The sequence below is a fragment of the Adiantum capillus-veneris genome, chromosome 24 (genome assembly GCF_014529385.1).
Source record: "Adiantum capillus-veneris isolate H3 chromosome 24, ASM1452938v2, whole genome shotgun sequence".
NCBI classification, from domain to species: Eukaryota; Viridiplantae; Streptophyta; class Polypodiopsida; order Polypodiales; family Pteridaceae; genus Adiantum; species Adiantum capillus-veneris.
Genome location: NC_140954.1, coordinates 135970008 through 136042096, shown reverse-complemented (window position 1 = coordinate 136042096; position 72089 = coordinate 135970008). Strand labels below are relative to the sequence as shown.

The 72089-nt window shown below is 44.2% G+C and overlaps 3 pseudogenes across 1 annotated transcript; 2 read left to right on the top strand and 1 right to left on the bottom strand.

Annotated features, from left to right (window-relative positions):
* The first annotated feature begins 34320 nt into the window (after window positions 1-34320).
* Window positions 34321-44871, top strand: LOC147427208 (putative phosphoribosylformylglycinamidine synthase, chloroplastic/mitochondrial; annotated as a pseudogene). Its single transcript, XR_015186085.1, has 14 exons — window positions 34321-34613; window positions 36143-36323; window positions 36424-36510; window positions 36615-36706; window positions 36789-36891; window positions 37124-37206; window positions 37240-37384; window positions 43106-43159; window positions 43239-43310; window positions 43378-43641; window positions 43713-43725; window positions 43787-43821; window positions 44032-44227; window positions 44325-44871. The product of XR_015186085.1 is annotated as a putative phosphoribosylformylglycinamidine synthase, chloroplastic/mitochondrial (transcript).
* A 9-nt stretch (window positions 44872-44880) lies between these two features.
* On the top strand, window positions 44881-46061 carry LOC147427207 (putative phosphoribosylformylglycinamidine synthase, chloroplastic/mitochondrial pseudogene; annotated as a pseudogene).
* A 6579-nt stretch (window positions 46062-52640) lies between these two features.
* Window positions 52641-54141, bottom strand: LOC147427206 (25S ribosomal RNA; annotated as a pseudogene).
* Window positions 54142-72089: the final 17948 nt, after the last annotated feature.

The window sequence follows — 72089 nt, the reverse complement described above, 5'->3', positions numbered from 1 at the left end:
GCCTAAAACTGCATATGCTTTTTAATCGCTTATGAGAATGCAATTACTGTGCCAATGTTGTTTGATTTTGTAGTGACTGAAAAAGGCTAAGGACATTCATATCAAATGCTCTTCCACCTCGATGAACGAGCTTCAACTCAATAGCTTCCAAGGACGGAATCTACATCAGCAAGGGGGGCATGTTAACCCTCACGGCTCACCGACACCCTATCACCTACGACGGACGTTGTAACCTACGGTGGACATTGTATTATTTATTTGGTAGAGTCAGGTACCGGGCTTGTCGGTCCAATAGGAAAAGGGTAAGAGTGATCGCCGATGAGAGGCGCACTCTAACTGGAACATTCAAGGGATTAGTTGGCTAAGCATGGGCGCCTAAGTGTGAATGGCGCGAGCTCATATAAAAGTGAACTAAACCTAAAATTCACTTATTCTCTCATTTGTGCAATAGAAGAGTGCTCTTGCTCCATCTCCATCTTCTTCTTCTTCATCTCCTTGTGTGTGTGTGTGTGTATGCGTGAGAGAGAGAGAGAGTGCTATCGAGCATTGCAACGACGGCACGACGGCGAAGCGGCGGCTCCTTCTTCTTCGCAGTGAGGAATCCTCCACGAAGCAAGCGTAGAGCGGTGAGTGACACACCATCGCCTTCTTTGAGCTTACTAGTTTAGGCTTGTTGTGTGCTTGGAGCCATTTGTGGCTCGCACACGGCGTATCGGCAAGTACCTTGCATTGATATGTGTGACATATGCGCACAGGCATCCGGTGGCGTTGCAACTCTTACCCAAAGAGGTTTATGATGTCACAGCAAGGCCAGAAACCAAAGAGGCTTCTATGAACAAGAGCCGTGAAGAGTAGACTTTCAGAAAGCTTACGAGCTTCTATCCACCATCAAGGAAGACGGAAGTGCCCAACTCTCAGACAACTAAGGAAATAGGTAGAGGTTGTGATTACAAAGGAAATAGTGGTAGAGGCACTCAGATTTCCCACTGAAGGGATGACCATGCGGGCAAGAGATAGGAAAATAGCGGGCACGTTTACAAAGGAAACAACTACGGCTACATTTGTCGATCTCATCCACAAGCAGGTGGAAGAGCCAGCCCATCTGTACCATCAACATTTCCATTTCCTCGCAAAAAGGCCACTAAGGTACACGACACCAAATCACGCCGTGGCCACCACTTTTACACAAGTTCTGAAGTCAACCACCACACAACCTGTGGACCACGTGCAATATGTGTTAACAACATTGAAGGCCACCAGAAGGAGGGAAAGATAACCTACTTGGGCGCACTGGAAGTATTGACCCGAATAGCCTATCATGCCATCGGCATGGCCGACAACCTACCACCTGCCCCGGATCAGAACACATGGATCTTGGCAGCTCCACCCTCTCCAAGATCTACAAGATCTGGTAAGCAATCATTTAAATCAGGTGATGAATCCAATGACAGTTCATGCGAGCAGCATAGCAGTGAAAGCTCTGACAACGAAGAAAAAAGAGCTAGGAGGAAAGAAATGAAGCGAAAAGCTATGCTGCCACCAAGAGGAGCCAATTCAAAAGCAAACAAGATTTGAAAGAGAAAAACAGGCGTATCAGCATACTAGGCAAGCGCAGGGAAAAGACCCAGAAAAGTGGGTACCCACCGGCTTGAAGGGACTTCGAACGAAAAAACATTCGAGGAAAGAGACCGAGGATCCCAAGGATCATTTAGAAAGAATCTACCAAGAGGCAGAGGCCTTGAAGCTGAAAGAGGCGGAAGAAGCAGCCAAGAAAGCTGAGGAAGAAGCAACTCAAGAGCAAGTCCAAGCATCTCCCCGATCCACGTCACCACCACCAGAACAACATGACCAGCCCATGACCACTCCACCATCATCACCGCCAGGCCAAGAAACCACTGAAGAAGCCAAGACTGACAAGGAATGAGAGTCTGAGTTCACCCACCAAATGGAAGCTACACAGCAAGCTGACCACGCCAAACAACTTGAAGAAAAGGAAGCTGAACAAGAACTAGAACAGACAGCCGAGGAAACTCACAAGCCGGCAGATGAAGCTGATAAAGAAGAAGATAAAGAAAAGGAGCAAACCACTCCACATGAGGAAGAAACCGACATTGAGAATGCAAGAAGGCCTACAACTAAAGAAATTGTAAGGGTTGAGACCACACAGCTTGTTTCCACTCAGCCAGAAACTACCGAGGTTTCAAAACCCCAGGATGGCCAGGAAGCGACCATCTCTATAGAAACACCGGCAATAACAACACAGCAAGAAGAAACACAAGAGGCTGCCGGCCCATCTCAACTTGCAAGACAAGAGGAGTGGCAGTCCAATGATGAAGTCATTCTACAAGTGAACGAGTATGCAAGGCAGATGCAGATCATGACAGAGGAAATCTGCTCAGCAGCCTTTAACCGCAGTACTAAAGCCAAAGAATTAGAAATGGTCATCGATGCTCTTCAAGGCGAGCTCGACAACAGAATGGCTACTATCACAGATCTCCAAAGGCAAGTACAAGAGCTAAAGACTGAAGCAAAACGACATCAGATAGCCAGGGACAGCCAACAGAAGGAAATGGAGGAGTTGGGTGACCTCCTGACTAAGTTATCTGATGCCTCCAAAGTGAAAGATGAGCAATTGAAAGAAGTGACAAATGAACTTCTTACCACCTCTTTGTCAACTCAAAAGATTCAAGTACAATTAGATGTAGCAAATGCATCTCTGCAGTATTCGAACAAAGAATTAATGATCAAGCCACTTTCTTGCGGCAATTAAGAGAAAATCCAGCCGTGGCCTCGATCAAGGGAACATATGGGGTGTATAAAGCACTTGAAAAGAAAAACAGAGATTTAGAGCTAGAGTTGAAGCTGGAGCAGTTACAACTCAGAGACCTGGCGCTCATGCGGGTCCAAAGAGAGGAGGAGCTCCTTAAAGAGATTGCAGAATTAAAAAGAGTGAACCAACTCCTCAGAGATGGAAATCCAGACATACAAGAAGAGGCAGGCACTTCAGAGCCGCCCCAAGTGGGAATCCCCTCGGTCTCATTTGCTGACTTTGAGACGCAGTCTACAACAGAGCCGAGTGGGGGAGAAGATTTTCAAGTCCAAATCACAGAAGAAGACACAGTGCCAATGGTCCAACTGTCAAAGGCTGAAGAAGATGCACTGAAGGAGAAGATCGCCTTGGAGGTAGATGAGCATGGGAATGCAACTATGGATTGGGAGTTGAGAGTTTTACACTCTGTCAATGTCACACAGCTCACTCCCAATCAAATCAATGCTCAATGGCACCAACAATTCCTGTCATACCCTCTCATCAAGGTTCAACTCTTACAGGTAAAGAAAAGATTATATAGGGATATGCAAGAAGATGGCGCAGATCAAGACCACCCAAAGTGGAGGCTAAGCTGGATGAACAAGAATCCAAGATACTTGATTCTGTTCACGGAGCACCTGCTGCCATACAAAAAGATCCAACATTTTGTCATGTACCTCGAGTAAGGACATGGCAAGCACACGAAGCACTACAGAAGAAGATGCCAACATGGCTAAACTTTCCCAGGCTGCTAGCTCGAGAGAGAGGCCAAGCAACAGAATGGTGAAAACCCTAACGGGCGCCATGACATTCTTCAAAAGTCTACCAGATCTCTCCTGTGCCATGCTATATAAAATCTTCCGGATGCTACTCACGTGCATACAGGTCTTCAATGATCTGGAGCAGACAGGAGCCCCATGGCTCTCATTTTTCCAGAAGGAAACAAAGGGCTCTACTATGATCTAAGTGGGCAGCCCTCAGAGGAAGTTCTTTATGGCTTTTATGCCCGATGCATGTTTCTGCCCTCGCAAAATATGCTAGATTTTGAGGAGGCATTTTATACTGGCTTCTTCACCTGGCAAACGAAGATATTTGCGCTGGTGATAAGCAACCTCACCGCAAGATTTGTTGGATACTCCGCAGTGGAAATGAAAAACAAAGTCACCATACAGTTTTTGCAAGTGCCAGACAAAGAACACAAAATCAGATACAAAAAGGCACTGGAAGCACTGAAGGACCACCTCGCCTGCCATCAACCCAAAGATTACTTCAGCCCATAAAGTTGTGTCAAGGGACAACACAGGCGAGGAGGGGGGAAATGCTAGCAGCAAGCTAACGCGGACACCATTTTTGGGAGTTCTCCTTGTAAAAACAAGTATTATTTTGATAAATCGGGAATATTGTAACTCCTAATTCTTGGTAAACTTTGTAATTAATGAGCCGGGGCTACAAGCTTTCATATCGTATCAGCCATTCAATTCTTAGGTTTGGTAGAACTCCAGATTATTACTTTTGACCACCCAAAAACCTTGGCAAAGGTATAAAAGCCAATTTTTGTAAGTTTCTTAGAGGTTTTTGGATAAGATATACACAGCGTGAGCTAACGGCGCTCACTTCTCTCCTTCTTGCGCTTCCTAGTCCCTCCCCGGTTGTCACATTGCGAATGCGTTTGTTGCATTGCAACCGCAGGTAAGAGCTCTACGCATTGACATAAGCCATTCACAGTATTTTGTAGCTTTTGGCGTCGCCGACCCCCGGCCTAATTTCATCATAACTAGAAATGTACATGTTCAATCAAAAACTAAGCATAGGCGGGGTATTGGGGCATCATTGCTAAGCATTTAGATGCATTCTGGGTCGAAAACGACTAGGTCAAAAATCCACTGTTGTTAATAATCGCGATTTTGAAACTTGACCTAAAGTGGGGTTTGAGGCCTTATAAACTTAGGTCCTATAAACTTGTCCTAGAAGTTTCATTACGTTTGGATGTCATTTGATGCTGTAACGGATGTGATTTGCTTGCCGAGGAGCGATTGGCTTTTGGTGATTTCAGACACTTGAGTGTAGTTGCAGCAAGCTAACGTGGACACCATTTTTGGGAGTTCTCCTTGTAAGAACAAGTATTATTTTGATAAATCGGGAATATTGTAACTCCTAATTTCTTGGTAAACTTTGTAATTAATGAGCCGGGGCTACAAGCTTCTACACTGTATCAGCCATTCAATTTCTAGCTTTGTTAGAACTCCAGATTATTACTTTTGACCACCCAAAAACCTTGGCTAAGGTATAAAAGCAAATTTTTGTAAATTTTTTACAAGTTATTGGATAAGAAATACACAGTGTGAGCTAATGGCTCTCACTTCTCTCCTTCTTGCGCTTCCTACTCCCTCCCCGGTTGTCACATTGCGAATGCGTTTGCTGCATTGCAACCGTAGGTAAGAGCTCTACGCGTTGACATAAGCCATTCACAATATTTTGTAGGTTTTGGCGTCGCCGACCCGCGGTCTAATTTCATCATAGCTAGGAATTTACACTTTTAAAACAAAAACTAAGCATAGGCAAGGGATTGGGGCATCATTGCTAAGCATTTAGATGCATTCTGGGTTGAAAAAGACCAGGTCAAAAATCCACTGTTGTTAATAATCGCGATTTTGGAACTTGACCTAAAGTGGGGTTTGAGGCCATAGGATGTGTGGATTCAATGCGTTTGTTGCGTTTGTTTGGATGTCATTTGATGCTGTAACGGATGTGATTTGCTTGTTGATGAGCGATTGGCTTTTGGTGATTTCAATCACTTGAGTGTAGCTTGAAATAGATGCGAGTTGTTAGTTGTTTTCCAAGAGATTGACAACCTCTTGTAGCCTCTATGCACTAGTCGAGTCATCTTCGTCCCATGGTTTGCCAAATTAATTGTGGTTCTCGCTAATACTGCAATAAGATAGGATGGTGAGGTTAAACATGCGTCCCATAACTATTAAGACCATAGCTCTCGACAGTGATGCTCCGTTAACTGCACGAAGGCAGGTACACTGCAAGGCTGAGAAATCCCTATTCTACTTACTCACATGCAATTAATAATACCAACCATTTATAGCTAGCTTGAGGACCTCCCTTCTTGAGCAAGAAAAGAGAAACCTTGTGCTCTGATACCAATGTAACATTTAATGGCCTAGTAACTTGTGTGTAGCGGAAAATAGCATGAACATAGTGAGCATCTCATTAGAATAGCTTCCTAATGAGAATAACAAGAGTGGTTGAGTGGAGAGAGCAACAAAAATCATAACACCTAGTTAGATAGCATGAACAATACTTCAAAAGAGAGAGAAATTAAGTTATTGACAACAGTTGAGGACCGGATTTACATGGAGCCGTTCCCCCCTCCAAAAGGCTTTGTATTATGGTTTCTCCCATCAAGAGAGACATTGTACAATCAATTCTTTGTGTTCCTTCAAGATTAGCTAGTGCAATGAAGATGGAAACTTCATGCACTAAGCAAAACACTTATCAAACACAACATCAATTCCCTCACGGTCTTAGATCCAAGACCTCACACACCTTCGAAGATGGTGAGAGATAGCAGGGTATGAGAGTAGATTGAGAGGAAGAAGAAGTATTCTTACGAGAAAGATGTACATCTCCTCACATAATGACTCATATTAGCATAGCTTAGCTTAGTAATTAGAATGGTAAAGGAGATGAGCATGCATTGAATCTTGGCTCTTGGTTGGATTTGCATCACAAAGCCAAGAGTTGTTGGTGTAGTCCTCCCCACTCACAAGCTTGGAGTAGGAGATAAGCTTTCCATTAAAGCTTGAGAAGGAGAGAGAGAGTCTTCTTGCTCCACACATTGATTGTGTGAGTGTGTGTGTCAATAATGCCTTGCAAAAGTAAGCCCCCTCTCTCTCTTCATCGATCCCCCTTGCTAATTACTCATCCTAGCATCCTATGCTAGCCAATGACTATTAAGCAGCATAAGTGATAGCCTTCTGACATGTGTCCCCCTTTCCCCTTTTGTGAGAGATTTAGGTAATTTAATAATTCAACTAAACTCTCATTGGACCCCTTTGTCTCCTAGCCAATAGGAATCAGGCAAGCCATTGGGCTGCTGAATGCTCATTGGACCCCTTGGGAGACTGTCCAATAATCTTCTAGAGAGCTAATTCTTATTGGTTATTTTATTAAGTGTTTTTAAATTAATTAAACTAGATTTACTCTATCCTAATTCTCATTGGTCCACCTTCAAGGCCATCCAATAGGATTTGAGTACTCCTTGTGGGCATCTGGGCTAGGGAGCCGACATGTGTCCCTCATTCCCTTTGTGTAAAGGGAGCTTGTGTGTGTGTGTGTGTGTGTGTGACTTTCTCTCTCATCCCCTACTTGCAAGGATCACCCCCTCCTATGTAGGAATGGATGAAGACTTTTGGGGCACACACAAAGCATCCAATTTCCCTAAAGTTTGACCTTTAGACACAAACTTTGAATTTTTGAACCTTAGCATTTTGGAGGTCTTAATGGGCTGAACCTTAGGGTATTTTAAGCCCATTGTTGCACATAGCTCTTTTGCAGATGGCCCCCCCTTTAGATCCCTATTTTCCCTCCTTTGGATCCCTATTATTGATGGTCTGCTAACTTAACCAATATTCTAGCTTTTTCTCCCCTGGCACTTCCCCATATTAAATGATCAATTTAGCATGAGAAAATCATTTAGGAGAATTAGATATTGATTATTATGACATCCTATGGTAAGACCCATGATTAAGCCAAGAACGAGAAACTGTCACAATTGTGGTACAGATGATCATTGGAAAAATGAATGCCCAGAGCCTGACAAGAACCTCAAGCCAGTTGAAGCTTATTGTATACAATGTTGCAAAAAGGGAGGACACTTCCCAGAAGATTGTCCTAAAAATCCGAATGGAGGTTCTATGTCATTATATTTCACTGGAAGAGTGGTGTTTCCTTCTTCCCCTTTGTGGTATTCTCCAACTTTGTTCATTGGAACAGATCGAATCTCTTGGTTGTCCATTTCATGTTTCAATCTTTTCAAATTTTTTACGATGAGCCCCATTATTATCACCTTCTCTAGGGTTTTCTTTAGATCATTCCATAAATATGGTCTGATTTTTAATAGTTCTCCCAAAGGAAGAGTGCATTGGATGGGTGTAGACATGATTGAATAAATATTGTCTACTTCTAGGGTCTGTTCTGCTCTTTTTACTTGAGTGGTTTTACACACTATGGATTCATCTTCGTTATCTCCCAAGTAAGAGGGTAATTGTTTTTAAGGTCAATGGTTTAGATATTCTTGAAGCTTCAAATCTGCAATCCCCAAACAAGGATTTTACATCCATGTCCATATCAGGAGGTAGGTTGTCTAGCCAAACTTCCTCTATAGGAGCTGACTTTAGAGGTAGGCTCCCATTATTGATCTCTCGAACTTTTTTCCATAAGTGTCCTGGCCAGTTTCCTCTACGAATGGAATTCTGTCTAAGGCATCTTCGTTGTCCGGTACTATAAGTTCTGGCTCTTTTGGTTCAAAGTGAGGTTCTACCACCACTTCGGATTTCAGGAAGACTGGCCCATAGGAAATCTATCAGGAGGTAGGTTGTCTAACCAAACTTCCTCTATAGGAGCTGAATTTAGAGTTAGGCTCCCATCATTGATCTCTCAACCTTTTTCCCATAAGTGTCTTGGCCAATCTTCCTCTACATATGGAATTACGTCTAAGGAATCTTCGTTGTTCGGCACTATAAGTTTTAGCTCTTTTGGTTCAAAGTGAGGTTCTTCCACCACTTCGAATTTTGAGGAAGATTGGCCATGTTTGTGGGCTCAGTTTGATTGAAGTACTTCACTCCATCAACGTCACACAACTCACTCCCAATCAAATCAATGCGCAATGGCACCAACAATCCGTACCCTATCCTCTAATAAAGATGGAGTTGCTACAAGTTAAAGAAAGGCTTTACACCGACATGAAAGTCGAGGGCGCAGATCAAGACCACCCGAAGTAGAGGCTAAGCTGGCTGAACAAGAATCCAAGGTATTTGATTCTGTTCACAAGAGCACCTGCGGCCCTACAAAAGGATCCTACTTTCTACCGTGTACCAAGAGTAAGGACATGTATAGCACATGAGGCACTAACAAAGAAGTGGCCAACTTGGTTGAACTACCCCATAATTCGTGCTCCAGCAAAGGGACCACCGACTGAAGAATACATGGTGAAAACCCTAACGGGCACCATGTCATTTTTCAAAAGTCTACCAGATTTATCTTGTGCTATGCTATATAAAATCTGTCAGATGCTGCTCACCTGCATCAAAGTATTCCATGAGCTAGAGCAAGCAGGCACCCTTTGGATGTCATTCCTCAAGGACAACTTTCCACCTGCCTAGATCAAAACACTTGGATACTGTCAGCACAACCTTCTCCTTGAGCTACAAGATCTGCGAAGAGATCATACAAGTCTAATGAAGAGTCTGCTGAGAGCTTGCCAGAACGACACAACAGTGAAAGCTCGGATAATGAGGAAAGGAGAGCTTGAATTGAAGAAATGAAGAGAGAAGCCGTGGAAGCACATCAGGAGGAACGTGTACAAAAGCAAGCCAGATTTGAAAGAGAAAAGCAATTGTACAAATGCGTCCACCAAGAACAAGGAAAGGACCCAACAAAGTGGGTACCCATTGAGCTTAAAGGACCAAGAACCAAGCATCATACCAGGAAGCAGGCTGAAGATCCCACAGAATCCCTGGAAAATATGTATCAAGAAGGAGAAGCCTTCAAGATGAGGGAAGCCCAAGAAGCGGCAAAGAAAGTGAAAGAGGTGGCAAAACAACAAAAGCACGTAGAGGAAGCTAAGGAACAAGGAGAAGCACAACATGATCAAGGAGATCTACCTCCCCTCCCTTCTTCACCCGTTTCTAAACAACATGATCACCCCATGCCGAGTCCACCACCTTCACCAATGGTGGATAAAGCCAAAGAACCTGAACCCAACAAGGAGACAGAGCCCGAACAAAGAGAAACAGCTGAATCAGCACAACAGGCAGCTGAATCAACACAACAGGCAGCTGAATCTACACAAGAGCAACAAAAAGAGCACGACAAAGAGCCAGAAAGGGCAGCCAGTCCTGCACCAACAAGATGTTTGAGCAGCCAAGAGAATAGGAGCCCGAGGAAACACCCTCTACCTCAACACACCAAGAGAAGGCCGAGGCATCCATGAAGCGTGAGGATGACAAAATGACAAAAGATCAGCCACAGCCACAAGGGAAACATCAACCAACCGCCATGACGCCACCAAAGGATACACAAGAATCTGCAAAAACATCAAGTCAGCTAGCACAAAATGAAGATTGGCAATCAAATGATGAGGTCATCCTGCAAGTTAATGAGTATGCTAAGCAAATGGAGGACATGACTAAACGACTTCGCTCAACAACACTTAGTCGTAGCACAAGGGCCAAACAATTGGAGATGGTGATTGATGAACTCCAAGGGGAGTTAGACAACCGACTCAATGTCATCACCGATCTACAAAGGCAAGTGCAAGAGTTGAAAGCGGAAGCTGAACAACGTCAGCTCGCAAGGGATAAGGAGCATAAAGAGATGGAGGAGCTTGGTGATTTGCTTACAAAATTGTCATAGCCATCCTCATTGCAAGAAAAGGCCATAGGAAATCCTATGCCGCATGGAAGAGGCCATCCAAGCTCAAGAAGTTCAAAAAGGGAGGGAAGAGCATCTCTTTCCTTACCTATGATGGCACCTTTGGTGCTACGGACAAAGTCTTGGCCTTTACCCAACAATTTGATGCGGCGTTCGGAGATGAGGGCTTCATGGAGTCCCCTAAGCTACACCATGTAGCTATGCACTTTCAAAAGTTCGCTAGACAATGGTGGTCTAGTCTATGGGCCAACGGTGAAGCTCCACAAACATGGAAAGCTTTAAGAGACTCCATTATGAAGCAGTTTTTGGCCACCGATGCCAAAGACAAAGTACTCACTCAATGGCGAAGCTTGAAGCTCTCTCCCTATGAATCCATCCACAAATATGTAGACAAGTTTTGGGACCTACAACTCAAAGCCATTGTCTTCAAAAAGTTGGATTTTGGAGAACAAAAGCAACAATTTTGTGTAGGCTTAACCGAAGAAATGGCGGAGTATGTCAACTCCCAAAGGCCACGCACCATATCGGTGGTAATACACCATAATATGGTGGCCTCTCAAATCAATTTCCAAACAGGGGCTAAGAGGAATTCTAAGCCCACGGAAAATAAGGGTTCCAATGAGCCTAAGGGGACGGACAATGTCCAAAAGTCTCCTAAGGCCAATTCCAACAATGCTAAGGAGAAGGAAGTTTACAAGGGCAAAAACAAACTCTCTGTTGAAGAGCTTGAGTGTTATCACAAGGATAACCGGTGTTTCAAGTGCGGCGAACAAGGGCATTCGTACCGCACTTGTACCCAAAAGAACACCTGCCATGATCCTCCTAGAGCTACCTTGGTCGAAATCCAAGAGGAGAAAACTCACCACAAAGGATCTCCTCTATGCCATGCTTGGGGAAAGGTAAGAGAACATGATGCTTTTATTCTCTTTGACCCTGGTCTACTCACAATTTTATATCTATAGAGTTGGCCACCAAGCTATGCATACAAGGCTATGAGATGGGAGATGTCCTACCTGCAAGCGATGCTTTCAAGGGGCAAGAGGCTTCAGTCACTCCCTTAATCGGGAAATCGAGGCTCCATGTCCAAATCTATGTGGACAAAAAGGAATTCTTTATCTCTCCTCTCAAGCATGAGGATGTAATCCTAGGGGCACCATGGTTTGATCGCATGGCTGCCAATGTTAAATTCCCTGAAAGGAGAATCTCCTTTAAGTTCAGGGGAAAAGAGATGTACATAGATGCTAAGGAAATGGGTAACACTATACACATTGTACATACACAATCTTTCAGCAAGTCAATAAAGAGCTCTATTTCCGTGTACATGAGTTTTGTTAAAGATTCTCAAAATGAACCTAATTCTTTAGGAGAAGAAAATAAAAGAAACCACAAGGAATTAGAGTTATCCAATTTTCTCAAGCGGTTTCAAGATGTCTTTATTGACGACATCCCTTGTGAACTACCTCCTAAACAAGGCAATGATGACCATGCAATTGAAATTCTTCTAGGAATTTCACCACCTAAGAAGCCTCCTTATAGAGTTTCTCAAGCTCAACAAGAGGAGATTATGCGACAAGTGCATGAGTTAGTTGAGAAGGGCATGGTTAGGCCTAGCTCATCTCCATTTTGTTCTCCTGTTCTACTAGTGCAAAACAAGGACGACACATATCGTATGTGTGTCGACTATAGAGCACTAAATAGGATCACTATCAAAAATAGGTTTCCCATTCCATGGGTAGAAGGCCTATTTGATAAGCTACAAGGGTCCACCTACTTCAGTAGGATTGACCTAAAAAATGGCTATCATCAAATAAGGATAGTTGATCAAGACATTGTAAAGACCGCATTTTGCACTGCGTTTGGTCTTTATGAATACATTGTCATGCCTTTTGGCTTGACCAATGCACCAGTCACATTCAACCGCTTGATGGAGAAGCTGTTCAGGCCTCACCGAACCTTCACTGGAGTATTCTTTGATGATATTATCTTCTACTCTAATTCATTAGACGAACACAAGAAACACCTCCAGGTAATATTTCAAGTTTTAAGAGAGAATAAACTTTATGTTAATCGAAAGAAAAGTGAATTTTCTTGCAAGAGATTCAGTATTTAGGTCACATTATCTCTCAAAATGGCATCCAAATGGATCCATCAAAGTTAGAGGTAATAAAAGGATGGCCTAAACCAGGGAATCTTCATGAACTAAGAAGCTTTATAGGTATGTGGCATACTATAGACGCTTCATAGAAAAGTTCTCACAAACTACGGGACCATTACATGACCTAACAAAGAAAAGCGTTAGGTATACATGGTCTGCTAAGGAGAACAATGCTTTCGAGAAGCTTAAAGAAGAGCTTATCTCTCAACCTGTGCTTACACTACCGAATCTCTCCAAGCCATTTGAGGTCCAATGTGACGCTTGTGGTGATTGCCTTGGAGCTATTTTGCTCCAAGAAGGGTACGCCATAGGCTATGAAAGTCGAAGGCTCTAGGCATAATGAAAAGGAACTCCTCGCAATTCTACATGCCTTAGACTCATGGAAGCACTATTTATTGGGGACTCCTTTCATTCTGTGAACGGATCACCAAAGTCTTAAGTACTTCATGATGCAGACCAAGCTCTCCGATAAACAAATGAGGTGAGCAAATTTCCTTTTGCAATTTTATTTTCATATTGCTCACATTTTTGGCAAGCATAATCAAGTAGCCGATGCACTCTCAAGACGGCCGAGAGTGAATGCGGTTTCCATAGCAACTCACAATGATCTATCTTCAATGATAGATGAGTATGCTATTGATCCCGATTTAGAGATGTGATTTCAGCCCTTGCATTAGGGAAGAAAGAGGAACCATTTACTTTACAAGCTGGTTATCTTCTCTATGGCAATAGACTATGCGTTACTAACTCACTCCATGAGAAAGTAATGTATGAATCTTACGCTCCTCCTTATGCGGGGCATAAAGGGATTCAGTCTACCCTAAAGGGAATTGAAACATATTTGTATTGGCCTACCATGAAGAGAACATACAAGAGTATGTTTGTAAATGTGTGGTATGCCAAAAGACAAAATTTGATAGAGGGAAGCAACCTGGATTGCTTCAATCCTTGCCAATCCCTAATTCACCATAGGAGAGCATATCCATGGATTTTATCTTTGGATTGCTTAAGTCTATCCATGGGAATACGGGAATATGGACGATAGTAGACAAGTTTAGTAAACAAGCTCATTTTATACCTGTCAAAAAGACTATCAAAGCCCATCAAATGGCAACCCTCTTCATTTCACAAATTTTCAAGTACCATGGCTTGCCAATGTCCATAGTGTCGGATAGAGATCCTAGAATCACCATTAATTTTTGGAAGGGTCTCTTTGAGAATTTAGGGACAAGGATAAACTTCTCTTTGGCCTATCATCCACAAACGGATGGCCAAAGTGAAATAGATAACCTAACAATTCACGATCTACTAAAAGTCTATGTAACGGAAGTAGATCAAAGATTCCAATGGGAGAAGTACTTACTCTTAGTGGATTATGCTTACAATAACATTGTACATACTTCCACAGGAAAAGCACCTTTCAAGGTAATTGAGGGAAGATCAAAAAGTCCCTTTCTACTTAAGGTACATGGGAAGATCTTCGCTGCAGATGAGTATAGCCCAGACCTACAAGAATCTTTTCAAAAGATTAAGGATGCTATCTCTATCTCACAGCAAAGGCAAAAGGTTGTTGTTGACAAGCACAAAAGATTCCAAGCCTTTAAAGAAAATGATTGGGTCTTATTAAAATTTCCCAAGGCTCGACTAAGGCACACGATGGGCAAGAATCCTACAAAACACCAAAAGTATTATGCTAAAATAGCAAAAAGGTACTATGGTCCCTTCCAGATTCTTAGGCCAATCAATGAGATGGCCTATCAACTCAAGTTGCCCAGTCATTGGCTCATACACAATGCTTTCCATGTAAGCCTACTAAAGCCTTACAAAGAGAGCCACCTCAACAACTAACTACTGAAGACCCACCGGAGATCGAGGACCAAGAAGAGGTGCTGCAACCCGAGTCTATTCTTAGACATGAAGACAAGGTACTAAGAGGTGGTAAGACTATCCGACAATATCTTATTAAGTTTAAGAATTATCCTTTTGAAGATGCTAGATGGATGCAAGGCATGCAATTAAAGTATAACCTAAACCTTGTCAATGCTTACAATGCTTCCCAAGAGTAAGCAAATGTACAAATGTTAAAAATGAACAAAGTTTTTGTCTTATAAGACTCTCTTTTTTTTTATTGTGCACAAAAATGAACTAGTATGCATGATTAGATCAAGTTTGCAGAGATGACGTCTCCCGAACACCAAGTAGAGCTTGTCACTCTACTATGGAAGATTGATAGGACTAATGTGCAGACATGCTTGTGGCAACCTTAGGCTCTCAAGCGCCAAATAGACTAGTCATCCATGTGCTCCTGGTATCTAGCTGAATCAAATCCTGATGCATGAGTCTAGTCTAGTGGTCTCTGTCCGTGCGAGAGATAGGGAGGGTGCATCCAAGGAGTACTGGAATGGTGGCAATCTATCCATGTTGAAGCCATGTGATTGAAACCATGATGTCATCTCTTATAGCGCTAGCTATCGGGATGACTCAAGGGCTAGCCGAGCATATCTGTCCATAAATTATTCATGAAGAAAACTGATCTAGTAAGGTCTCAACTACGAGAAGGGGGGCATGGAGCTCATCTCGAATAATCTCATGTGGCACTGAGGCCTTAGCCTGAATTATCCTAGAGATCATAGAGACTAGAGGCCTTTCCATACATCTCCAACCATCAGTGCTACCAGATCTGCCCTGATGGTCCACTGAGGCCCCCCAAATCTGAACCCCATAGAGAGAAAAGAGAGATGACACTGCATGTCAGGTCCAACCACCCTCAAGGGCCCCCTTACTCTATTGCTAGATCAAGTACTTGCTTTGATTACTTGCACAAATGGTGATACGATGCTGAAGGCTAAAATGCTGATGTTGATGAATAGCAAAAACGATAGTGGATGATGCTGATCTGAAAACGCTAGGGATGATTCTGGTACTGCGGGTGCTGATGCTGGAGATACTGCTGAATGTTGAAACGCTGATCTCCAGGGCTGAATACTGGTGGCGACGAGGCTGAAAATGCTGATGGATGGGCTGCTGGCTGAAAATGCTGATCTGGGTACTTGGTACTGCTTTTCTGATCTACCGAGGGAGGATTTCCAAAAGGGGTCGAGCAGTGCATGAAATCCCACGGCTTCACTTTTGATGAGGTTTTTATGAACTGAATTGGCTTAGCTGACATTTAGAGACTGTTCACATGCTGAGTGACTTTATGAATGCTTGTGCAATTGAGGGCATGCAACTATTGACCTACCTGATCATGCATGTCCTCGGAGAAGCTCACAAAGTGCTACGCTAGATCCGAAGCTATCTAAGGCCGACGCTACCCTGTAGCAATAGCTTGTCCATGTGGCTCAAATGAAATGTGCACGTGACAAGTGGTGTGGGCCAGTTTAGTCCAGCAATGTTTGTACATTTGCAGCCAAGTTGTGATGCCTTGTGTAGGGTCAGTGTGCATCCAAGTACAACCTCTGGTTGAAGACGGTATGATAGCCAACCAAATCCCTCCCCCCCGAATTTGAGGATGGAGGAGGCAGCCATCTAATGTGATGGACAACAATGGGAGCACTCGATGACAGTGCGGGAATGGCCGAGGGGAGGCTCGATCAGAGTTACCGGGGAACGCCATCCCATGGGCAGGGAACGCCGGAACGGCGTTCTGGGGGGGTTACATGGTCCGGAACGGCCCAGAATGGCCAGACGTTCCGCAGGGACTTTTGGTACTGGAATGGCAGGCTCGGAACGGCTGAGAATGGGTAGATTTTCAGATTTTGGTGATTTGTCTTGTGAGCCTTTCCCTTGTTAAATGTCCCTTCCCCCACCCCTTACCTTCACTATGCACACAAGCTTTCAAGGGCCAAAGCTAAAGCTCTACCCTCTCGAGTCTTGACTCTCGACTCTCAAGCTCTAGCCTCTTTCAAGCTTTGAAGTCTAGACTCTAGACTCTACAAGGCTAAAAGCTCTCCCCCTCTCTCTCAAGCTCCCTCCCTCTCTCTCTCTCAACTTTAAGCTCTCTCTAGAGTCTCTCCCCCCTTCCCTCTCTCCCCCACTTCTTAACCATAAATTCACCTGGTTGCTGGGGAAGCTTGGCAACCAGAGACTTGGTTTTCGTCATAAGTTATGCAAAAGTCTCCTCTAGCTAGAGCACCATGTTGGCTAACTCATCCAACACCTTCTCCTGGTAGTCACCGGGCCTGAAAGCTGCACAGAATTGTTGCCTTAAGACTACCCAGGTTGCAAAATGGTTCTCTGCAAACTAGCTGTACCATTTGTCTGCTAAGCCATCCAAGGTGGGTGGAAAGAGTACCAAATAAGCATCTTCCCTGTTAAGACCACGACCCTTACAAAGAGATACAAACCTCCTTGCATGGTCGTCAGCATCTTCTGAAGAGAGACCTTTGAATGTAGGGAACTTGATGTTTACCTTAGCCAAAACGCTAGCCAATGGCTCCATGGCCCCTTGCTAAGCATGTTGCTCGGTAGCCTGCTGTAGTAGAATAGGAGAGAGCTTCACTGGAGAAGGTGATCTGGAAGATGTGGAACCGGAGGGAGGAATGGGTGATGCCGTATGTGGAGGTATGGGTGATGAGGTTGATGGACTTCTAACAGGTTCCAAGGGTCGTCTTCTGTTGTAGTACTTCAAAGGACTCAGGAGTGCGCTTTGACGCTCGACTGACCGCCTTGTATGGGTCATGCAGCGACCACCAAATCAACCAAGGTTTGGGCAAGAAAACCTTGGACTGACTGAAGATTGGTCTAGACTCTACTAGACCAGGCAGTGACTAGACCGGGCTGAACCAGGGACGAGGAGGACTAGACCAGGGTCTAGACCAGGCAAGTGACTAGACCAGGCCGGACCAGGGACGAGGAGGACTAAAAGAGGAGGTCTAGACCAGAGACGAGGGCAGGTTGGACCAGGCCGAGAGATGACTAGGGCGAGAGAGGACTAGACCAGTTGGACCAGGCGAGAGGAGAACAGTGCAAGGCAAGGTCGGTGAAGCTAGGCAAGGTAGGTGAAGCTAGATAGACCCAACTAGCTTCAAGATTTGCACCTCACAGAGTGAGATTTCAGTTGAGGTCCCACCGTGATCGCCAAAATGAGAGCACCTGTAGCGCGGATAATGTGTCGTGCTCTCTATAGTGGGTGGTCCTCAGTGCAATGTGCGTGACAATCTCACTCAATAGACTGAATCTCCCTCACACAGACTAAACAGAAAGGAAACAATAGACGCCAACAGAGCTCACAAAGACACAACAACATACTAGAACATATGACTGAACTATCTCAAAGACTGATATAGACTCTGGCGTGGCAGCACACTCAGCTCCAGCCCAGGACTCACAGGTACAATGGGGGTGTCGAGGCTCAGATGTGCTGGGATGGTGAAGACGTGCTCTGTGTAAATACCCACTCTAGACGACTATGTACAAGATAATGCCACTGGCCCAAAACGACTACTCATATGTATCACCATAAAGAGCCACCAACGGCTCATAAATGATAGCACCTAAGTCTATCTCCCCTGAGTGGTGGTGGTGACCTGGCCACGATGTCCACTAGAGCACCGTATCCCTGCCACGTGTCACTGCCCAGCCCAGCCCAGAGAGTCCGTCCAGTGTGAACCAGACCAGACCAACCATACTAACTGAGTGTCCTATGAAAGTGACACTGTAGCCTGCTACAGATTTGTACCATTAATTTTATGAGCCTGTTCACAAAACCTGCATGTCCGGACTAGTCTATTAGATTACGTTTTCCAGTTTTAGAACCCTCTTGCATAAATGGTTCGTACACGCATTTTGACAGATGTTATTACACTATGTGGGTATCTGGCATGACATACATGTAGTTTTAGGTTAGAAGAATCCAATGGGCCATTCCCCGCGTCGATTTGATTCCCAGATCGGCAGATGAGCGACACTTTCACCCAAAACTTAGCCTTGGTCAAAAACTTATTAATAAACCATTTATTTGTTGGGTTTGGTGGACAGTTTGCCCTACCTAGCCCTTAGCACAATCATAAACCAAATTCCTATCCCAAAAAGGAAGCAAGGAGCCTAACGTTTTTGGTGACTTGCAGATAGCGCTAGCAAAGGGAGCAGCCAGCAGCCAACATTTTTACTCAGATCAGCTTGGCATTTTCTACAACAACCGCCAGCCCTTGCATTGTCAGATCAGCCCTAGCGCTTGCAGATTTCAACAGCCAGCCAGCGTTTTTAGATTTCACCCCTTTCTTGAGGTCAGGTACGTCGGCAGCCCATCGAGCCCATAGTTACCCGGAACGCGGAACGGGAATGGCGATGGGATCCCCCGCGAAACGGGGGAACGGGGAGGGGCCCGGAACGGGAACGGCACGGAACGAGAGGCATAAAAACACCCAAATAATGCAATTTCAAGCTCTTTGTGATTGAATAGAAGTAGTATCAGAGTCCTTTGACTCTTAACACTCACAAAACACTTGATTTGAAGACCATTCAGTCTTACTATGACAAACGTGTGTCATGTAGACTTGAGAGCTTGAGAGTAGAGAAGGCACTTCCCAAAAGTTCTCAGCAAAAACTACGAGAGAGTCTCTGACCCGACGCCACTCTGGAGGAGTTCATCGCTGCTGCTACGAGGATAGAGGGGGCTAGGAAGCTGTTCACCAACCCCCCTCACATAGAGACCCCCTTTGTGTTTTTGGAAAGTCCTTCTGATCCTTTAACTTCTTTACGCAGGGAACTGGAAGCCCTAAAGTTATAGCGAGCTCTTCAAGAGGAGAGGTCCTTCTCTCTTAGACAAGAGAAGCCTCCACATCATGAGGCATTGGAACAAATTAAACGCGAGCTAGAAGAGCTCAAGTGTCAGCAAGAGACTAAGGCTACGGTTTGGTGTAGCTCATGCCGCTCTCCAGGGCACCCTCCACAAGAATGCCCCCTTCGGGTTTACTGCCACTTCTGTGAAAAATCTGGACATGAGGACAAGGATTGTTACTACCTCAAGGGATTGCGACAAATACAACAAAGTCTTGGTCCTTCTCTTCAGCAAGGGCCAGCACTTGCATCCAACATGGTTTCTCCCTGTGGCCATCCACACCATATGCCACCTTTGCTGACAGCCCCTCCTATGCAAGGTATGCAAAGCACTTTTCCCTCTCAGAGCTTTTATCATACCCATGCTCCCTCACCACCTCATAGCTTCTATGCCTCCACCTCCAACTCCATGGAGCAAGGACCACCTCGTCCTTCGACTCGTCCAGTGAATCGGCCCATTTTGTGCTACAGATGCGGGGAATATGGTCATTACCAAAGCAAATGCCCTCTGCCCGAAGGGTCTCCTCCCTGCCGTCATTGCCCTGATATGAAGGATCACTACAATAAGGATTGCCCTAAAATTCGTGCATCTACGGCTTCGAACCCAAGTCAAAGCCAGACTGAGTTTGCCTTTTCCAAGCTCAATTTCATAGCAGTTAGCACTGCTTCTCAGCCGCCCCCTTCTACCCACGCGGTTACACCTCAAAATAAGCCGCCGCAATTGGCAGAGGAGCCATCGGGCGTCCTCACCCGGGCCCAGAGAGCCGCACTCGATCTTAGCATTCCAGCAAGTTCAACTTCCCCACACAGTCTCACACCAATGGATACCCTGCCTGCATCTCTTAACAAGCCATTTCCCAGTGCCATGAAAGAATCCAAATCTTTGCCCTCCGATATTGATGAAGCTTTCTTCGAAGTAGTTTCCGATCTACAAAAGATCAAGGTACCCGAGAAACCACTGGTAGAACAGGAAAAGCTTACAGCAGAGACTGTCTTGAAGAGCACCTTCCAACAAGTGTCCCTCTATGACATGCTGCGACTAGATACAAATTTTAGAAGTGACACCCTTGCTGTTATTCAGTCACTTTATCCTGGAGCAAGTCCTAGTGGCGGGCACCTCCCAGTGCGACCATCAGAGTCCTATATGATATCCAATCCCGTTGCTCCACTCACTGATTATAGAAGCCCTCGTTAGACAGTGTCCGTTTTGGGTCGACAATTCTCAGAAGTGATAGTGGATGGTGGATCTGGCATCAACCTGATGCCCGAGTTCACTATGTTAGCTCTAGGTCTACAGCCTACTCGCCCTGCTCCCTTCACAGCTACATTGGCCGACCAGCGGACAGTCTACCCAGTGGGCATAGTGGACAATGTGCCTCTGCAGGTACAAGAATTTACTTTTAACTTGGATTTTGTTGTGGTTCGTCTTCCCCAGGTTGAGGGCGGATTTCCTTTGCTCATTGGAAGACCATGGCTGCGACACACTAAAGCACTTCATGATTGGGGAAACGACGCAATGTGGATACATACTTCTGGCTCCTCGATGCAACCCATTCTCTTAGAAGGTGGTATGGATCCCGTGGTGCAACAAGTTTCTTTGTCAATGGAAACCAAACTTGAACAAGAACAGCCTACTACACCTGAAGGGTCAGATGAAGATCTGTTGGAGTGGTTGGAGACTACCAAATCTATGCCTTGTTATGGAGTCTCTATTCACTCTTTGCATGAAGGTACACCCTCTTCAAATGGTGCCACACTAACTACACCAAATGAGCCACCTGAGCCTATGAAGCAGTATAGAAGCAATAAGAAATCTCCTCTACAAACACCTTTGGTGTCTGCTTCTCCGACCAGAACAAAGCTCTCCTTTGTGTATAGCAAACTCCCTTCGCAGAGCCCGTCCTGCAAGATGAATTCTAAGATCATGATCGCTGTATTGCTCATGGTAGCTGCGTGCTCATTATTTGCACCTATCTACCCTATCCCCCTCTCCCCCTCACTACCCCTCACCTTACCCTCCCCCTCACCCCCTCGCCCTAGTCCCTCACCCTCCCTCCCCCCTCTCCCCCTCGCCCTCGCCCTTGCCCTTGCCCTACCCTCCCCCTCGCCTAGTCCCCCTCACTACCCTCGCCCTCGCCCCCTACCCCTCGCCCTAGTCCCTCACCCTCCCCCCCCCTCTCCCTCTCCCCCTCCCCCTCCCCCTCACCTAGTCCTCCTCACTACCCTCGCCCTACCCTCCCCCTCACCCCCTCGCCCCTAGTCTCTCTCTTCCCCTCTCCCTCGCCCTACCCTCCCCCTCACCTCGTCGCCCTACCCTCCCCCTTGCCCCCACGCCCCTAGTCCCTCACCCTCCCTTCCCCCTCTCGCCCTCGCCCTACCCTCCCCCCTCACCCCCTCGCCCTCGCCCTCGCCCTACCCTCACCCTCGCCCCTAGTCCCTCCCCCTCATCCCCTCGCCCTCCCCCTACCCACTCCCTCTCGCCCCTAACCAGTCCCCCACTCACCCTCGCCCCTACCCACCTCTCCCTACCCTCGCCCCTACCCACCCCAGCTCACCCTCACCCCTACCCACCCCTCACTCCCTCTCGCCCCTAACTAGTCCCCCACTCCCCCTCGCCCCTACCCTCCCCCTCTCATTCCCTCGCCCCTACCCAGCCCCTTGCCACTAACCAGTCCCCCCTAGCATCAAGAGTTGGTCCAGCGAGTATTCGTCCATTGCCTTGTGATGCAAGCAGAAGCCCAGGAAGACGTGGCAGCACTGAAAATGTGGTATCTGGGCTAGCACAAGTGCGACTTGAGACACATCCGCAGAGAAATCAATCTAAGGCACCAGTAGATCAAATGTGGGGGAAAATCGGCGCTTAGGCAAAAGCTCTCAAAGTCGTAGTCCACCCACGCTTCCTGGCGGACGACACCTTCGTCATTGCACAATGTCAAGTTCTTGATTGCCGCTCTTGTCTCTGTAGCGCCCAGCTAATGGATAGAATGTATTCAAGGCCTCCCCAAGGGAGCTTTTGAGGATTGCAAATGCTTTTGTTGGAGCAGTCATTCCTTGGAAGAACAACAGTAGAGACGTATGGATGTGAGGTATCATCTGGTCATTCACAGTCAGCTCCACCACCCCGTTGATCCAAATTGGGCCTTCAGTAGCCTTAAGCTTTCCCATCACTATTTAGCAGGCAAACAGCCGGGGATGCGCTTCAACCTTGATTCTTCCATCTTCAGAACCCACAGAGTAGGTATCAGAAACAAGATCATCTTCAGTAGCCTCAAGCTCCCTTTGCAAATTCCCCAGAAATTCTCGTCAAGGAGTCTGCTGTCACTAGCTAGTGGCAATTCCATTTTTGTTTATTTTCTCTTTCTTTGGGGAATTTCGTTTGTTTTACCTTTTGGAAACACCCCTCTGGAAATCTAACTGCCCTGCATTGCATAGCCAGTGTGGAACTGTTCAGAGAGAGTCCAAGCCCGAGGACTAAAGAGCACTAAGGTTGGACAAGGACTATGGTTAGCCAAAGTGGGGTCACTGGCCAGCCAAAGCGGAATTCTTTGCTACATAGGCTACATTTCAGTTCTGGGTGTGGCTGTAGTGTACAAAGAGGGTCAGATGACCTAGAAGAATGTAATGGCAGAAACTCCTAAATTTTAGGGACTGCTATTTTGGACGACAAAATGTCTTCGCGTCATTACGTGCAATTTGACATGGGGATCATTTTGTTACTCTGTGGCCAAGTCAACAGAGGCTGCAGGTGAGATATTTTTTGACCCGAGGGTCTAAAGCGGGAAAATGCACAAATGAGTGACACTTGGCACTCTGAGGCCAGTTTACTACTTAAAGAGAAGGCAAAACCGTGATTTTCAGCTGTGAGCTCGTTTTTGAGTGCTGTCATAGGTGGAAGAGCTTCAATGGAGTGCTGGCTTACCCTCTATGTACAGTGAGGTGCAGGATGTCCTGTGTCACGAGGTTGTGGCAGTTATTAACCATGTCACAGAGATGTGGCAACTGCTAACCTTGGTTGTTGGTTTCTTTCCAATGGGGTTTATTTTATTTGTTTTGAGACCCTCTTTTTGAAGTAGCAAATGGTCGGACATTGTATGGCCAATGTGAACGGTAGATTCACCCGCAGATGGGAAGTGGTCGGCACTGGAATTCGTATGGTAAGAGGATGTCTAGGCTCATAGCAAGATCATATAGTTCCCCCCGTCGCACTTAGCAAGTTGGTGGATACTAGGAAGTGAACTCAATTAAGGCGTAAAGTCAAGGTGGGACTACCAACAAAAAGTATCCGACACTTGGGCCACATTGCACTTTTGGATGCGGTCCCAATGAGGATAGATGGTCAGAAGACCAGTGGCCGCCCAACAGAAGCATCTCCTAAAATTTAGGGAGCTGCTATTTTGGGCCGTGAAATGTGTTCGGGTCATTACCTCCGGTATGACTAGGGGAACAATTTACAACTCTGCCGCGAAGTCAACTGGGCAACCGGTCAGGATATTTTTAAGCGGCGAACCCGAAACGGGAAAATGCTTGTAAATGCGCCAAGTGTCACATTTTCGTGAACTTTCCTCATACAGAAAAATGGGCGCCGATTTTTAAGCTGGGAGAGGCCTCATTTCAACATTTGTCACAAGTTAAGAGCTATGGAGTGCTTCCTTTCCCTCTCATGTACAATGTGGTGCTAGGAGTGATGCCCTGCACACTACACACTGCTCTCTCTCTCCCCTACGTGCAATTATGTGATGCCCCACAAGAGGGCTACTCATTTGACTGATGTACAGTTGTGTGGGTTCATGCTTTTGTGCTGAGGCAAGAGCCTCCTTGAGCAGGAACAGGGATGGCTAGCTGCTGCTCCAATGCAGGCACTGGTGAGGGTCATAACCTCACCGTACAGGTGCAAAATCAGCGCTGTGTATGCGCTGTAATTTCACTGTCTTTCAGCCATACGAACGCTAGGACCATTGGTAATCGTGCCCCACTGGCAGAGGACAGTTAGGGGACTGTTTGGGGCTGAAAACAGGGCAAAAACCAGTAAATACAGCGTGCTGAATTTACTGTTTTTTGACAGGAATCAGAGGGTATATGCCAGTAGAAGCGAGTTCCAGTAGGGGAATTGGTTTCGCGCAAGTTTTGGGGTTGTTATGCTGCCGAAATTTGGCCAAAACAGGCGGTATGTAGTGCGATACAGTCAAAGGATTCCCAGGACTCTTCTTTGTACTTTACCCTCCTAAGGAATAAAGAAATACCGAAAGGGGCGCCAATTTTGGGGCCTACAGGTTGTCGGTGTCTACTCGGAGCATTCTAGCTTCCGAGTTGTGTGTATTCAAGTGTTAATTCCCGTCGTAGGTTCTCTTTGCAAAGTGCTCTGTGTGTCTGTGTCTAAAGTAAAGAATTTCGGGTGAAAGCCAACGCCTACCGCACTATGGGCCGGTTTCATGGTTCCGTTGCTAGGACATCAATCACTTTTTCCTCAAAGAGTAAGCCTGGATTTTTCAGGGTAAAGACACAGAGTGCAGGAACGCGGGGATTACACTATGGCCGACAAGGGGAAGGGAATTATGGAAGAGGGTTCCTCTCCAAAGGATAGGCAGGAGATTCCTATGGTTTTTGAGATTGGCGAGAGTTCACGGCCACGTCAGTCTGTACCTCCTGTCAACGTGAATGTCCCTCCAGTAGTACAGGGCTTTATGACAGGGCAACTTGAGGATGATGCGTTTAAGACTCAGTTAGTTGCCGCGGTGAATGTCTTTTCGTAGCTGGTGCAGAATCCGAGGTTTATGGAATTCTTGCAAGCGCCACCAGTGCAACAGCAAAATAGGCAACCTACGCCGCGTACGGAGCTTGTTGAAGCTCAAGCCCAGGTACTTCATGTGGCGCAGGAGGAAAGGGAACACTCGCATGTTGCGGAGTCGGGGGCTCCAAAGCAGGTTCCTCCCATGCTTGAACAGGTGGCTAGAACGCCTATTCCACAGGTTATGCCAGTTCAGCCACCTTTCAGAGCCAGCATGCTGTCTTGAATGGACAGGGAGCTGGATACCAGGCTATGCACTCAGTTTTTCCACCACCCACGGTACATCCTGGGTATTTCGGGGGTGGATCAGTGTTCCAAAGTATGGCTGGTTATGCGCCTGGAAATCAGCCGTACATGCCAGGAAGAGTGTTCGGGGGTATGCAAGGCATCATGCCAAACCCCATGTATGGTAGTATCGGCATGCAGCAAGGTTTCCACTGCAACCAGGGCCAGTTTGGGGTGCCACAGGGTCATTTTGGCATGGCTGGTTTTTCTGAACAGCAGCCAGATATCGCACCTTTGACGCAAAATGTGAATGGCCAAGGCGTGCCGATCATGCCTAGTACAGTGCCCATGTTGTAGACCATTCCGTATGACAACTTGGGGGCACTAGAGAAGCCGAAGGCTTACAAAGAAGGTGGTGCAGCGGTAAAGTTCAGTACCTTCAGTGGTTTTGAGGATAAGACAAAGGCACTCACTTTCCTCCAGCAGTTTGATACAGCTTATGTGGGAGGGAATTTTACAGAGGCCTCGAAGGTCAGGAAAGCTGCCACTTTCTTAAAGGACAATGCGCTTACATGGTGGACGACATTGTTAATGCAAGGACAGGCACCCACCACTTGGGTTTACTTCAAGCAAATGTTTGCATCTGCTTGGCTATCAAATGAATTTGAAGCCGACGTCCTGACAGATTGGCACCAGCTTACTTCAGCTTCGTGCAAGATCTTGCTGGAGTACAATAGGAGGTTTTGTAAAGCGTTACTCTTAGTGACCTCCTTCAGATTTGTGCCACTGACAAAGCAGATAGAGAAGTACTGTTGTGGGCTGCCTAAAGGGCTTCGCGATTACTGTACAAAGAACAGAGTGGCTACCCTTACTCAGCTTATGGAAGTTGCGAACACTGGTCTTGCCTTGTTGAAAGGAGAGGACAGTGGATTTCCGAGCAGTGACAAAGGAGGGCAGCAAAAGAAAAATTCAGTGAAGAAGCCCTTTGTGAAAACGGCTCCTGATGCGTCACAGGGGTCAGAAAAGGCTACCCAAGACAAGGATTCACCCGGGACTTCTGGAGTGCAGGCAAAGAAACAAAAAAGGAAGCCTTTTGTGCGCAAGTCGCTCGAGGAAAAGAAAGTCCTAATGGTTGAGAACAAATGCTTTATATGCGAGAAGCCTGGTCACTTTTCTATCAATTTTCTACAAAGGAAAAGGCCAGCTGACTCAGAGGATAAAGAAGACCAGAAAGGCAAGAAGCCTAAACCCACGACAGGTTTAGTGCCAGACATGGTGGGTGATAGGCCCATCACAGATGCCAGTGAGTTATGCAGGGCATGGGGTAAAGTTAGGGATCATACGGCACTCATCTTTTTTGATCCAGGTGCCAAAGCCAACTTTATCTCACCAGAGTTAGCTATGAAGCTGGGCATCAGAGCTGAAGAGATGGGGTACACAGCAGAGACAGGATTGGCATGTCCTGGCCACTCAGAGTGTGTTACTCCCATCATTGGAAAACTGCGTCTGCATATTCAGTCGTATGTGGACACTGAAGAGTTTTACATCATGCCGCTGGAAGGTTGCGACGCCTTGTTGGGGATCCCGTGGATGTTCCGAGTGCATGGAGTCTTGGATGCCTACAACAAAAAGATCACTGTACAGCATAGGGGCAAAACTCACATCTTGGATGTAAAGCTTAAAGGAGAGTCAGTCCCTATTGTATTTGCTTCTGCTATCACTTCTGTAATAAAGAATCATCTTTCTGTGTACTTGATTTTTGCACGTGATGTCTCAGATAGTGATCAGTCAAATTTATCTGTGTTAGATAAAGAAAGGTCAGCATTTTTGCAAAAGTTTAGTGACTGTTTTTCTGATTCATTACCGTCGCAATTGCCGCCAGAGAGACTTGAGGACCATCGGATAGATTTGGTACCAGGGTGTAGCCCACCAAATAGAACTCCCTACAGGGTTAGTGCGGCGCAGCAGAAAGAGATTATGGGCCAGGTTGAGGAGTTATTAGAGAAGGGGCTGATTCAACCTAATTCTTCACCCTTTTGCTCCCCAGTGCTCCTAGTGCAGAAGAAGGATGGCTCATGGCGCATGTGTATTGATTACCGTGCATTGAATAAGAATACCATCAAGAATAGGTTTCCTATTCCTCGAATTGATGATATTCTCGATCGTTTAGAGGGTGCTGCAATTTTCAGCAGGATAGACCTTAAGAGTGGGTACCATCAGATTCGTATAAGGCCAGAGGATGTGCACAAGACTGCGTTTAGAACGACATTTGGTCTTTATGAGTTTCTAGTGATGCCGTTTGGGCTAACAAATGCTCCTGCCACGTTCAACAGAATGATGGACCGGATTTTCCGCTCGCATCAACAGTTTGCTGGAACGTTCTTCGATGACATGATAGTGTATTCGAAGAATGAAGAGGAGCATAGGCGTCACTTGACCATTGTGTTCGAAGAGCTGCGCAGTCACAGGTTACTTGTCAATCCTAAGAAAAGTGAATTCTTCCTCGAAGAGATCCACTTTGTGGGCCACATAGTCTCAAAGGATGGTGTTAGAATGGATCCCGCAAAGGTCGAAGCTATCAAGACATGGCCACACTTGAAGACTGTGCACGATGTCAGAAGCTTCTTGAGATTGTGTTCCTACTATAGAAGGTTTATCAGAAATTTTGCATAGATAGCATCGCCTCTTCACGCATTGCAAAAGAAAGAGGTCACTTTCAGATGGACCCAAAAAGAGATTTCAGCTTTTAGTCTCTTAAAGGAAAAGTTGACTTCAGATTCAGTTATTGTTTTGCCAGATCTCAAGAAGTCATTTGTGGTCCAGTGTGACGTGTGTGGCAGTAGCATCGGAGCAGTGCTAATGCAAGATGGACGGGTAGTAGCTTATGAAAGACGCATTTTGCAAGCGCCAGAGAGGACTATGCAAGTCTATGAGAAAGAGATCTTGGCCGTGATTCATGCGCTTTCTAGCTGGAAGCACTACCTCTTAGGTGCTGATTTTGTTGTCCAAACAGATCACCGGACCTTGTGATACTTCTTGACACAGTCAAAGTTATCCGAAAAGCATATGCGATGGGCAAACATTCTTTCCATGTTCCACTTCCAGATTATGCATGTGGAAGGCAAGAAGAATGTTGTGGCTGATGCATTATCAAGAAAGCCACAAATTTGAGCTGTGTTAATTCCTTATCATCATGAGTTAGATGACATGAAGGAACAGTATACTGCTGATGAAGATTTTGCAAGGATCTTTGAACAGTTACAAGAGGGGCAACATCACGAGCACTACCTCCTCAGAGATGGTTTTATGATGATGCATGGCAGACTTTGTGTCACTAGGCCACTGCGACATAAGGTCATGGAAGAGAGTCATGTCCCACCGTATGCAGGGCATCGTGGCATTGATGCAACAGTTAAAGCGGTAGAGACATTCTTCTATTGGCCTACCTTGAGGAGAGATGTGGATGCGAGCATGCATAGTTTGCCAAAAGGTCAAGTTTGACAGGAAAAAGGCACCACGGTTGTTACAACCACTGCCGATTCCAAATAAGCCATGGGAAAGCATTGCTATGGACTTTATCTTTGATCTTCCAAGGACGCCAACAGGGAATGATGGTATATGGACCATTATCTGCAGGTTCAGCAAGCAGGCCCATTTTATCCCTGTCAGGAAGAAGATAAAATCTGATCATATGGCACGCTTGTTCATGTACAATGTGTTTAAGTACCATGGTATGCCACAATCGATTATCAGTGATCGTGATCCTCGCATGACCAGTTTGTTTTGGAGAGGATTGTTTGAGAACATGGGCACTACGCTCAAGTTCTTGTCTTCGTTTCATCCACAAACTGATGGACAGTCAGAAGAGGCTAATTCTACTGTCTTAGATCTGCTGAAATGCTATGTCTCAGATAATAAGGGCAAGTGGGAACAGTATTTGCCTATGCTTGAGTATGCGTACAATAATACGGTGTATTCGTCTACTGGCAAAGCACCTTTTGAGATTGTCGAAGGCGGCAAAAAGGTTCCTCCCATTTTGCATACAAAGGACAAGATCTTTGAGGCAGATCGATATGTTGAGAACATGGATGAGATGTATAAGAAGATTAAAGTTGCCTTGGAGAAGACTCAGGCAAAGCAGAAAAAGGCTGCTGATCGTCACCTTCGTGAATTGTTACTATCACCTGGTGATTGGGTTCTGTTAAGGTTCGAAAAGTCAAGGTTAAAGAAAATGAAGGGCAAGGAACGGCTGTTTCCTAAGCTCAGCATGCGTTACTATGGGCCTTTTCAAGTGCTTGACAAGATCAGCGATGTGGCTTACAGGCTGAAATTGCCGGATGCATGGAAGATTCATAATGCGTTTCACGTGAGTCTTCTAAGACCCTTCGTGGGTGATGTGCCAGAAGATATGCCAGTGGAGGATCAGCCAGAAGTTGAGGAACTTGATGAGATCCTGGTACCTGAGCAAGTTTTGGCACATAAGGACAGAAAAGTTAAAGGACAAGTTGCAAGACGCTATTTGGTGAAGTTCAAGAACTATCCACCTATGGATGCAAAGTGGATGGAAGAGCATGAACTGTCAGAGTCACCAAATGTATTGCAGCTTTACCTTGAAGCCTTTGGGTTACAGCCTACTTATGCCCCAACCCAACGTGTGCAAAGGAGGGGTAATGATAGAGCTAGTACATCAAATGTACATATGAATTCAGTGCCATAGATAGAAATTGCAAAAGTATGAAGGCCTCATTAAGTCATTTGTATCTATGTATGTTACGACCTTTCTTGTGGATACATGCGATGATAAAAGAGTGTTGATAGCACAAGATCATCAGTGGCGTGTATTTATGGTATGCAATCGAGGACGTTTGCGATTTCAAGAGGGGGGTATGTCACGAGGACGTGGCAGTTATTAACCATGTCACAGAGATGTGGCAACTGCTAACCTTGGTTGTTGGTTTCTTTCCAATGGGGTTTATTTTATTTGTTTTGAGACCCTCTTTTTGAAGTAGCAAACGGTCGGACATTGTATGGCCAATGTGAATGGTAGATTCACCCGTAGACGGGAAGTGGTCGGCACTGGAATTCGTATGGTAAGAGGATGTCTAGGCTCAGAGCAAGATCATATAGTTCCCCCCGTCGCACTTAGCAAGTTGGTGGATACTAGGAAGTGAACTCAATTAAGGCGTAAAGTCAAGGTGGGACTACCAACAAAAAGTATCCGACACTTGGGCCACATTGCACTTTTGGATGCGGTCCCAATGAGGATAGATGGTCAGAAGACCAGTGGCCGCCCAACAGAAGCATCTCCTAAAATTTAGGGAACTGCTATTTTGGGCCGTGAAATGTGTTCGGGTCATTACCTCCGGTATGACTAGGGGAACAATTTACAACTCTGCCGCGAAGTCAACTGGGCAACCGGTCAGGATATTTTTAAGCGGCGAACCCGAAATGGGAAAATGCTTGTAAATGCGCCAAGTGTCACATTTTCGTGAACTTTCCTCATACAAAAAAATGGGCGCCGATTTTTAAGCTGGGAGAGGCCTCATTTCAGCATTTGTCACAGGTTAAGAGCTATGGAGTGCTTCCTTTCCCTCTCATATACAGTGTGGTGCTAGGAGTGATGCCCTGCACACTACACACTGCTCTCTCTCTCCCCTACGTGCAGTTATATGATGCCCCACAAGAGGGCTACTCATTTGACTGATGTACAGTTGTGTGGGTTCATGCTTTTGTGCTGAGGCAAGATCCTCCTTGAGTAGGAACAGGGGTAGCTAGCTGCTGCTCCAAAGCAGGCACTGGTGAGGGTCATAACCTCACCGTATAGGTGCAAAATCAGCGTTGTGTATGCGCTGTAATTTCACTGTTTTTCAGCCATACGGACGCCAGGACCATTGGGAATCGTGCCCCATTGGCAGAGGACAGTTAGGGGACTGTTTGGGGCTGAAAACAGGGCAAAAACCAGTAAATACAGCGTGCTGAATTTACTATTTTTGGACAGGAATCAGAGGGTATATGCCAGTAGAAGCGAGTTCAAGCAGGGGAATTGGTTTCGCGCAAGTTTTGGGGCTGTTATGTTGCCGAAATTTGGCTAAAACAGGCGGTATCTAGTGTGATATAGTCAAAGGATTCCCAGGACTCTTCTTTGTACTTTACCCTCCTAAGGAATAAAGAAATACCGAAAGGGGCGCCAATTTTGGGGCCTACAGGTTGTCGGTGTCTACTCGGAGCATTCTAGCTTCCGAGTTGTATGTATTCAAGTGTTAATTCCCGTCGCAGGTTCTCTTTGCAAAGTGCTCTGTGTGTTTGTGTCTAAAGTAAAGAATTTCGGGTGAAAGCCAACGCCTACCGCCCTACGGGCCGGTTTCATCCTGACCTGCATACCTCTCACTGCTCTCTCTCTCCCCTATTCTTTATGGTTATGCCCCTCTAGTGGGCTCATCAGATTGACCATGTACAGTTGTGTGGGTTCATGCGCGATTGCCGAGGCAAGAGCCTCTTGCACAGGTACTGGATTAGCTAGCGGCTAATCCCCCGCAGGTACAGGTGATTCGGAGAGGTTTCACGTGCAAAATCTCGTCCGATTCAAAGGGCGAGTAGCCCTACAGGTGCGGGAGCTCGAGGGCTTGCTACAGATGCGATCGGCACGCGAAACGGAGCCCGAAACAGTAAATTACAGCCTGCTGTGTATTTTTGCAGGTTTAGGGTTTTGGCCCTAAATAGACCCTAATACCCCCATGAGGTTCGGGGACGCAAGGGGACCGCTGTACAGGTGATCTGGCGCATTTTCGGGGCAGAAAACAGAGAATTCAGCGTGCTGCAGATTTTCGCCAGGTTTTGCAAAGTGTCCGTATGCGTCGAGAAAGTCATCCAATGCGTGGGAATACTGACTGTGAAGGGTTCTAGTACAGTTATGTTGCCGAAATCAGGCCGGAATAGTGGAAATTCAGCCAAGATTGTGCGGGGCAGCTTGTAGGGAACCATAGCTTTTATTCCCTCTAACAAAGAATAAAGAAATACCGAAAGGGGCGCCTAATTTAGGGGCCAGTCTGGTGTCTGACTTGCATATAGATGCATTCTAGCATCTGTATCCCATTCCCCTCTCTTGTGTCATTATAACACAGGTAGAATAGACGACTAATAATGGGTGAAAGCTAAATCAAGGTTTGAAGTAAAGTCTACCGTCCTTTTTGAAGTTAATAGGCCGGTTACATCTGCATTTCAATCTGCTTCGTGAACCCTTCATGCTCTTCCTCAACAACTACGACTGGCCTCTGCAACTCCTTCAAGAGCCTCTGATAGGCCTCCTTCAGAGTAACTACACTTCATTGGTTTTCAGCTCGAGAAGTGCCAAGAGTTTGCTGCAACTCTTCACACTCTACTTGGAACTTCTTTAAATTCTTTGTCATCATCTCTGCATAAGAATCCACCACCATGTGTTCGAGCAGAGAAACCTCCTCCTCCAAGTGTTGATTTGTCTTGCCAGCTGCAATCATTTCTTGCATGGGTGGGCCAAGCACCGGCTTCAAGAATGATGTACATGCAGTACCTATTGGTTTTATTTCACATTTTTTCAGTATTTCCTAGTTATTTCAATATTTCCTCTCACCGAGACGGTGAGCGGTCTTGTGGAGGGCAACCTGTAGCAGGCTACAGTGTCAATTTCACAGGACACTCAGTTAGTACGGTTGGTCTGGTCTGGTTCACACTGGACGGACTCTCTGGGCTGGGCTGGGCAGTGACACGTGGCAGGGATACGGTGGTCTAGTGGACATCGTGGCCAGGTCACCACCACCACTCAGGGAGATAGACTTAGGTACCGTCATTTATGAGCCGTTGGTGGCTCTTTATGGTGATACATATGAGTAGTCGTTTTGGGCCAGTGGCATTATCTTGTACGTAGTCGTCTAGAGTGGGTCTTTACACAGAGCACGTCTTCACCATCCCGGCACATCTGAGCCTCGACACCCCCATTGTACCTGTGAGTCCTGGGCTGGAGCTGAGTGTGCTGCCACGCTAGAGTCTGTATCAGTCTTTGAGATAGTCGAGTCATATGTTCTGGTATGCTGTTGTGTCTTTGTGAGCTCTGTTGGCGTCTATTGTTTCCTTTCTATTGAGTCTGTGTGAGGGAGATTCAGTCTATTGAGTGAGATTGTCACGCACATTGCACTGAGGACCACCCACTGTAGAGAGCACGACACATTATCCGCGCTACAGAATCCTCCTAGGATTCTAGACACTCCTATCTAGGAAGAAGGGAGAACTAGCTCTGGAAGTTAATGAAGCATGTCCACATGGCACATAGAGTTGTGTACACGTGACAGCCACCGTCATCTTTGCCTTTTGGCTTGGAGGGTGCTTCGTAATTGGTCTATCTGTCAAGGGTGCTTGGCCGCTTTCTACTAGAGATGTACAAGGACCAAGAGCATCTATTATGGACAGCGAGTGGGAGAGGTCATATAAGACATGCCAAGAGATTTTGGCATGGACCATCTCTCTAGCTCTGACTAGTCAGAGAAACGGTGAGGATCAATTTCCTCTTTGGCCGTACACAAAAAGTTTAACCTTGAAACCGAGCACATATGGTCGTCTAAAGTCAAATCAATCACCCTTGATTGTGGGTCTACAATAAAAGAGGGAATGAGAGAAAAATACTTAGGGAGAGATTGTAGAGCCAAGTGTTGTGATAATTATGATCTAGGTTTGTTTCCACCACTGGCACCAGTGCACAGGCAATATATTCCTTTTGTACAATTAAGTTTTTTGCCCCTAATTTTTTTTTTGGGAGGCAGGTACTTCGAAGTCTGTTATGAACCGTACTAGGTAGCACATATTGTTTTTCATTGGGTATAGTCAATGGCCATGGTTGACGATGAAGATATATTCCGTACGTTCGCTGAGGTGGGCCGAGGATAAGCTGGTCGAACCAACATATGATGTGTCATGTATTGGGTGGAGCGTCTGTTGCATATTTGCAAATGTTGTATTTACACTAGAGGATTATGCTGGTTATAGCTCATGTTTTAGCTCTAATGGAGTTGAACCACCTCGACTGGACTACACTGACAAAGTAGATAGGATTGTAGAGATGTGCATGCTATTACTTCGATCGTGCTCTGCGAAACATACCATTATCCCACCTACTAGGTTTTAGAAGGCTGCAAAATGGATGCTGGGATACAATCGCAAAGTAGTATCAGGTTTGAAAGGAAGCTCGTGTTGCTTGCTTAGCATAAGAAGATGAATGCAAGCGATTCTATGAACAATGTTTTGACAAAGATTAAAGTTGTTGCAAACAAGATTTCGTCTATTAGTTTAATTGTGCAAACTGTCTTGAATGGTCTTCTGATTATTATTAGAGTTTTGCATCCATTTTGACACTTGTGATGAAGGGTAGTCCAATGTCCTTTTCATTTGAGGAGTTAGTTTTTGTTTTGCTTCAAGAGGAGCAATCTGGACCTATAACGCATGATTTAGGTCAGGCTTTTTACTGGCTTCAGTGGCTAATCGCTTCACATGGTAAGGGAACTCAGTTGCTGCTGTTTAGACCAAGGAAAATTGGCAAACATAAGAAGGCGTAGGGATAATGTTTATTGATTCTACAAGTATTGTAAGGTCAATGATCATGTCCTGAAGAGCTTTCCTAAATTGTGTGCGAAAGAGATCAAGAGGAAGGAGGAAAATAAATGTCTCTCTCTCAAATGGGGAATATTCAAATGTGATGCACTGTTTAGAATAGGAGAGGGTGTTGCATTGTGTCAAAATTGGTGTATTGAGACATTGCGGTGAAGGTCTGCAAGCCTATCTCTACTTCTATGGAGATGGGGGTGAAGCTCAGTCTCCTTGACGTTGGAAACTTTTTCTGTGCCACTGTGTATTGGGAGGCTGTTGGTGGTGCCTTGTTTAAGGCTAGACATTCAATTTGTAGTCTGGCATATAACCAGATTTATGCATAGTCGAGGGATTAAGCTTGCAGTCTCACCTTGAGGAGATGTTTATGTAGCACGTCGACTTAGCATAGGTATGCGGTTAAGCATATGTTTCGCTATCCATGAGTTGTTTTTGCTTCATGCTTGGCAGCTCATGCATTTAGTGGTTTAGCAAGAAGTAGCCTATTGGGGTCACAGTATGGGGCAGCTTTCACAGTGGTGCCTGATTGTGTTTATCTCAAAGGCCTTGTTTTTGTTTCACTGACAGTTTGAGCGCATTGGAAACTGCAAGCAACACAGTGTTCCATGCTAGCACCAAGCACATTAAAATGCATTATCATTATGTCAGGGATTGACTTCATGCTGGAGAGATGAGCCTGATCACAGTGTTGAGGGCCTTGCAACTTTCAAGGGGGATTTGTCATCATATTATGGTCGCGATATGTGTGAATACACTTGGGATGGCTTGGTGCTTTTTGTCCTTACTCTCCTCCAAGCTCCTGTGCAGTCCTGCAACCCTGAACCTGCCATGTGCACTGTTGTGTAGTCCTTTATTTGTGCAAAGTAAAAAAGGTAAATGGAAAAAGCAACCTTTGATTTTGTTAAAAGCATCTCACCCCATCGGATCTAAATTATGTTGTTTCAAATCGAAAAACATTACTTGTTTCGTTGCTCATTTTGGTTTTCTAGGCTAGTCTGTTTTCTTGAAGATGCTGAAATAGGTTGCTAATGTATTATTTTTTGTTTGTCTCTCCCATATCTTAGTCATTGTAGCTGATGACATACTTTACTTGTTTCAGGTCAGCGGCCAAAATGATGCACAGCTGGATTTTAATGCTGTTCAGAGGGGAGATGCAGAGATGGCTCAGAAGCTTTATCGAGTTATAAGGGCTTGTGTAGAAATGGGTAAAAATAATCCAATCATAAGCATACATGATCAAGGGGAATTGTAATGTTGTGAAAGAAATTATTTACCCCGAGGTGAATAGTAGTTTGTAACCCCTTACATTAGTGGTATGTAGCTTGCTGAAGCAATATGGTGGTTACAGTCTTCATTGTCAACTGTGTTTTGTTTCTGCAGGGTGCTGAAAGTGATATAAGATCAGTTGTTGTGGGAGACAATACTCTGTCAGTGTTAGAGATTTGGGGTGCCGAATATCAGGAGCAGGTATTTGAAATTGATCACTCGATGTCTGACCAAGCATTTGGGATTCTCAATATTATTGGACTGTTGCTAGATATTTATTGTTGGTTTGGCTTGTCTCTTCACAGGATGCTTTATTAATCAAGCCTGAAAATGAGCAGCTTCTGCGTGCAGTCTGTGATCGGGAAAGGGTCTCCATGGCTGTGATAGGGAGCATAAGGTTCGCTCAATTTTCAATTCTTAGAGGATACTGCTATACGTGCTGGAGCTGCTGTCACAAATCCACCTTTTTTGTGGTTCAGTGGGAGCGGAAAGATTACTCTGGTGGATTCAAAGGCAATTGCTGAAGCTGCAGCAAATCGTCTTCCTGCACCAAATCCTGCTGTTGATTTGGATCTTGAGAAAGTATTGTTTTGTCTTTCTCTGCTGATAAGTGATGATTGTACACTCTTTAAGATAATAGGTGAGGGCATTTATGTCAGACTTGTCGAAAGAAAATAGGGCAGTTTGCAAGCCCGGTATGGGATTTGTTGTCTGGAACCTGAAGGGTCAATATCAAAGGCAAAATAAATATTTGCTGCTTCAAAAGAAGGGCCACCTAAAACTCCAGTGATGTTAGGCATTAGTTAACGTGCAGATTCTATTCATTCACAACTTTGCTAGCAGACCACCAAACAATGACTTATCAATTGCTATTTCACCACAAACATTTTTTAACCTGTGAAAGTTTAGTGATCTCGTTTTAACTTGTAGGTGCTGGGTGACATGCCGTGGAAAAGGTTTGCAGCAACCCTTGTGTGAACCATTGGACCTTGCAGCCGGAGTCACTGTCATGGATGCTTTGAGACGAGTACTACATCTACCATCTGTGTCTTCGAAGGGTTTCCTTGCAACAAAGGTTATTGTTGTGCTCTTATGTGGTGTTTTTTCAGTACTGCGCAAGGAATCAAAGCTGGATCTTTGTGCACCCTCACAGACACCACCACTAGGCTTATTAATTTTTTCTCAATGACAAAGAAAGAAAAAGCTTCCTGACACCATCATCCTCCCCTCCAAGTTCCAACACACACACCCTCCGCGACAGGCGGGAAGGGAAAAACGCACACAGATTACACTTCGTAAGCTCGTTTTTGTTTGGGATGACAGTGGAGATACTAACATTGTACACTGATTTGTCTCATAGGCTGAGTTTGGCCTCCAAAATCCCATTGATAGAAACTTTCTTGCTCTATATGATAGGTGGACCGATGTGTAACCGGTCTTGTCGCGCAACAGCAGACTGTGGGTCCTCTACGTTAAAGTTTAAAGGTTTTCTAAGCCTTGAAATAAACTCTTAAAGTTCAAAGGCTTTTAAGCTTTAAAATAAACTCTGAAAGTTTGCCTTATTCTCGGTCCCTTACCTTAGTACCCTACCCCACATTTGCGGGGCGGGTTCGATGGATCCGCTTACCGAAGAGGAAGGGCCGGGTGTAGATAGCTACACCACCCCAAAAAAAACAACAGCCACATTTAAGCGGAGAAACAGAGAGACTGTACTATCACTAAGATCATTACGAGTGGGGAAAACGTCCAAGGTACGTGATGAACTAATGATGGAGAAGGTCCAGATGATGCTCAAATCAGAGCAAAACCACATGAGAGATGACATCAGGAAGGAAATGCACGCAAGCGCGGAGAGCTATAGGAACTCCATGTATGGAGACATGATGAGAGAACTAAGGGGAGAGACCCGGGGGATACAAAATGAGGAGATTCAGATCTTGAAAACAGAATTACGAAACCTAATCAAGGCCGAAGTAAATGTAATAGAATGCGTTATGCAAAAGAAACTCGATGAGGCAGTAGCAAGTTTCGAAGCATGGAGAACAAATATGGAAAAGCACATGAGGGAAAAAGATGCAATAATCGAGGAGCTAAAAGGAGAACTTGCGGCCTGCAAATCTACAACTAAGGAGAAGGGAGACGACCAATCTTCGGTGCTCAAGGAGCTTGAGGACATGAAGGATCAAATGAAAGCTCTACGGGAAGGAGATGAACAGAAATCGAAAACGGCATCTTCATGGGCGGAACGTCTCTGTAAGACACAAGAAAAGGTTGATGAAGCAAAGAAATGGATTGAGGATGCGAAGAAAGGGAAGACCCAGATGCCCGAGACCACACCTACCTCCACCATTATTAATATGACAATTGAGGAAGAGCAGAAAAGGAAGACTCGGGCTCTGCATGTGCGGGTAACAAGAGTCAAAGACAAAGAGAATGTAGATGAAGAAGTGAAGGAACTGCTACAACGCATGGGCATCACAGAGCCCACTCACATGAGTGCATGGAGAGTGGGCAAGAAAGGAATTGATGAGAAGGGAAACGTAAAGGATAGGGCACTTATTCTCCGCTTCCCGAATATAGAAATAAGGAAAGAATTTCTAAAGAAGAGGCCAACTCTTAAGAAAACCGGTATTTTCCTGGGAGATGACCTTACATTGGCACAAGTGGCACACATGCAAGAGTTGATGCCAGAGATCAGGGCTGCACGAGAAAAGGGGAAAATCGCCTTTTATAGAGGAGGGAAAGTAGTGGTTTTGGAAAAGCGCTCAGCATGATGGTGCGAGACCTATGGGACGATGCTACAGATAGCGGCGTGGAATTGTAATGGATCATATAGGCTAGATGTAGGTGCCTTTGAAGACAGCTTTAGGGACAGAGACATAGTTTTCTACTCAGAGACACACCAGATACCGGGACAACGTATGCCACATGTGAAGGGTTATTTATGGGAAACAGCTGGTCGACCAGACAAGAGATCTCTACAGGGTAGCCGGGGTTCAGGAGGAGTAGCATTCTTATTTAAAGAGGAGCTGAACCACTACTACAGATTATCAGGAAAGATGAGCAAGCAAGGTATATGTGGGTGAGAATGAGAGCCGAGGCAGGTAGATTTCTATACATTGCTATATGCTACTTCCCTCCGAATACCTCAGTCTACTCCTCACCTAAAGGACAATCCCCTTTCTCCATATTGAATAATGACATATGGGAGTTCTTAGAGATGGAGACATCGTTCTCTTAGGAGACTTTAATGCCAGAACGGCCAACTCTCAAGCAGTATTCTATGATACTTCTGAGGAAATGCTTGCAGAAGTGGATTTATCACAGAGGGGGCTTACTAGAAACTCACAGGATAAAGAACACACTGAATATGGGAGACATCTCATGGAGATGGCAACTATACATGGTTTGGCCATACTTAATGGTCTAGAGAATTTCCCATTATCGGGGGGATTCACATGCTTCCCACATAGGCATGGGGCCAGTATAGTGGATTATGTCATGACTTCACCGAGCTTTATTTCTAGTATAAGGAATTTAAGGTGGGACCCAGACCGGTTGGGATTGCAGTGGATCAAGCTCTATTGACCTTATCAATCTCCTTCCAATACAATGCCTCTCAAGTACAAAGGAAGAAGACACACGCAAGATATATTTTCATGCCAGAAACTGATTCAGTCTATGTGGAAAAGATCTATAATAGGATGTGGACAGCCGAGCCGGTATATACTGTAGAGGAGTTTACTTCTCAATTAACAGAGATACTACATGGAGCAGCACAAGAGGCATACCCACATACTCAACCTGATCAGAAGAGAGGAGCTGGGAACATGCCTCAAAACAGCTGGTATGACGAGGAATGCAGAGAGACGAGAACCCAGGTCCAGAAAGAGCTTACACTTGGGATCATCACATATAAGCAGTCTCGGATTGCTCTTCGGCGTATAGTACGTCGCAAGAAAAGGGCATTTTTAGCCAAACTGGAGAAGGATTTATATCAGCTCTTCTTGAGTCAGGACTCACATGAGGCATGGCGCTTATTTCACGAGCACTCACCGCCTCCGACGATTACTTCTCCTGAGATATGGGGTCAATATGTAACATCATTATATATGGTATCTGGACAGCCTCCATTACCAGATCCACTAGAGCCATGCCCTGCTACTAGTACTTTCTTTACTACGGAAATGGTGGAAAAAGCCATTGATAAGATGAAGACAAGAAGAGCATATGATCATGATGGTTTAGTAGCAGAACATCTGATCCATGCCAGGGATCTACTTTCAGAAGTCCTTGCTCGTCTGTTTAATCGGGTCATGTGTGAAGGATTCCCTGAATCTTGGAAATTATCTACTATCGTACCTATTTTCAAGTCAGGGGATCCTATGATACCCGGGAACTACCGTACCATTATGGTAGGTCACACTTTGACCCGACTGTACGCATCCATTCTTGAACAAAAATTGAGTAGATGGGCAGAGAATCAGGGCATAAGGGCAACGGGACAAGCTGGATTCAGAAGGGGTTATTCCACTTTAGATCATATTCTTACGCTCAGAGCCATTATTGAAGAAGGAAGAGCAAATGGGAGAAGAATGTATTGTTGCTTTGTGGATTTTCGGAAAGCTTTTGATACAGTACCAAGGGCCAGATTGATGCGCAGGATGCAAGAGTTAGGGGTCCCCAAAGAGATTATTTGGGGGATCATGGCCTTATACGGATCAGTAACTGGTTATGTACGTACTCCAGAAGGGGATTCCGACATTGTTCACTCCACCGTTGGAGTAAAGCAAGGATGCCCACTATCCCCAACTTTATTTGGTATGTACATAGATGAGGTATCAGATTACATTGATAGAGAAGGTGACAGAGGTGCTCAACTTGCAGGGTCATGGATCCCGTTGCTGTTGTATGTAGATGATATTGTATTGATAGTAGAATCACCAGATGGAATGCAGAGGCAGCTAGATGCTTTACATAAATTCGCGGAGGACAGTGGACTGTCGGTAAACTTGGGTAAAACCAAAGTTATGGTGTTTAACACCACACCGCAGTGGGTTAGGAGATCGGCACCTACATTTGCATATGGCCAGGATACAGTAGAGTACACAGATGCATACACATACCTTGGGGTGGTATTTGCAGGACCGAAGTTTACTCTTAAGAAAGCAACGGATGCTAGATTATCCAGAGCCTCTGCAGCCCTGGGAGGGTTGGAGAGGATGTGTTCACAAGTGCAGTTTCAGGAACCACGAACAAAACTTTGGCTCTTTGATACTGTGGTGGCTTCGGCTATGCTTTATGGGGTCCAGATTTGGGGACCATGTGTGGATCAGGATAATTGGAAGTCAATGGAGAGACCTTTGGTATCTATGATTTCCCGAATGATTAGAGCCAAGGCCTCCGTACCACACGCGATTACCCGAGCGGAACTAGCGGCCCCTCCGATAGAAATTGAAGCTCTTACCAGATCAGTGTCCTTTATACATGGTTTGTGGGATACAAATAATGGCCGATATACTAGACTGGCCCTCGAATCCTCTCGACAATTGGCAATGAAAGGGGATACATCATGCTGGTATGCGCAACTGTCCTCGTGGTTTCAGAGACACGGGTTCAGTATGGAAAGATTGCCCCCCTTCCAATACTCTCTTGAGGCTCCATCACTGGCAATTACACGAAAGGAGATTAATAAAATCATCCGACAGGATCTTATACAGTTGGATACTAAGAGGACATGGGTAGACCCTACACAAGAATTGGGCACGAAGATGGCCGACTACAAAGAAAACTTCCTACAACTATCTGAAGATGGATTTGTGATTCGCCCGAGTTACATGGATACCCACTTGTCTCATGGGGTGAGATGTGCTATTGGTCAGATTCGTACATCCTCACACCAGTTGGAAATTGAATTTGGCAGATTTAGGGGAATCCCACCTGAGAGCAGAATTTGCAAGTTATGCAGAATGGAGCCGGAGACAGAATTACACTATATATGCCACTGCACAGTATACTACGAGATACGTGGGCATTTTCACTGCCTCTTTAAAGAAGGCTTTGGACCTCTAGATAGAATCATGCAATACCAAGATCAAAGATGCTTAGGCTTGTACCTACTGGAACTACATCGGCACAGGGATAATCTAATGAGAAGACAAAGAGCACTACAGCCTCAGAGGTAGATCACAGACTTCTTCGGATCGAGAGAAGCAGGAGTGGAAGGGGAAGCAAGAGGCCAGCAGCCAACACAAAGGAGTACCCACATTCATACCAAAGGCACCCTAATTGACAGAGCAATTGAGCTTAGGAAATCGAGACGACCACGACCAAGATGCAGAAGCACACTTCACCGGAGGAGACTACAACAAAGGATTAGAAGCATTCTAGCTAGACACCCAGAATGATCCTAAGAAGTTTATTTAATACTTTGTTTTTAGTTTCACATTTAAATTTCACACTTTTCACACTTAGTACTTCAGTACTAAGGTACCTAGACATTGTAACAGATTCTCCACTTTTGTATCAGTTTGGTCTCATAGGTCATTCTGGCCTTATGAAGACGTTAATATAACATTTCATTTCATTTCATCTCTCTCTCTCTCTCTCTCTCTCTCTCTCTCTCTCTCTCTCTCTCTCTCTCTCTCACAGATGTAGCAGTTATTGCTCAGGTCTGTAATATTCCAGGATTTTCTAGTCGACTTTGTGTGGGATATGCTCATTAGTCTTGACACTGAAGACTAATGAAGGTTCGATTGGGGTGGTAAATTCTTGATTCTGTATGTGGGTGCTGCAGTCATATACAGGTCTCACTGGTGGTGCTTGTGCTATTGGTGAACAGCCTGTCAAGGTCAGAATTTTCACAATGCAGAACTTTACTGCACCTGCTTTTGAAAGAGTGGTGTTCACTCATTTACTTCCATCCTTAGGGCTTACTCAACCCTAAGGCAATGGCTAGGTTGGCGGTGGGTGAGGCGTTGACAAACCTTGTGTGGGCAAAGGTGAGCTACAGCAATTTGCACTGTTTTTTTTGGGTATCTTTTTTGCTTATTTCGTACGTTTTGGCAGGTGAGCGCATTAGAGGATGTGAAAGCTAGTGGGAATTGGATGTATGCTGCGAAGCTGGGGGGTGAAGGGGCATGCATGTATGATGCTGCGGTTGCCCTCCGAGATGCTATGATTGACCTAAAATTAGCCATTGATGGTGGAAAAGACAGCCTATCCATGGCTGCCCAAGCAGGTGGAAAACTGGTGAAAGCTCCAGGTGATCTTGTTATAAGCGTGTATGCACCATGCCCAGATATAACCAAAACTGTCACACCTGACTTGAAGGTTAGTGCCTGCTGTTTATATCCGTAAAAGTGCAATATTTTTGGGGCTGATTAGTCTTGCATTTTATGAAGCTTGGAGACAAAGGTGCAATCCTCTTTATTGATTTGGCAAAAGGAAAGCGCCGTCTTGGAGACCTGCACAGCAGAGAATCATCCGCACAGCAGAGAAAGCCTTTCCAAGGTATGGAACATCATCCAAATCGGGACAATCATCACCAATCTGGAAACAAATCCGAACACTAAGGATACATTGGCCAAACCAGGAATTAATTGCATAAATATGGAGATGTTATCACCTGATCAAAGACCTGAGCTAGAGCAGATCCGGTCTCCTTTGTTTCCGTACTTTTAATTGATTTCCATGCATTAATCTCAAACTTTTTTTTTACAGTGCTTGCTAGACAAGAAACTTATTTCTGCGGGACATGATGTAAGTGATGGTGGTATCGTGGTTGCATTGTTGGAGATGGCAATTTTCCGGTAATTGTGGTTTAAAGGTCTGTCTAGAAGCATCTGAAAAGGTTCAACTAAAGGGCCGTCCCTTGTTTGAAGTCTTGTTTGCTGAAGAGTTAGGTCTCCTTCTTGAGGTATGTACCATAGAGAGGAGTGCGTCCACTTATAAAAGACAGTTTTTTTTTAAATTTTATAAATAAAATAAATTATTGACTCTGTCGATGCTTATAGGTTGATCAGCACAAGCAGGAAGAAGTGATTGCCGAACTTGCTGCGGCTGGTGTGTCTTGTGCTGTGATTGGTCATGTTACAGCTTCACCAGTCATAGATATTTCAGTGAGTGGTCATGAATGTATTCGGGCTTCAATGCCAGAGCTACGAGATGTTTGGGAGGAGACCAGCTTTATGCTAGAGAGGCTCCAGAGCAACTTGGAATGAAAGGCAGAGAAGCGCCTTCACGGAAACTTTCTTTTATGCCCACAAAGACATCAGATAAGTTTTTATCATGTACTTTGAAACCTAAAGTTGCTATCATTAGAGAGGAAGGAAGCAACGGGGACGGGGACAGAGAAATGTCGGCGGTCGTACATGCTGCTGGTTTTGAACCATGGGATATTTCAATGTCAGGTCTTCTCTCAAAAATAGAGTCAACCTTAAGGATTTTAGAGGGGTTGCTTTTGTTGGGGGATTTAGCTATGCAGATGTTTTAGACTCTGGAAAAGGTTGGGCGGCAACTATTCGCTTTAAGGAGTCCCTGTTGCATCAGGTGTTTCTAGCATGAGATCATACACTTATTAAAGGTGCCGTTTTGCAGTTTCAAGAGTTCTACAAACTTCAGTCTTGGCGTGTGTAATGGATGCCAGCTCATGGCTCTCCTTGGCTGGGTACCTGGAATTGTGGGCAGTGGGTTGGAGGTCAAGAATATGGATAGTTCACAACCTCGGTTTATCCAAAACGAGTCCGGTCGCTTTGAATGCAGGTTTAGCTCTGTGTGTATAGGAGACTCCCCTGCTATAATATGTCGGGTACAACCACAGGGATTTGGGTTGCACATGGAGAAGGACGGGCACTATTTCCCAATCAGGCAGTTATGGACAAGGTTATCAGCTCCAATCTTGCCCCTCTGAGATATTGTGATGACAGCGCTACTACCCCTTCAATCCTAACTGGTTCACCTTTGGGTATTGCTGCGTTGTGCTCTCCTGATGGTCGGCACCTTGCCATGATGCCTCATCCTGAGCGCTGCTTTCTTATGTGGCAATATCCATGGTACCCTAAGGATTGGCATGAAATGGATCCTGCAGGCCCCAGTCCATGGATGCGAATGTTTCAAAATGCTCGAAAATGGTGCGAACGGCAGCAGCAGCAGCAGGGCAGCTTCATGTAACACAACCGACACGCTTATTGGAGGTTCACATAGTGGGCTCTTGTCTTCCAAACATGAATGGCCTCTCCTTTTAAAAAAAAAGTGAGCGTGACCAAAGAATTGTAACAAAATACAAAGTCTTGACAAAATAAGGTGCATGATGGTGGGCTAATATATCCCCTTGACACCGATTTTGCCGTGCATATGTGTGTGCATTAGCAGCAGACCCCATGTTGGGACTTCTGAAGAGAACCTTTGCAGTAAAGAGGAGGGTGAATCGGTGCACCTTATTAACATCAAACTTACTTGAGAAAGACAGAGAGGTATATGACACATAGAGCCGGAGCGCCCATGCATGGGGAGAAGTGGCATTCTGTCAGCACCTTGTAGGTTACAGCAAGAGAGTACTGTGCTATCTCCAGGGTGGTTAATGTGCTCTGCTCAAGTTTTTAGCCATAGCACGAACAAAACATGGAATCTGGCCCATATCAATGACGATTACTGAAACGTGTCATGGAAACTTTGTTCCTTTTGCAACCTCTGTCCTCTGGTTCAGGTTGTTTTTACTTTTTCTTGTTTGAAGTTGCATGTGCCTGTGCGTCCGTATGGGCTAACTATGATTTAGGTGGAGGAAGTGGTTATATGGAATGAGCAGTGGATGAAAGAGCATGTGATAGTGCTTAAAGAACGAGTAATACTCTAAAAGTGTACGAAGGAAGTATTCCTTCAAGGAAAATTTTACGTTCATTTTTCCCTTGGACAATCCTCCATTACATGTCTATCGCCACATCGCATATTTACTGCAAATCTGGAACATGTAAGGATTGTAGGAGTATGAGTGCATGCATTGTTTTATCAAAAGTGTAGGGGATGATAAGTTTTGCTCATGGAGATGTAATTGGTGGTGAGCATTACTCATTGTATGTGCATAAATTGAGAATATGGAAATCGGGCCCGAGGGTGATATGTTATAGTTATGGCTATCTGCTTCAATATTTGGTTGGTCCATAAGGGGTTGGCATATTGTTGCGAAACCCATTTATTTGGGTGATGTTTATTTATGGTATGGTATGATAACACATGCCCTAGGGGAGAAGAAAGCAAGGCATACAATTTCCTTGGGCTGTGGTTTTAGGACGTGAAGGGCCTCATATTTATTGCCACATGTGCTCTTCTTTGATTTTGAATGCCCACTCAAAGCTTCACCTTGTTTCCACCAAAGAGGTCGCTTTTTTTGAATGTGCAACAAAAGATGCTGCATGCTATATGGAGGTTGAATAAGTGTTCCTCTCGTGTCAAGTTTTTCTCGAATGAGCATCTTGGGAATCTTGATGGTGGGCAGCTTTGCCCGAAGCTGCATTGATTTGCTTGTCTGTGGGTAGCCACGTGTGCAGTTTTTGTTAAATTTAGGTTTTTTCGCTTGCAATAATCAACGAAAACAGATGCATGAGCACGACTACAAATTTGTATTAAACCTCATCACAACACTGAGTGAGCAAGTTTGTTGATGTGGCTAGCGTGGTAAAAATGGTTAGTTGGGAATTTGATCTGTTGTGCTAGGAAAGATTTTGGAATGTAGTTTTTGTCTTTTGTCTGTATGTCACAATTCGCTCATGTCCAATAATAACTCTTTCGTGTTAAGATGCTTGATACATGACTTGTGATGTTGAAAAACCTTGGCAAGATTTCTTTAGTTTCCAATGTTGTAGACTCTTGAAGCCCCTTAAGCTGAGTTTGTTTAACATTGAGGCTTTTGTTGAATGATTGTAACTTCAGAAGCTATTGCTTCAAATGCACTTGAGAGCGTGCTACAATTTCTGAAGCCATTACCTTGTCATTCACTTTCCAAGTGGTACTAGTTTAAGAGCAGCTCCGTCTTTTTCTCATGTTGGTGCTACAATTCTTTTCAATTAGGGAAGGTAGTAGTACCAATCCTTCATTGAGGTCCTATTAATTTTTGGCATTGTTACTCGGAAATCTTTGTATGGTTCTTTGGGTTGAACTCTTGCATGGAAAGTGGACGATGCAATAGTGTAGACAATGGGAAGCGTTTGAGAAGAAGAAGAAGAGAATTTTAACATCATAGGAAACTATCCCAAGAGACCTTAAAGATCTATTCGATGAGGAGAGTTGGACTCAAGACTTGTTATTCAAGAGGAAAATGGCATAACCAATCTACCATACTTGGGTGATAGAAAGGTTATACCATTTGAGAGAGACAAATGGATTGAAATATTATATTCACGTTTTCAAAAGGCCAAAGTGACCTATGAGACCAGAAAGCTACAATGTGGTGAATCTGATACAAAATCTGAGTCACAAAAAATAAAAGGGGTGCTGAAAAAAAGGGGGGGGGGGTACTATAGAATCCTAAGCTGCTAGATGTGAGCTAAGCAGCTAGCTGGAATTGTGTAGGATTAGTAGGGGGGGTGAAGTGAATGGGGGCCAAGACAACACAATGTGGGTGTATCCTCAAAAAGGGCTAAATCACAGGAGATCCATCATCGGTCGCGCTGGCGGATCTCATCAATCTCCTCCATCGTCAGTAGTCAGATCGGGCAAAGTGATCTGAATCCTTTGATGCAACCTTTGTCAATGCTGTGTAGTCCTTCGAAGTCGCGGGCGTCTGCATGTCGGGCCAAAGTGATCTGAATCCTCTGATGCAACCTTCGTCAATGCTGTGTAGTCCTTCGAAGTCGCGGGCGTCTGGATCTCCCTAACTCAGTTGCTTGGTCCATCAACATGCCTCTGGTGTGAGGAGAATGAGGGCTCTGCTGTGGGTAGTAGCTCCTCTGGTTGTCTAGTGTTTGCTCTAATGAAGTTTGTGATCCGTCTCTGGGACTGGCTAGCCTTTCTACTCACGAGTCTCTCTCTATGTCTGCATAGCTCGAGCAAAAACAATCCAGGAATCTCTGATTCTCGTACCCCATGACACTAGAGAGTGGTCCAAAGCCCTCTCTGAACAGGCAGTGGAAGCGGCCTCGTATCTCATAGTAGACTGGGCAATGGCATGTGTAATGCAACTTTTTCTCAGGCTCCATGTGGCATAGGGGGCATGTCTTGGCCTCTGCTGGCACTCCGCTGTATCTTCTAGTCTCGACCCGAAGCTCGTGTGAAGATGTGCGTATATGGCTGACATCACATCATTCTTATCCCAGGAGACAAGTAGGTGTCCATGTATCTGGGTCTCGTCACAAAGCAGTATGTAGAAAGTCCTCCTGGTGTTTAGCTGGAGAAGATGCTCTCTGTAGAAAGCCATCTTCGTGCCCAGCTCCCGTGGCAACTGCATCCAAGTCCTCCTGGTGTTTAGCTGATTCAGGTCTTGGCGGATGAGCCTAGTGATCTCGGACTCTGTAAGAGTTTGAGAGGGTGCATCCAATGAGTATCGGAAGGGGGGCAATCTGTCCATGCTGACCCATGTGCCTGAAACCATGATGTCATCTCTTCATACCATCATGTTGTATCTGCCTGCATAGCTAACTGTCGAGAGGGCTCAAGTGCTAGCCGGGCATATCTGTCTCTAGGAAGGTCCCACAAGCGGTGTATAAAGGAGACTCATCTGATGAGCGCCTCAATTACAAGTGGGGTGTTAGACTTACACCACTTTGCTGCTTCACATAGGTCTAGGGCATACTTGTACGGCAAGTATGTCTACCCAGTCTAGGTTGTACTTGGTCCGACCGCCCGAGTTTGGGACCGCCCGCCCACCTTGTTTGGGCGCCCTCATATTTCATTTATTTCTTGTTGGGTCGTGGGAGAATTTTCCACGCTTTGCTCTACCTCCTCTTGGGCACCTATTTATGGGGCTAGGGGGGTACCCACTTACATCGTCTGGTTATTGTGTATTGGGTGATCTTATCATCCCCTCCTCACCATATCAGTCTCTCTCTCTCTCACGATATTGGATATGCGATATGTTTAACCTTGCACTTCAGTATGGCATGCTTCATGATTGGAGTGCAAATTGGATCAAACCTTTGCACAAAGGAGGAGATGTAAACAATGTGAACAACTATCGCACTATAATGGTTGGTTCTTTGATGGCAAAGTTATTTGGATGTATCATGGAGATGAAGATAAGTGAATGGGCTGAAAAGAATGGCAAACGTGCGCTTGGCCAAGCAGGTTTTCGAAAGCATCATAGCACTATTGATCACCTTGTCACTCTTCGAGTTCTTATGGAAGCGTCTCGATTGAAAGGAAAAAAGTTGTATTGTTGCTTTGTGGATTTCAAGAAAGCTTTTGACATGGTACCGCGAGGAAATCTTTGGAGACGTATGCAAAGCCTTCAAGTGCCGAGAGAATTTATGCATGCAGTCTTTCGCATCTACCAAAAAGTGATATGTCGATTACGTATGGGAGATGGAATTTCAGAATTTTTTGCAAGCACTATTGGTGTCAAACAAGGATGCCCACTTTCCCCAACCCTCTTTGGGCTACTCATTGATGAATTGGAATACATGGTTCTTGATTTTATGCAGCAAGAAGGCATAGAAGAGGTTAAGATTGGAAATGCGGTGATCATGCTTTTGCTTTATGCCGATGATGTAGTGCTCTTGGCACATACCTTAGAAGATGCACAAAAGCTTATGAGTGTTTTGGAACGCTTTTGCCTACATAGCGGGCTGATCGTGAATGGATCCAAAACCAAGGTTATGCTTGTAAAGACCCTCAATGATGAAAATCCATGCATTGTATACAACAATGAGAAACTTGAAGTGGTAGATCACTTCAAGTACCTTGGCCTTGAGGTTCCATCCAATCATAAATGGAAGGATTGTGCAATGCGTCGCTTCGAAGCCGGAAAGAGGGCTTATTATGCATTTGAGAACATGTGCAATGCAGGAGAGACCAAGTGTTGGGCTCTCAAAAAGTACCTCTTTGACACATTGGTGACACCGGTGCTTCTTTATGGAGTGGAGGTGTGGGGTGGAAGCATCGGGAAGTCTACTTGGAAAGAGTTTGAGAATGTCCAAAAGCGTTTTCTCACCAACTTTCTTCAAGTCAAGACACAAACACCCTACATGCTCTTACTTCTTGAGTCCGGATCGCTTCCCATTGAGGTCTTGGGCATGGAAAGGGTTGTGGAGTACATGCGTAAGACACAATGTAGCCCGTTGCATCGACTTCCTAGAATCGCATATGAAGCAAGTCAAAAGGTTCAAAAGACATACAAGAGCAAAATACTAAGTTCGGGGTGGATGCTTGATATCAAGAAATGGTTTGGAAGATGGGATGCATGTCACTTGGTCAAGGATGCGTCGATCGACTCCCAAGTTAATGAGGCCTTCTTACAACGCCAATGTATCATGGCTTGGGAGAAATCCGGAGGTTCTCGCTTCAGCCATTACACCACACACATTGCCCCAAACTACAAATCTCTCTTCTTCTCGGAACGAGGTAACCGAACCCATTCCTACATCCTTGAGCCCATCCCGTTGAGTGCGATCCGCACCATTGTCTCCATTCGTCTTAGCTCCCATTCTCTACGCTGCGAGACAGGACGTTGGGGCATTGGCGAGGAGTGTCATCGACTTTGCACCTTATGCCCTCGTCAAGTGCGAGAGAGTGAGTACCACACACTACTTGAGTGCTCAGCTTTTGACCACATTAGGTCCTCTTTTCCCCATATATTCAGCCATGAGCTCTCCCTACATACCTTCCTCTCCCAACCACGATGTGGACTCTCTATTGCGACGCTCATTTCCGCCATTTTTGAGCATCGAGAGTCACTTATGAACTCCACTCACACCACGTGACATGTTCATTTGGTCCCATAGGTCATATTTGACCTCCCAGGACGATAATAGAACTATCTATCTATCTATCTATCTCTCTCTCTCTCACGCTTCCTCACACGCGCACTCTCACATGGTGTCAGAGCTTGAGGCTCTTCACGTTCTGGCACTTCACTTGTAGAGGTTCTTCTCCCAAGAAGAAGGTCAGATCAATTGGCGTTTTTTTTTTGGAGATCTGCCAACGTTTTGCAAAAGCCAAGCACGCAATGGACTATGAAGTTTTCTGTCACGGAGGACCCCACCTTCACTTGCGTTTTCGTCTCAACACCTGCGTTTTTGTTTCTAGCTGCATCGTTATCCTTTTTTGGACTTTTCTTCACCGGAAAACCCCTTTGCTCCATCTGCATTTTCAGCCAGATCTGCGTTTTTTGGGATCTGCTATTTTTTGGACAGCAAGGATAGAGGGGGAGCGCGGGGCTTCCTACCCCCGATCTTGCCTTTTGACACACTTGCTCGGCATCTGGTGCCTTGATGGTCCGTATCCTCTCCATTTCCATCGGATTTTAGCCATTCTCCACTGCTGCTTTGTCTGTTTTCAATCCACTTTGGGTTGCTACCTTTGATTCCTTGCTCGCGGTACACCCTCTGCACCGCTCCGGACCCTGTCAGGAGCGTACGAACACGCTAAAAATCGCTGGGGACAGTAGAGTTTTCATCACCTCGCAATTGCGTTTTTGGGTGGACAACAACCACATGGTTTGTGTTTTTCACAGAGGGGGCAGAGCCCCGCCTCCACCTCACAGAACAAGTAAAATAACGTTAAAAGTAGTGGTATTTCACTTGCGCCAAAGGCTCCACTTATTCTACACCTCTTAAGTCATTTCACAAAGTTGGACTAGAGTCAGGCTCAACAGGGTTTTCTTTCCCCGCCAATTTTTCCAAGCCCGTTCCGTTGGCTGTGGTTTCACGAGATAATACATAGGGACAATGGGAATCTCGTTAATCCATTCATGCGTGTCACTAATTAGATGGCGAGGCATTTGGCTACCTTAAGAGAGCCATAGTTACTCCCGCCGTTTACCCGTGCTTGGTTGAATTTCTTCACTTTGACATTCAGAGCACTAGGCAGAAATCACATTGCGTCAACATCTGTGAGGGCCATCGCAATGCTTTGTTTAATTAAACAATTGGATTCTTCTTGTCCGTACCAATTCTGAGACAGCTATTCACCGCCTAGGGAGGGCCGCCCTGCGAGGGGCGACGTTCTACGGTTGTCAGCCAGTGGGCACACAGAGGCCCGCCCTCGCCACTAGGGCAGCTCGGACAGACCACCGATAGCCTCCGTGTCGGACTGCAGATCCCTAGACCTAGCCCTCAGAGTCAATCCTTTTTCAAAAGTTACGGATTCGTTTTGCCAACTTCCCTTACCTACATTGTTCTATCGACTAGACCTTGGAGACCTGATGCAGTTATGAGTACGACCAACCGTGATCGGCATTTGCTCCTCCATATTTTCACGGGCTACCAGGGGCGCACCGGACACCGCGAGATGTGCAGTGCTTTACCAGTCCGCTAGACCCTATCTCTGGGTGATCCAATTTTAGGGTGGACGGGCTCTTAAAAAGAAAAGAGAACTCTTCTCGGGACCTTCGCCGGCGTCTTTGGATTCGGTCATGCTGTAGTCCACCGCCACGTCTCGGTCCGGGAATATTAAACCGATTTCCTTTCGATGAACGACGCGCATTGCGTCCTTGACACATGACCGCTTCATATCTTAAGATCGACTAACCCATGTCCAATTGTTGTTCACATGGAACCTTTTTCCACTTCGGTCTTCAAAGTTCTCGTTTGAATATTTGCTACTACTACCAAGACCTGGGACCGTTTCACTCGGGCTCACATTCCGCATTTCGCACCTGGGTTCAATAGAGTAACCCCGGTCGCTTACCTATTTAAAGTTTGAGAATAGGTCGAGGGTGTTTCACACCCAATGCCTCTAATCATTCGCCTTACCTAGTAAAACTGTGAAGAGCTCTAGCTATCCTGAGGGAAACTTCGGAGGGAACCAACTACTAAATGGTTTGATTATTAGTCCTTCATCCCTATACCGATTTGCACGTCAGTATCGCTATGAGCCTCCACTAGAGTTTTCTCTCGCTTCGCCCTGCTCAGGCATAGTGCACCATCTTTCGGGGCCCAGCAGGTATGCTCCCACTCAAACCTTTCATAGAAGATCACGATCGGTCGTTGGTGCACCCCCGAGGGGGATCCCACCTGTCAGGTTACTTGCGCCTCCGTGGGTTTGCCACCCATCGGCTCACGTACATGTTAGACTCCTTGGTCCGTATTTCAAGATGGGTCGGATGGAAAGCCTAGAGCGCCAACGATTCGAGCGTGCCTTGGTCGACTCGACGGCATAGACAGGCCGACAAAAGCCGGCTCTCGTCCGACCGCACCAGCCCACGCTGACCAACGCCTCGCGTCGAGCGACGGACCAGCTCTCGCCCTTCCGCATTTGATTGAGGTGCACCCACGGCCTCCATTTGCTTTCCTCCAAGCAATTTCAAGCACTTTTTAACTCTCTTTTCAAAGTCCTTTTCATATTTTTCTCGCGGTACTTGTTTGCTATCGGTCTCTTGTCCGTATTTAGCCTTGGATGGAATCTACCACCCACTTAGACTTGCATTCCCAAACAGCCCACGCGCGGGTGGCGCTTCGTGCAGCGAAAGGTTCCAAGCTCGACGGGGCTCTCACCCTCTCTGATGTCCCTTTCCAAGGGACTTGGGCCCCCTCCATCGTAGAGGACGCCTCTCCAGAGTACAATTGGCAGGGCGGGGCTGGGCGATTCTCAAGTTGGGCTCTTTCCGGTTCTCACTCGCTGCTACTAGCGAAATCCTGGTTAGTTTCTTTTCCTTCACTTAGTGATATGCTTAAACTCAATGGGTAGCCTTGCCTGATCTGAGGTCCGTGTGTTTGTTTGGGCCTCCGCGGGAGGGGGGACGTGCGCTCGTCCTCTCCCCCCCCGCTCGTCGGCCACGGAGCCCTTTCTCGACACAGCGGCAGCCATACCCCGGCCATAGAAGCCGATCCCCGCGGAGGGCGTACCTCGTACTCGGGGAGCGTAACCACCCTTGCGGTGGGGCGGGTAGGCTCTAAGAAATTCAAAACCAGTTTCTTGGTATTAGATGTACAAGGAGCATATATTATGCTATTGTGAAGGCCATGTATGCAACAATCGGAAGGTGAGGTGTCCCTACAAAATACACAAAATACCATGCTACGAACGATAAAAGCAGCAGATCTACATACCTAGCGATGCATATACACACATGATCCACAATGAGATTGATCTAAGAGAGATAGAGAGTGGGAGAAAGCATGAGAACGTCTGCAGGTGAACCTCCTAGAGCAGAGTGCTACACAAGTGTACGGAGAGAGGAGAGGGGATATGAGAGAAGAAGAACACAGACACTAGGTACAGTCTCCCCCAGTGCAAGAGTGAGCACATTTCTCTTGCAAGTATTTATTACAGATTGTTTAATGCTAAAAAATGATTACAAACTGTCTATGCGGACATAAATTGATTATTCTCATAAAGAGCACTTTAATAATTAAATATCCATAAATACTATCATATCTCGTCATCTATAAGCTGGGTGTGCTTTTCCACCTATCATCTATAATAATTAAGTGTTAATGCATCATAAATAAATCCATTTACATACCTCTTCATTAAAGTCATCCACATAATACATATTTTAGTGTCCCATACCATGAGAATAAGCAGTATATGCTATATGCTGATGTATCAAAATATCTTTGGTCACAATCATTGTTCAATAATCAATTTTCATTAATTCAAAGTCCAATTCTATAAACATTGTCGGCATTAAATCATCATAAACCAAATCTAAATCCAAATCACTTCCATTATATACATAGGTTAATAAAATCATACTAGGGACAGTAGTGCAACATGGTTTTGTAATTGATGTTTCTTAAATTTGTGAATCAACAACAATTCAGCGTGCTGCCTAAATCAAAAAATCTGCACTTAATATTGTTTAAACTAGTGAATTTTTTATTTATTGATGTGATTCTAAATTGATAAATTTACACGGTTAACTGTTGTTGCCTAAAATTGGCAAATCGACACCAAGATGAGCATTTATACACTGCCTAAAGTGGCGTGTTTATGTATAGGTGACCAGTGGACTAGGCAAGGCATAAAAAACATAACTACATGTCTAACACCAAATTGATATGAGTTGGAATAGTGAAGTGCATACAAAGTGTTGTCAATTATCCCAGATCACCTGAGCTCATGTGAGTAGCTTTGTAACTTAATGATTAATCATCTCAAGAGTAGTTCCAATCAATGCAAATACAAATCACGAGGTTACAAATGGTTGATTTCATAGCTCATAAGGTAATGTAGCTAAGTAAAAGCGCCCTACCTTCTAAAAGTGTCCAACAATACTCTCCCTTGTTGCAAAATTGCTTGAGTGTAGCCCCTTCTTGAGGAGTGCACTATGTAATCATGTTAATGTATCACGTCAGTTCAACAAGAGAGGTTTAAAAATACAAAAAATTTAAGCAATTTAACAAAGATACATTAAAATAAGATATTTTTTATATTCAATTTTTAAAAAAAATCCCTAAAATAAGGGGTCATTTTATTCAATCAAATATGTTTTGAAAAGGGTTTTTTGAATTACTTCACGAACGCATATTATATAGGGGGGTATTGAATAGTGCACCCCCGGAGAGTCTCTTAGGCATATCTACAAAGAGAATCACTTAAAAGAATTAAAATAAAATAAGCATTTACCAAACAAGTATATTAAACTGGGCATTGTCGTTTAAGAAGATGTTGTAAGAGGTGGTGCAAAATTTGGAGATCTTAAGGAAGTAGAATAAGCGCTAGGATGGTGCATTATACATGGCATCTGGGCCTAAAGATACATAAAGAGATCTAACTCACTGGAGATGATTTAAATGATCTTGTTAAATGTATATTATTAAAATGCATAAAGAAATTACATACGTGCAGGTTCCAAACTAATATAAGGAAAGCCTGAATGGGATTAGTAGACACGTCTACACGCTTGAGACAGTCTTGTACGAGATAGTTAATATACTTAACCAACTAAGTAATATTATACATATTAGATTATTTATTTGATTGCGTTGCAAACAAAGAATTCATACCAGAATGTTATGAAATATTGCTAATGAAATATCACCTAGCCATAATCAAACATCGGGCCATATACAACCATCTCGAATATAAGCCATGCAAGCCACCCCCTCATGGGGTCTGTCATCCTGCCCTAAGATGTACATGACCTTGAGACCATCCATACCAAATAAGACAAAGTAGACCAGCAATAAAAAATGAGAACTACCATGCCAAAACTAGCAAAAAGTAGAGCCACTACCTCTGAAAACGAACAACAGAAAAAACAAGGGCCAACAGAGAGCACTTCTAAAAAACACCCAATTTGCAGAGTAGGATTTGAGGGGAACCACCTCATCGAATAATTCTCTCCGATGCCACCATGGCCGGTGGATCCTGCCACGAGCCTTCAACCATTCCGAAAGACCTCCAAGAGATCATGATGTCCATTCACTTCTCTGAAAAGAATTGGAAGAGATAGTCCCTTGCAAAGCATAAAAAAAGGAAGATCCAAGTCCTTTGAGATTTTAAAATCATTTTCTCTTGGGTCAAATCAAGGACTAGGGTTAGATGGCCGTATAAGAGTTGAGGGCAAGTATTCTCATGGTGGAAATTGTGAGTGCTTTGTGTCACCCTTGCTCTTTGTGTAGCTCTGTGATGGGATAATATTGGTGGTGTTTCTCATGGAAAATTGCTACACGCTTTCATTATGGTCAATTCTCTAGCATGCCTTGAAAGTGAGATGTTGGTTCCAACTCTATGAAATTTTTTTGCCCGCCTGGTTGAGCTTGGTCTGATGTGGGGTTTTGGTGTGGTGAAATGGTTTGATTTTTTGATGAAGTCCAAATTCCCTGCTCGGCATCAATGACGTGGACATGTGGATTGGAGGTGCTAGCTCTTTTTACTTGGTGGAATCCCCTTGCCGGATTTTTTGTTTCCTTTGGATGTATTCCACTTTCACTTGGGTGGCTTCCAATTCAACTAACTTTATCTCTTAGTGTGGCTCCCTTGTTAGTCGTTTCTCTATGATGTATGGATCTATGATGGCATGGCTCTAAGTAAGGCTTTCTCTTGTAATTCTTTCTAGAATGAATATACTATCTAATATTTACATTTGTGAGTATTGTAAAAAAAAGGTTTGATTATTTTTTGAAAAGAAAGTGACAAAGAGATTGCTTTCTAGAATGAATATACTATATGTTACTTACATTTGTGAGTATTGCCAAAACAAAAATCTGATTATTTTTTGAAAAGAAAGTGACAAATAGATTTCTTGTAATATCTTAATAGTTTCGTCCTAGATTAAGTTTTTGACCTCACATTGGAAGAGGCCTTAGTGTTTGGTTATGCTTTTTCAGCTTTATAGATAAGGTAATGATGGTTTGGAGTGGTGATCCTCTAGATGCTGGTCTCTAATGCTAAACTATTCACCTCCAAAAAACCATACTAATAATTAAGCTTAGCACTCGTTTCTTCAACATATCTCTCTCTCTCTCTCTCTCTCTCTCTCTCTCTCACACACACACACACACACACACACACACACACACACACACACACACATGTCACTTTCATTTGTGTCTTACTATTTTGAGAATGAATACTTGGTGATATTTAACACTACATGGATGGTAGGTATAAGTTAAAAAGGTCTTAAGTAGGCCTTTAAAAAAAAAAAAAGTAGGTATAAGTTAAAAAGGTTTTAAGTGTTGGAATTAGGGTTGCAGAGAAACACGCACAGCTTGGAGAAGATGAAGGAAGCTCAAGGCACACAATAGAGAGTGTGTTACTTAGTGTGCAATGGAAAGATAGATAGCCCTAGAGTGATGGGCGTATAAACAATGCACGGGGGAAAAAACCTCCTAAAGAGGGAAAAAATGCCCCGGTCGTCCTAGTGTGTTCACACACATCACTACCACATGTATATGGTAACAAATCCCCCCTACAGTGATGCGGTGAACGAGAGCTGGCACATGAGTAAAGGGGAGTGCCATGCCCTAAGGACATGATCAGTCCACAAAGGGGAGTAAGCCCAAAGCTTTGCGGAAAGCTTCAAGCTTCTCACGAGACATTGCCTTTGTTAAAAGATCTGCAAGGTTGTCCTGTGTTGGCACATAAGCCAAGCTGATCTCTCTTGCTGAGAGCCTCTCCCTAACATAGTGGTAATGCACCTCAATGTGCTTTGTGCGACATGAAAAATTGGGTTCCTCGCAACTGCCAATGCGCTCTGACTATCAGTGTAGATAGTGTTGGTAGTTTCGTGTCCAACACCCAAATCAGCCATAAGGTGTCTGAGTCATACACACTCAACCGTAGCTGTGAAGACTACCCTGTACTCAGCCTCACAACTCGAAGTGGCCACAGTAGGTTGCTTCTTGCTCAACCATGATACACATGAACTGCCAAGCAAAAACCACTTGTGGACACTGTCGTGTCAAAACAACCAGCCCAATCTGAGTCCGAAAAAGCATGTAAGTCTGGCGGCAATGATCCCCCCTTGGGATAAAAAAATCCAAGATGTAAAGTGCCACTAAGGTAGCGGAAAATCCTCTTGACAGCCTGCCAATTCTTAGACCCTGGGCTATGCATAAATCTGCTGACCTGTGAGACTGCAAACTGAATATCCGGCCTCGTGTTGCATACATAAATGAGGCAGCCAACAACACTTTGGTAAAGAGTGACATCAGCAGGATCGCCAGCATCATGTAGACTCAACTTCAAACCTGTTTCCATGGGAGTGGCAATAGGTTTGCAATCCTCAAGTCCAAACTTACATAGCAATGTCTCTATGTAACTTTTCTGACACAAGGCAATACCACCATCACACTGCTTAAACTGTATACCCAAGTAATGATGCAACAGCCCCAAATCTTTCATCTTGAAAGTAGCATTTAAATCAGCCTTAAATTCAGCAATATGTCTCTCATTTGGTCCTGTGATCAGCAAATCATCAACATAAAGAACCACAATGAGAAGTACATCACCCTCACGCTTTACATACAATGTGCTTTCTGTTGGACTGTTACGAAAGCCTTGTTTGACCAAATGAGTGTCAGCTTTCTCATACCAAGCACGAGGAGATTGCTTCAACCCATACAAAGCCTTGTTACATTTGCACACTTTTTCCTCTTGTCCTTTTATGACAAAACCGCGAGGCTGTGTTACATAAACTTCCTCAAATATGTCACCATTCAAGAAAGCAGTAACAATGTCTGATTGATGTACATCCCAACCAAAATGAGCTGCCAATGCACATAGAAAACGTACAGTAGTCATACGACAAGTGGGAGCAAAATTATGCCTTTTTGTTGTGCATAACCTTTTGCAACAAGTCGAGCCTTATGGTGATGGATCTCACCATCCGGCTTGCGTTTCAACTTGTAAACCCACTTCGTACCAATGGCCTTTTTTCCAGGAGGCAAATCACATAAAGTCCATGTGTCATTTTCTATAAGTGCATCATATTTTGATTGCATGGCAGCCATCCAATTTTCTGAATTCTGTGCTTCATCAAAAGACAGAGGCTCCTCAACATCATGTAAGTTAGACACAGCCAAAGCATAACAATCTGATGCATAAGATGCATGGCGAGAGCCTGAACGAGTATGACTAGAAAAAGGTGCATCCAATTTACTGTCACTCAAAGTGTGCACTAGCCATTTTGGCATACCTCTAGCCTGCTCATTTTCAGCCCTTTCCTCATCAAGTACATCATGTACATCTGCATCAGTAATAGGCTGATCTAAAACATTTTCAGACACCCCCATAGGCTGTACATTTGCCTCATTGGAACTTACATTCATATTTCCACCACTGAAAAGAGGCAACAAAGTGTCATAAATGTCCTGTGAGCTTACATTACTGTCTCTAGTACATGACAGCAAGGGCTGAACAGAATCTTCCACAAACACTACATCCCGAGAAACCAGAATACATTTTGTTTGCGGATGATACAACCTGTAACCTTTGCTTTCAGCACTATAACCAACAAAAATACATTTGACAGCCTTATCATCCAATTTTCTGCGCTGCACTTGTGGCACCAAAGCATATGCCAAACAGCCAAAAACACGCATATGCTCAATAGAAGGCTTTCTATCATGCCATGCTTCATATGGAGTAATAGACTGCAAAGCTTTCGTAGGACACCTGTTAAGTACATAAGTGGTACACATGATGGCCTCAAGCTAGAAAGAATGCGGCAAAGCTTGACTTTTGACCATACATCGTGCCATTTCCGTCAGTGACCTGTTTTTCCTCTCAGCAACACCATTTTGCAGAGGTGTATAGGGCACTGCAGATTGGTGTTTTATCCCACGACTAGCCAGAAATGCATTAAATTCATGAGACATATACTCCCCCCCTCGATCGGAATGGAGGGTGCCCATAGTACATTTCGAGACATTTTCAGCCATAGCCAGAAATTGTTTGAAGCACATAAAAACTTCGGACTTCGCTTTAATCAGAAACACCCATGCATGCTGGAGTAATCATCAATGAAAGTCACGAAGTACAGGTAATTGCCCAAGGATGGAGTTTGCGTGGGCCCACAAACATCACTATGCACAAGCTGCAACCTGCATGTGGCCCGAACTGAACCATCCTTTGGAAATTTAGAACGCTGCATCTTACCCAAAATACAGCCTTCACAAACATGTTTGACAGGTGCTTCAAGAGGTGGCAAAGAAGCAGCCATGTCAGATTTCTGCAAACGCAGCAAACTGGCAAAATTCAGATGACCAAAACGTGCATGCCAAAGTTTTGCATCTGAAATAGCCCTTGAATCTTTTGCATTTGCAAAATTTTGTCCACACTTTTCATACAAAGTGAGCTTATACAACCCACGGCACAAAAGCCCATATGCAACAATTTCATCACCAAAACTGAGATCATGAAATGTACATCTGTCATCCACAAATTTGACTACAAGTCCAAGTCTAGCAAGTGCGGATACAGACAAGATATTCTTCTTGATCCCAGGTACATAAAGTGCATCAACAAGTGTGAAGGAGCTGCCATTAGCAGTAGTGAGCACAATCTTTCCAACTCTCTGAACTGTATAAGAGGCGTTGTTGGCACAAGTGACTGAATTTCCACGAGGGACACACTCAAGAGAGGTAAGCAATTCACGATGTGAGGTAATGTGCTTTGTAGCACCACTGTCGAAATACCACACATGTGAATCTGCAGCAACTGATAAGCATGCATCATGGACAACAGGATTGTAAGTGCACTCTGCGCTAAAAGCCCATTCTGTATCAACATCAACAACAGAGTCTCATTTCACAGAAGACTCAACAATGGCTGCATTTGTAGTGGAACCAGCATTTGCAGTGGAACCACCCTCTTTCTTCTTAGCCTCTTTGGCCTTCAACTTAGGACACGACTTGATCAAGTGATCATTAGCTTTACAATAATGGCAATGCATACTTTTTTTGCCCTTATCACCAAAATTTCCAGACGAATTGCTGCCACGAGAAGCATTAGGAACAGAATTTTTGCCGCTCGCAGCAGAACCATAAGAAGTGGCTGCATTGCTGTTACCACCCTTTCTTTGAGAAGCAATAAAAGCTTGTTCAACTGGATGCTTCCTAGTCTTGTTTTTTCTGGAAAGTGACTCTTGCAACAACAATGTGCATAATGCATCAAACTTGACAACTTCAAGATTTCCTTGGGTCATAAGTCTCCAAGTACTAGCAAAAGTTTGGTAAGAATCTGGTAAGGCATCAAGAACAGTCTGCACAAGGGAACTGTCTGAAATGACTTCACCTGCAGAAATAAGTTGCTCATTGATATCCTTGACACTAGCAAGGAAAGTGTCCATATCATCTTCCTCATGCATAATCTTTGACTCCAGCTCTTTATGCAGCAAAGCAATTTTAGCCTCATTGCGGCTTGCATAAAGACCTGCTAGAATATCCCAAGCTTGTTTTGCAAATTTTGCTGAACGGATGTGAGGAACAATGGTGCACTTCACAGACAACGCAATCAATGCATGAGCCTGCGCATCCTTAACATCCCAACGAGCTTGTTCTACTGTAGGCAAAACAACTCTAACGGCTACAATCCTTGTAGCAAGACCTGCAAAATCCTCAACATCGCCTACATCCTCAGAACCAGAACGTACATCAATGCCCTGCACAATGTTCTAGAGACCCTTTCACACAAGAACATGTTGCATCATATAAGCCCACATAGGGTAGTTGTCCCCATCCAACCTGTCCTCAGCAACAAACATCTTGAACACATCTGTGTTGTTGTTGTTAGCCATGGTAAATGCTGCACCTGATGTGAAAACTGCCCGAAAATAGGAGAAACGGAGCGGGAACAACCTGTGCTATATAGCACAAACCGTAGAAGACTATAAGGCACCTGTTATGCAAAAACGACACTGACAGAAATTCTACACAAAATGACGAAATAGCCTGTGCAATACTGCCTGTAGTGGAAACGGAGGCCGAAATGAGCCCAAATCAAAAATCTGAGCAGACCAAGCTCTTCAAGCTTACCCGAAATATTTTTTGACCTGCGAACGCTTGCCAAAGCTCACTACAATCGGAGAAAGTGAGCACGTGTGTGCTGGAGCAGCTGGAGACTAAGCCCGGGAGGATGCAACCTGCTCTGATACCAATTGTTGGAATTAGGGTTGCAGAGAAACTCACACAGCTTGGAGAAGACGAAGGAAGCTCAAGGCACACAATAGAGAGTGTGTTACTTAGTGTGCAATGGAAAGATAGATAGCCCTAGAGTGATGGGCGTATATACAATGCACGGGGGAAAAAACCTCCTAAAGAGGGAAAAAATGCCCCGGTGGTCCTAGTGTGTTCACACACATCACTACTACATGTATATGGTAACATTAAGTATGTTGTCAAGGGGAGTTGGCCTTGTGGTTAAGGCAAGGGGTTCTAAGTGTGCCCACTATGGTTCAACCCCTACGACACGCGAGTGTGGGTGTGTGGGCGCAATCCTGTAAAACTAGCTGATGTGAAGCATCAGAGCGCTTTAAAAAAAAAGGTTTTAAGTAGGACATGGATAACAACTGATAGGTTTTTTGACATTTGTAATACGTATTCAAGGCTAACAAATATGTTGTCTTGTTTATATGAATACAGGTTTGTGGACTATATCTTTACTTAGGATCTTTTTGGCTTACATGTTGTCCATCACTGTTGAACTTGGCCTCTTTCACTTCAGAATAAAATATTCATGACTATCTTATATACAAAACACTAGAAAGATACCTCATTCTCACTATGATGTACAAAAATGAATCAAAGACTGAGTTGTTTTTGTGTAATCATTGTCCTTTGTCTAAAGCCAGCTATCTCTTGAACTGTTATGTTCTTTTGTGTATAAGTATAAGTCTTAAAACAACAACGCACACGTCCTAAACACAAGGTCCTCCCAAAAAGCTGGGAAACTAGGACGTTGGCTTTGGAGATTTTTGTCTATGGGCTTTGATGGACCCACTATCTATAATTCCTTTGTTAGGTTGACGTGGTCTTTCCTTGTCTATACATTTGATTCTTGCTCACAGCTATTGTAGTCTTTGACTCTGCTAGTTTTAGGTTGCATGTTAATCCAAAATTACTTATCCTTGTGTAATTATTTTGATTCTTATGATTTCAAGATCATTTTACCTATAAAAAAACTATTCTGGATGGAAGGTTCGCTTAAGGATTATCCATAGAAGCTGGCTAAAGCATGAAAAATATATACGACTGACTATGAACGACATCCATACTACTCTCTAGTGGCTAACAAAGCCTTAAAACTTTGATTGGATTATAATCCTCTCTGTTAACATTGTCACTTATAGCTCCAATGCGACTCATGGATTTTTTGATATGATACAGCTCTTTGGCTTTAGACTTGACTATTCTATTCTCATCAACTTGCTGAGGAAATAGGACCATACTCAATGAGCCTACTGCCGACTCATTGAGTAGTACGGTGCTTAGGTTAGGGTGGGAACACACACACACACACACACACACACACACATGTGACTTTCATATGTGGCTTGTTGTTCTAAGAATAGATACTTGCTAATATTTAACACTACATGGATGGTTGGTATAAGTTAAAAAGGTTTTAAGTAGGACATGGATAACAACCGATAGGTTTGTTGACACTTGTAATACGTATTTAAAGTTAACAAATATTTTTTCTTGTTTATATGGATGTAGGATCTTTACTTAGGATCTTTTTTCCTTAGCTATTGTCCATCACTATCAAATGTGTCCTCTTTCACTTCAGAATAAGTTGTTCTTGACTAGCTTATATACAAAACACTAGAATGATACCTCATTCTCGCTATGGTGTACAAAAATGAATCAAAGACTGAGTTGTTTTTGTGCTAATCATTGTCCTTTGTCTAAAGCCATCTATTTTTTGAACTATTATGTTCTTTGTGTATACGATAAGTCTTAAAACAACAACAAAACACACACACACACACTCTTGGATAGATATATTTACACACTTTTATTGGCTCCTATTGCTCGTTAATTAAAGTTTTCTTTTTTCATACTCACAATTGTGAGTGGAGATGTTTTATTTACTTAGCAAAGAATATGCAAAGAACCTCAAGCACTACATGTGCCTTGAGGGGACAAGTTTCAAATAGCGATTGTACAATTCATCAACAATAGACCTTGATTTTTCCTTGTCCAACCAGTCTTGTCATAGACCAGTGGTTTGTTCTCCCCGATAGGGTATAACTAGAGTAGCCAATGCAACTTAATGCACGACTCTATTCTTTGGATTGTGTAGCTAGCCCTACTCTAAATCCTAATAAGTAAATAAGCTCAGTTCTTTCACACACGATATCCTAGTAGTACTAGGTTAGCCATGTGCACACTAGAATTGCTTAGATCTAAAATTTATTCTCTCTTGAAACTAGGTCATTCCTAAAGAAGAGCACCTTCTAGTCTTTTGCACCCATTTGTAGACTTTGGTGGCAAGATCCTATGAGGAAGCGCTATCTTAAAAAAGATGCAAGGGATCCTGCATTTAGAGAAAGTGTTGGTACCAAGTCCTCTTGTAAGGATCTTATTCTAAGTTAGAATCTCCCTTCGTAGTGCCTTCCAAGTGAAGATCTTCATTGAACTTAGACATTTCTCATCCCAAATGTTGTTTGCACACTTTAGCCACTTCTCTTCTGACCAATTCACCTTTCACAATTTAATGAGTGGAGTTAACCTATCTGCTTTGGAGTCTACCACATAGCATCCCCCATCCACACACCTCCCAACAATGATCGCAATCCCTCCCCATCTATATGGATGTTGTTATGAAAATGTGAATTAAATAATGATTTTGGCTTGCTAAAACAAGCTTCACTATCCCTTACCCAAAGGCCTTGTGAACAAGAAGATGGGATCCATTTATTTGACATTGATTTGTCTTTACTTTGCATGTCCTTTCCCTAAAGACGAGATTATATATGTTTCCCTTTTCTGGCAATGCTCACTTAGTTTGAGATATTTATATTATATAAACAAAAAGAAATACATACAACCCATGCACCAATAGTTCTAGCGGTCCCCAACAACACAACATAGACATCGTCATAACATCATCTTGGGGGTTTCTACAAGGAGCTCCCAAACCCAAATAGAAGTAGAACCATATAAGACCCTTGTGGGTGTTGTCATACCAAGGGTAGGACTGGGTAGCAGGCCAAGGGCCAAGGACTGAGTGGCTCAGTGCGGCTAGGAGCCAAGGACCAAGCATAAGTTAAGGGGTCCTACTTGCAAGGGCCAAGGGCTATAAGGAGGGAGGTTGGGAGGAGAACGTTAGGCCAGTCCATCCTTTGGCCTTTCACTGGTATTAGAGCTCGTGGATGGAGGGGGGAAGGAGGAGGCATGCATGGTTTTGCATGGCAAGTGCATGATCTCGCTTTCTCTCTCTCTCTCTCTCTCTCTCTCTCTCTCTCTCTCTCTCTCTCTCTCTCTCTCTCTCTCTCTCTCTCTCTCGGGTCGTGGACAAGCCGACAGGGCATGGCTGTGGGAAGGACCGCTCGATAGGTGGGAAAGTTCTCTACACAACAGGATGGAAAGACCTGGTGTGGGCAAGGCCACTAAGCAAGGGAAGGGGGAGGCCATTGACCAGAACCAAATCATGCGGCTTTGGCCTTGTTGAGTTCGCAAGGCTGTGAGGACCCTTTTGAGCCATAGGCAAGCCCCGCAGGACTCCACTATTAAGACCATAGCTCTCGACGGTGATGCCCCGTTAACTGCATGAAGGCAGAAATACTGCAAGGCTAAAAAATCCTTATTCTACTTACTCACATGCAATTAATAATACCAACCATTTATAGCTAGCTTGAGGACCTCCCTTCTTGAGCAAGAAAAGAGAAACCTTGTGCTCTGAAACCAATGTAACATTTAATGGCCTAGTAACTTGTGTGTAGCGGAAAATAGCATGAACATAGTGAGCATTTCATTAGAATAGCTTCCTAATGAGAATAACAAGAGTTCTTGAGTGGAGAGAGCAACAAAAAGCATAACACCTAGTTAGATAGCATGAAAAATACTTCAAAAGAGAGAGAAATTAAGCTATTGACAACAAATGAGGACCCGATTTACATAGAGCTAGTCCCCCCTCCAAAAGGCTTTGTATTATGGTTTCTCCCATCAAGAGAGACATTGTACAATACAATTCTTTGTGTTCCTTCAAGACTAGCTAGTGCAATGAAGCTGGAAACTTCATGCACTAAGCAAAACACTTATCAAACACAACATCATTCCCTCACGGTCTCAGACTCAAGATCTCATACACCTTCAGAGATGGTGAGAGCTAGCGGGGTATGAGAGTAGATTGAGAGGAAGAAGGAGTATTCTTATGAGAAAGATGTACATCTCCTCACATAATCACTCATATTAGCATAAATTAGCTTAGTAATTAGCATGGTAGAGGAGATGAGCATGCATTGAAGCTTGCCTCTTGGTTGGATTTGCATCACAAAGCCAAGAGTTGTTGGTGTAGGCCTCCCTTCTCACAAGCTTGGAGTAGGAGATAAGCTTTCCATTAAAGCTTGAGAAGGAGAGAGAGAGTCTTCTTGATCCACACATTGATTGTGTGAGTGTGTGTGTCAATAATGCCTTGCAAAAATCAGCCCCCTCTCTCTCTTGGTCGACCCCCTCCCCCCCCCCCCTTGCTAATTACTCATGCTAGCATCCTATTGGACCTCCCCAAGCTTAGCCAATGACAATTAAGCAGCATAAGTGATAGCCTTCTGACATGTGTCCCCCTTTCCCCTTTTGTGAGAGCTTTAAGTAATTTAATAATTCAACTAAACTCTCATTGGACCCATTTGCCTCCTGGCCAATAGGAATCAGGCAAGCCATTGGGCTGCTGAATGCTCATTGGACTCCTTGGGAGACTGTCCAATAGTCTTATACATAGCTTAATTCTTATTGGTTCTTTTATTAAGTGTTTTTAAATTAATCAAACTAGATTTACTCTAACCTAATTCTCATTGGTCCACCTCCAAGGCCATCCAATAGGATTTGAGTACTCCTTGTGGGCATCTGGGCTAGGGACCTGACATGTGTCCCTCATTCCCTTTGTGTAAAGGGAGCATGCATGTGTGTGTGTGTGTGTGTGTGTGTGTGTGTGTGTGTGTGACTTTCTCTCTCATCCCCTACTTGCAAGGCTCGCCCCCTCCTATGTAGGAATGGATGAAGACTTTTGGGGCACACACAAAGCATCCAATTTCCCTAAAGTTTGACCTTTGGACACAGCCTTTGAATTTTGGAACCTTAGCATTTTGGAAGTCTTAATGGACTGAACCTTAGGGTCTTTTAAGCGCATTATTGCACATAGCTCTTTTGCAGATGGCCCCCCCTTTGGATCCCTATTTTCCCTCCTTTGGATCCCTACTATGGCTGGTCTGTTAAACCAATATTCTAGCTTTTTCTCCCCTGGCACTTCCCCATATTTAATGATCAGTTAAACATGAGAAAATCATTTAGGAGAATTAGATATTGATTATTATGACATCCTATGGTAAGACCCATGATTAAGCCAAGAAGGAGAAATTGTCACAACTGTGGTGCAAATGATCATTGGAAAAATGAATGCCCAGAGCCTGACAAGAACCTCAAGCTAGTTGAAGCTTATTGCATACAATGTTGCAAAAAGGGAGGACACATTGTCCTAAAAATCCTTTAAATAAGTGTAAAACAATAGTAAGTGTAGTCCAAGTGATACCTAGTAGCTCATCTGAGAGTGAACCGAGGTAATCACTAGAACCCAAGCTAAGAAAAAGAAACATAACTCCTCTGATGATTTGAAGAACACAAAAGTTGCCTCTCAAAAGACCAAAAGAAGCAGAAGCAAAAGGTATGAGATGAGGAAACAGAAATAACAGGCAGAAATCAAGAAGAAAGTAAAGAAGCTATTCCAAGAAAAGGTGAAAGAACCTAGAAGCGAAAACAAAGAAACAATCGTAAACTCTGGAGGATCAATTTTGGTTGATAAATTTTTTAGCCTATTAATGCAGCCTTGGAAGCCTACCAAGCGGGACTTCAAGCAGGTCAAAACATGGAAAACAAATGGAAGAACTATTCTTCTCCAGACATGGAAGCAGCTAAGCTTGAAGCTTATCAAAATTTTGTAAGAATCACGCAAGAAATGTTGGAAAAACAAAAACCCAAGCTCGAAAGTATGGCAAAACCAGAGGAGCTTGTGGTAAGAGACACTAAAGAAAAATCCGAAGTGGTGGTAAAACCTCACTTTGAACCAAAAGAGCCAGAACTTATAGTGTCGGCCAGCGAAGATGCCTTAGACAGAATTCCATTCGTAGAGGAAGACTCGCCAGGACACTTATGGGAAAAAGTTCGAGAGATCAATGATGGGAGCCTAACTCTAAAGTCTCCTATAGAGGAAGTTTGGTTAGACAACCTACCTCCTGATATGGACATGGATGTACAATCCTTGTATGGGGATTGCAGATTTGAAGCTTCAGGGATATCTAAACCAGTGACCTTGAAAACATTACCCTCTTACTTGGGAGATAACGAAGATGAATCCATAGTGTGTAAGATCACTCAAGTAAAAAGAGCAGAACAGACCCTAGAAGTAGACAACATTCATTCAATCATGTCTACACCCATCCAATGCACTCTTACTTTAAGAGAACTGTTAAAAATCATACCGAGTTTATGGAATGATCTAAAGAAAACCCTAGAGAAGGTGATTATAACAGGTCTCATCGTAAAAAAATTGAAAAGATTGAAACACAAAATGGACAACAAAGAGATTCGATATGTTCCAATGAGCAAAGTTGGAGAATACTACGAAGGGGAAGAAGGAAACACCACCCTTCCAATGAAATATAATGACATAGAAACCATGGCAATACTGGATAATGGAGCAAGCATAGCCATAGCCATGAAAGCAGTATGGGAATCCTGGTGACAACCAACCATTAGACAAACTCGAATGAAATTGCAATTGGCTGATGGACACATTGAAAGACCCTTAGGACTGCTTGGAAAAGTGATAGTTAATTCCTGTGGAATTGAATATCAACACACTTTTGCCATAGTAGACTTTGAGAAGAAACCAATTACAAAATCATATTGGAAAGACCTTTCATGCGACAGGTACAACTTATTGAAGATTGGGGAAACAACTATCTGTACTTGAAGCAAGTGGGATCTATAACAAGGGTTAATTTAAAGGATCACACTTATAGAGATGTCATGAAAACGCCCATACAAGAGTTCGATGCATTCTCTTTGGCTGAAACTAAGCTTCCTTCTTGATTAAACAAAGACACTCCTATTTGGATGTGCGGAGCTTCAGAAAACGGGAGCTTAAAAAGAGAAGAACGTACCTTAGAAAGGGATTGCACAGATGAAGCCTATGTACCTGAACCCTTTCCAGAACATTTGTTTGAGCCATTTGAGTGGACTCAAATTTTAGCAACAATGGATGTATGTGTGAATACGTCTATGCCTACTCAATTTTGCAATGAGGACGGCTATGACATAATTCCCATCCAAATGATTTCAACCCTCCACATTGAAGATAAAATTGAGTAACCCAAGGACTTGATGAAAGCTAACAAGTCTTTTCATACCTCTACTACCATGCAACAGATGAGTTAGAAGAACACTCAGCTACCTCAAAAGATTCGGGGTCAGAAAAAGAACATGTGAGAGCTAAACTACTCATGAAAGGAGGGGAAGATAAGTTTTTTGAATTTCCTAACTAGAAATCGAGAAGAAAAAATGGTATAGACAAAAAAGAGACACCAAAAATGTGAAAGCTAGACCTATGCCATCAGTCTCCAGTAGAACACAGTTCCTGATGCAGATAGATGCACATGATTGTGTCAAGGACAAAATCACTGGCAGATATCCTTCAAACAAAAATCCAAAAATGTCAAAAACCTCGAGAAAAACAAAGAAGGATATCCAAGCAAAGCCAAAAGAACAGGAAAAGGAGTCAACCATGACACGAGTTGAGCGAAAAAAAAAATCAAGAGCTGAAAAAAGCTCTAAAGGAGATATATAAAACCAAAATGGAAACCACAGAAGGGATGGTAAAGATGTAATGAGTGTTCTATCCCATTACACAAAGTATACTCTCCAAGAACAAACAGTTGAACAACCTGTTAGCGAACTACAAGAACAGGGCGAGTCCTACGAAGGGCCTGAAAACACGAAAAAGATAGATTTGGTTGAAATAGGAGAAGAGCCTAATCCTATCTACATTGCAAATGACCTAACAGAAGAAGAACTAGAAGAGCTTTTACTAATCTTACTAAAAAAATACCGAGATATCTTCGCTTGGTCTTACAAGGATCTCAAGGGTGTGGATCCAGAAATCTGCCAACATACCACACCCATGAGAGATGATGCGAAACCAAGTAGACAAAGGCCATACACATACAATGAAACATTTGCGAACAAGATCAAAGAAGAGATTGAAAAACTAAAGGAAGCCGAATTCATTTATGAAATTGAACACACAGATTGGGTGTCTCCAATTGTGGTAGTACCCAAGAAGAATGAAAAATTACGAGTGTGTGTTAATCTTAAGAAAGTGAATGCATATACCATTAGAGACAACTTTCCTCTTCCAATCACTAAGCATGTGTTAGAAAGAGTTGCAGGTAAAGAAGCTTACAGCTTCTTAGATGGCTTTTCGGGATACAATCAACTTTTGGTTGACCCAAAAGATCAGCATAAAATTGCTTTTGCAACGAAATGGGATATTTTTGCCTATCGGGTCATGCCGTTTGGGTTAACTAATGCTCCTGCCACATTTCAAAGATTGATGAGCCATGCTTTTAAAGAATATCTTAGGAAATTCTTGGAAGTTTATATGGATGATCTATGCGTACATTCATCAATCCGGGTTGACCATTTTGAACACCTCAAACAGATATTCAAAATGTAGACTTTATAGGATTTGCCTAAATCCTGAAAAGTGCACATTCATGGGTAGACAAGGAAAAATTCTTGGACATAGAGTGTCTAAAAATGGCATAGCTACTGATATGGAAAAAAATCATGTTATTGCTGATTTTCCTAGACCAACAACAGTCAAGGGGGTTCAAGCCTTCATGGAGCATTGTGGATATTACAGACAGTTCATTTACATGTATGCTATAATTGTAAAACCCACGTATAGCTTGATCACACACTTTGAATGGATATAGGCATGTGAAGAATCCTTCATGAAGCTTA